Below are 71,621 nucleotides of genomic sequence, written 5' to 3' on the forward strand. Positions count from 1 at the left end.
TCAGGAGACTGGTAGAGGGATGATGTGGAGATTTTCACTTCTAGGCCCGGGTCCTAGATGAAGCTTATGGTAATGGTGATTGATAGGCTTTGCCATCCCTTGGGTATTTGGTAGCCATGTGAAAGGAGCTGATGAGGCTGTTGGGGAAAGCATAGAGAAAATACCTATGCTCTATTTTATATAGAGGAGTTAATTCTCCAGGATTGTCAATTTGAATTGAATGATTTCATGAGCACTAAAAGAAAAGGAGTACTTGTGGCACCTTAGAGACTAACCAATTTATTTGAGCATAAGCTTTCGTGAGCTACAGCTCACTTCATTGGATTCATCTGTGTGGCATGGATTTACAGGATCTGTGCTACCCCTGGCCTTGAAACAGCCTCAATACCTGTCTCCTAGCACCCCTGTTTCTCACATTGAGCTCTGCCCCGAGAGTCCCACTAAATGGGGGGAGGAATAGCTTAGTGGTTTGAGCATTGGCCTGCTAAATCCAGGATTGTGAGTTCAATCCCTGAGGGGGCCATTTAGGGATCTGGGGCAAAAATTGGGGATTGGTCCTGCTTTGAGCAGGGGGTTGGACTAGATGACCTCCTGAGGTCCCTTCCAACCCTGATATCCTATGATTAAAGGAGACTCCTGCTTAGAGACTTTTATTCCCTTCAGGGATCAATTATCAGAGTAGCAGCCGTGTTAGTCTGTATTCGCAAAAAGAAAAGGAGTACTTGAGGCACCTTAGAGACTAACCAATTTATCTGAGCATAAGCTTTCGTGAGCTACAGCTCACTTCATCGGATGCATCCTTTTCTTTTCAGGGATCAATGCACTTCAGCAAGTATCTGCAGCAACTCCATGCAGCCTTTTCAAAACAGAGCAGGGTTTATTAGTCAGCTGGATCACAGAGTTGGGAAAACCTCAGGTTAACATAGAGAAGCAATACACACAGGTCTTTCCCTTCCTCTGTTGTTTCCAACTGATGAGACTCAGCTTATAGCAAAAATTAGTCCCTATGTGCATAACACTGCATTTTATAGCATTACATTTCATCTCATTTCTATACTTCAGTTCTTACTGCATAATATTGATCCTCCACTGTATTGACAATGCCCCCCAACTGAGTCATCAGCAGATTTCATTAGCACTCTCCTAATTTGTGCCAAGATAATTAACGAAAATATTAAATAAGATTGGTCCAAGCCATATCCTTGAGGAACTCCACTAGTAACCTCCATCCAGTCCAGTAGTTCTCCTTTCAGAACAACCCACTGTCATCTCCCCTTTAGCCAGTTCCTTATGAGTCTTACAATTCTTGTACAAATCCCCATCTTCCCCAGTTTAACTAATAATTTCCCATGTGGTACAATGTCAAATGTCTTACTGAAGTCTAGATATATTAGATTTACTGCATTTCCTTTGCCACAGTGCAGATGCAGGGACTTCCAAACCATCACCACATTGTGAAGAAGGGCCTCATTTCATTCCCAGGAGGTATAGCAAAGCTACACTCTGCACGTCTTGAAGCCCTCAAATGGATTTCAAACCTTTTGATTAACTTGTAAATGTTGATATTTCCACACAACAGAAAGCAGGCACAATCTACCTGTGGTAAATTCAGGTTGCCTTTTCTCCCATTTGCTGTTTACCTCCACGTCATTTATAATGCTTTCCTTGAGACCTTGTTCTAAACCCTTGGATGTTATTGAGGTCTTTGTAGTCTGGTGGCCCTGTCTACCAGCCTGGGGACAAAACAGTCAGCCACATCCAAGCTCTGTTTTAGCCTTCAGGCCAGACTCTTTTAGTCTTCAGCCACACAAAGGCAAGAAATAAAAGGGATAGTCCTGACAGGGGCTGGTACTGCAGTGGCCTCTTCCCCCCAAGGGCTCAAGGGTCCCTTAGCCTCATGGGGACCATAGGGCCTACAGGCCCTGTTGCAGCCTTCTACCATTGCTCAGAAAAGTATTTGTCTCTCCCAACCTCCCCACCATTATAGCAGTGGGTCCTTACTTGTATCTTCCAGCTTGGAATCAGAGCCAATCATTAGCTGCTGCTTAGCTGGACCAGCTGGTTCCCTACACACGCCTGCTGGGCTTCTCCTTAGGCCAGGGCTTGCTGCTCCCTGGCTCTGTGGGACTTTAAAGGGTCTGACTGCCCTAATCCAAGGTCAAACTAACAGGTCTATAGTTGCCAAGATCACTTGTTTCCCCTGTCTCACAGATAGGTACTATGCTTGCTATTCTCCAGTCACACAGGACTCCCCAGTTTGATAGATTTAGTAAAAATCCTTGCTAGTAGACTTGCAATGCCATACAGCACTTCTTTCAGAATTCCGGAATAGAGATTATCCCGCTCTCTCTGATCTGAGCACATTAAACTCTAAGTTTTGCTTCCATCATGGATGTGGTCACTTAGATTTCTAGATACTCATTTCTATCAGCCATCCTGCCTTCATTCCCCTCATTGAAAACTGAGGCAAAGTATTCATTTAGGTTTTGGGTCATACATCGATTATCCTTAATCTCTACCCCATTCTCACTGCATAGGAGCCCTACTTCTTTTCTTCTTCATGTGGCTATTTGTTCTAATTTCCTTTGCAAGGTCTAACTCAATTCTCACCTCCAAGAGGTAGCATTCTTTGTTGATCAGTCCCTTTTTCCATTCCTTGTAGGCTCTCTGCTTGCTCCAGACATCCTTTCTGAGGTGATTATTAACCAAATTTGGTCTGGAGCACCTTTTCTACAAGTATTTTTCCCCCTTGCTTGGATGTGAATTCCAGATCATTTTTTTCCTCCTCTGACTTAAAGAACTTCCAAGTCTTCTCCACATTTAAGACCTTGAACTCTTCAGCCCAGTTGACTTCACTAACTAGTTCCCTTAATTTCTCAAAGTCTGCTCTTTCGAAATCAAAAACCTTAGTTGATGACCGGGTTTTGTTTATCATTCAATTTAATTTAAACTCAATTCATGATCACTTGATCCAAGGTTAGTTCCTATGACTAGCTCTTTTATAATGTCCTCATAATTTACCAAAAACAAGTGTAAAACAGCATCACCTCTTGTTGGTTCAGTGACTCTCTGATGCAGAACTCTGTCAATTATTACATTCAAGAATAATTTATCCCTACCCTTATTAGTGTCATCTGTTCTCCAATCTATACCTGGAAAGTTAAAGTTTCCCATAATGACACAATTCTGATAGAATTTCTCTTTCTAATGTAATCCACAGACCTCTTGGGGATTTTAAAGACAGTGTAACTCTGGAATGGGAGTGAGGGGTGGGAACTCTAGACGATCAGGCTGGAAGGCAGGTCCCTAACACATAACCATGTCTGTGGGATGGGTTTGCCATAAGGGGGCCCTTTGGTACACCCCAGTACTGCCTCCCCATGGTCTTCATTGTCTTGTCAGTCCTCCAGCCCACTCCTCTAGCAACAGAAGAATTCCACCAAGATCACCTGATCTATTCTTTGAGCATCTTCCCCACCCAGTGCAGTTGTCCACAGTCTGTTCCAGTGGGAATCTGACAGCATCATCTGTCCCAACATGAAGGATAATCAGCGGATTTTTCACTCTCTCCATGAGGATTCTTTTCAGTCTCAGGTCAACATCTCGTATCCTCATTCCTGGCAGACAGTGCACCCCCCGTCCTCTCAATTCTTAGCGTGGAGTCCCCAGGCACACAGACCTCTTTCTGATGTTGATGTGATCCTCAGGTTCCCCCTCTCTGTTCTTCCTTCTGTCTGCAGACCATTCTCCCAGTCCCCTGTATATTATCCTCCTTCCTAGGGCTCCAGGTCCATCGTCTCTTCCTCTTTTCTGCAAGGACTGGCTTTCCTTTTCTTTTTTCTTGCCACCCCATCTTCTACCTACTTTTCCTCCCTGTTCTCCAGTGCAGCACACCCATTCCTCAACTCTGTTCCTTCTCCATTAGCTGATCTCTTCGTCTGCCTTGCCCTGATGCTCATGTTCTTCCATGGTTCCCCTCCTTGTCTAACTGTCTGCTGTCCAGGTCCTCTTTGTTGGCAGGTGTCTGCAAATTGTGAGTTGTCTGTGCAGCCTCCTCTCTCTTCTCCTGCATCAGACTGTCAAATTCCTGACTGAACTCCGCCATTGACACCAGCTAGTCCTTGGATCTTCTCTGCCAGAAACTCTACCAGGAAATATTTCATTCATAAGTGTGCTGCCCCTCACTACGTGCAGCTGGCACAGTCCAGCCCATAGTCTTGGGTTGACAGGAACAAACATCACAGCTTAAGCTGGGTGGCCTCGTTTACTAAGTAGCTCATGTTTTTAAAGGGAGTTAAAGTTCTGCTGGGGTTTTTTGGTTTGGGGGCAGGCCAAAAAGCAAGATCAATAAGGGGTTAAGTGAAAAGGAAAAGTGGAAAAAGGCTAATGTAGTGCCAATCTTTAAAAAAAGGAAGAAGGAGGATCCTGGGAACTACAGGCCAGTCAGCCTCACCTCAGTCCCTGGAAAAATCATGGAGCAGGTCCTCAAAGAATCAATCCTGAAGCACTTACATGAGAGGAAAGTGATCAGGAACAGTCAGCATGGATTCACCAAGGGAAGGTCATGCCTGACTAATCTAATCGCCTTTTATGATGAGATTACTGGTTCTGTGGATGAAGGGAAAGCAGTGGATGTATTGTTTCTTGACTTTAGCAAAGCTTTTGACACGGTCTCCCACAGTATTCTTGTCAGCAAGTTAAGGAAGTATGGGCTGGATGAATGCACTATAAGGTGGGTAGAAAGCTGGCTATATTGTCGGGCTCAACGGGTAGTGATCAATGGCTCCATGTCTAGTTGGCAGCCGGTGTCAAGTGGAGTGCCCCAGGGGTCGGTCCTGGGGCCGGTTTTGTTCAATATCTTCATAAATGATCTGGAGGATGGTGTGGATTGCACTCTCAGCAAATTTGCGGATGATACTAAACTGGGAGGAGTGGTAGATACGCTGGAGGGGAGGGATAGGATACAGAAGGACCTAGACAAATTGGAGGATTGGGCCAAAAGAAATCTGATGAGGTTCAATAAGGATAAGTGCAGGGTCCTGCACTTAGGATGGAAGAATCCAATGCACCGCTACAGACTAGGGACCGAATGGCTAGGCAGCAGTTCTGCGGAAAAGGACCTAGGGGTGACAGTGGACGAGAAGCTGGATATGAGTCAGCAGTGTGCCCTTGTTGCCAAGAAGGCCAATGGCATTTTGGGATGTATAAGTAGGGGCATAGCGAGCAGATCGAGGGACGTGATCGTTCCCCTCTATTCGACACTGGTGAGGCCTCATCTGGAGTACTGTGTCCAGTTTTGGGCCCCACACTACAAGAAGGATGTGGATAAATTGGAGAGAGTCCAGCAAAGGGCAACAAAAATGATTAGGGGTCTAGAGCACATGACTTATGAGGAGAGGCTGAGGGAGCTGGGATTGTTTAGTCTGCAGAAGAGAAGAATGAGGGGGGATTTGATAGCTGCTTTCAACTACCTGAAAGGGGGTTCCAAAGAGGATGGCTCTAGACTTTTCTCAATGGTAGCAGATGACAGAACGAGGAGTAATGGTCTCAAGTTGCAATGGGGGAGGTTTAGATTGGATATTAGGAAAAACTTTTTCACTAAGAGGGTGGTGAAACACTGGAATGCGTTACCTAGGGAGGTGGTGGAATCTCCTTCCTTAGAGGTTTTTAAGGTCAGGCTTGACAAAGCCCTGGCTGGGATGATTTAACTGGGAATTGGTCCTGCTTCGAGCAGGGGGTTGGACTAGATGACCTTCTGGGGTCCCTTCCAACCCTGATATTCTATGATTCTATGAAGCTGGCACATTCAGTCTACAGAAAAGGGAGATGTAAGCAGTTGCACTCGCTGCCATAGCACCCTCTGGTGTGGGAGTATGGCACTGCGGGGACCTTCGCCTCTAGGACCCTCCATTGACTGCCACTTTGGCCCAGCAATTACCTGGTTCTCTCCACCACTTAGTCAAAGGCTAAGTCACATATTGCTCAGGACCCCTTCCAGGGTAGCAATGGTCCAATCAGAAGCCCAAACACGCAAAGCTTCTGCCCCTCAGGGGCTACTCCCCAACCCCATCCTCTAAGCTCAGTCCTGAGTCCAACCATAGACTCAATAGTCCTTGTGTTGGGGCTTTAGGCTCCTTCCTTGGGGCTAGTAAGGGAACCCTGACCCACCCTCTGATCAGGGGTCCTCTGATCCTTTAGCTGTGCTGTTATTTCCCAAGGCCATTTCCTACCTCCAAGCCCCTTGTGCTGTTTCCCATAAGCCTGTGGTTAGTACAGCCTCTCCTCTGGATCCCAGACTCCTCCCTTGGCCCTCCCAGCTCCTTGCTCCAGCCCTGGGTCACTGAGCCACAGGACTGCCTTTTCCAGTTCAATGTGAAGTGGCCCTTGAAATACGTGTTAACTTCTTATGCTAAAGAATTTGTTCCACACTGTATTTCGCTGTGACACTCTGAGTAACATTTCCAAGATCTGAAGAAGAGCGCCACATAGCCCAAGAGCTCGTCTCTCTCAGTAGAAGTTGGTCCAATAAAAGATATTACCTCACCCACCTTGTGTCTCTAATATTACGGAACCAACACGGCTACAACAACACTATTTATTAAAATAAAATTTTCGCCAGAAATGGAGTTTGTGGGGAAGTTCGTGGCTGCCTTGTGCTACAGAAGCCTTCTCTCCAATTTCAGGCATTGCAGATTTTGGAGGCCACATCCGTTCTTGTGGTGCCGGATTGGCAAAGAGAGATGTCATTCCAAGCTGCCGATGGGAAACCAGGCATGTATGTCACAGAAGTTTCTGAATGTATGGTGACTAAACAGTACATCTTACAAGTGGAGTGGTTTGGCGAGCTAACAAGGTGGCCCTGAAATAGATGCCCTTCCCCGAAATGTGACGAATAAATCTCGAGTTCCTGCTACAGAAAAAGTTTGCAGTAATTGGCATCTGGGATTGGGTCAGAATAAATGAGGGAATCAACAGGATGCTGCGTTAGCGTCCACATGGGTTAGTGCTTCCGCATGGCTTCCAACAGAGCCTGCATGCAAACATGAATAACCCCACTGCCAGGCCCCTTCTCCCTCTGGCAAATTTCTGGGATGAATTCAAATTCCCAGTCATAGTTGTGACTGATTTTGTCACCCATGGAATGCATGGATGACATTTAACAGAAATGAACTACATTTGAACCTCTTCCCCCTCCCCACCCCACATTGTTCAGTCTTGTCAGGCAGCTCCTTACCCAGGGGATTTGTACCATATGTAACAGGACTGTTGCCCCCTTACTAACATTCAGTGGGGGTGTTTTGGTTAGCTAGCTCCTGGTACTAAAAGGGGAAGGGTCTATGGGAAACCAGGACCCTGAGACTGATAGTCCGCAGGAACAATGGGGACAGGCCAATGCTTCAGATCAGCCTGAATGACAGGGTGGGCAGGCTAATCAGAGAGTCAGGAGGTCAGGGAGGTCCCGTCCTCCGTGTGAGCTGGATTTGCCTGGGTCAGACAGAGTGGGGTCGAGCTAAGGAGAAAGCAGGGGACCAACCTAAGCTGGGGAGCAGAGCTGGGCCAGATCCAGAGGGACCAGAAAAGCAGCCCAGAGAGAGCAGACCCTGTCCTGGGAGCAGAGCTGCAGCCCCAAAGCTAGAGGCACAGCCCAGAGAGAGCAGACTTGCCCTGGGAGCAGAGCTGCAGCAACCAGAGCCAGAGGGGCCAGAAAAGCGGCTGGGTGCGATGAGCAGCTGGGGAGACCGAGGGGGACCCTGGGCAGCAGGCCTAGCACAGGGAGACGCCTCAATGAAGAGGCTCTGCAGGCCAGGCTTGGATCATAACTCCTACCACTTAGAGCCTGAGAGCGAGTGGCCACCACCAGAGCGAGTGTCCAACCCGCAGCATCCCTGCAGCACAGCCAGGGCCTGAGCAGGAGGCCTGGGACTTTACAAGGAGCGGACTGTGAACTGCCCGGACGTTCCAGAGACACTGTTTGTGATGTTCCCTGCCACAGAGCGGGGTGATGTGTTTCCTTTAACCTTTCCCATTTTTCCTTATTCTTTTTAAAATTAATTGTTGATTAAATAACTTGCCTTTGCTTTAACTTGTATGTAATGGTCAGTGGGTCAGAGACGTGCCCAGTGCAGAGAGAGTACCCCGGAATGGGGACACCCTAGCCCCTGTCCTAGGTGACCACAGCAGGGTTGGGGGTTGAGCCCCCCAGGAATCCTGGGCCCAGCCTTGTTGGGGTTATGAGGACTCTGCCAGACAGGAGAGTGGAAGGGGAGTCCTCAAGGGCAGGGAGGTTACTGGGTAAAGGAAGTGGGAGCGAGGACTCAGATCCTTTCGCTAGCCCACTTCACCGGGGTAGTGCAGAAGCCAGGAAAGTTCCCCACAATAGCGGGACTATTCGCCTGCTTACACATACATACAGGGAAGATAATATAAGGTTCTGATTTTAACAAACTGGTCTGTACTAGCAAAATGTAAGCCTTCCCAGGCTTGTAGATGCCTGTTTACCTATTGCATTTCCTTGTCTCCATTTTGAAATCCACATTGCTGTGGGAGGTGACATGAAGGCACTGGGATTCACTCCACCATTACTGGATACACGCTGCTAGCCGGGACTTGTAATAACTTTTGCATTGGTTCATAGAGCAGAAATCCCTCCCATTCTTATATGAATAAACATAAAAATTGAGCCAGAAACTTACCAGGCTCTGGGACGGCTTCTTCCTCTTTTGTCTCCGCTGCCAGTTCCGTGGTGGGCTGTTCCCCGGAGGGATGGGGCATCCAAAAGCTCCTCCTGAGTATGGCCCCAGGATGTGCTGCAGCTGCTCCTGTGGCAAAGTCTCCTCTAGTACCAGTTTCATCGGCAGAGTCACTTCATTTGCCTCATTCGGCACCTGCTGCTGGCTCCCATCGATTTCCATGCTGTCTTCTGGGGCCAGCAGGGCATCAGCCTAGCTGACCAGGTCATCATGTACCACTGGTGGCTTCATGCTTGGTGCATTCCCCAGCACTCAGTCGAACTCATCATAAAATAAGCATGATGTTGGCGAGTTGCCAGAGGTGTGGTGGTGGTCACTGGTTGTCCAGTACTCGGTCTTGAGTCTTTTAATCTGTTCCCTGCACTGGTCACCGGGCTGCTACATTTCAAACACCACTAGCTTCTTCGCTATTTGCTGATATGCATGGTCATGCCTGGTACTCTTACTAAAATCAGTTGTTTTGCTGGCCTTGCACCTGAGATTAACCAAAAGCTGGCTGTGCCCCCATGACCAGGGTGCAGTGCGCTTTGTAAAGGACTTCTGGTCGATATCTAGTGCAAATGCCAAAGGTTCTCCTCAGATGTGTTTGCAGCTCTGCAGTCAGAATAAAATGGAAGGGTTAAACACCAAGCTGCTGTAGTAGAACAAGGTGAAGGGGGGTGCGTCAGTTTCCTGAAAATTGTTTGGAGAGTCTTGGGAGAGAGAGGACAAAGGAAGTGGGCCTGTAGCATTGCGGAATACTTTTAGTGGACTCCAAGTACCCAAGTCTGGGGGCGGGAGGGATTGCTTCTACACTGTAAAACGATAGGGCTTGAACCCTGGGTCCTGGCTTGACCCTTGCTCTGATCCTCCACTGTCTGAGCCCAAGTCCAAAAATATTTTGTATAGATGGAAACCAGGTTAGGGCTTAAGCCTGAGTCTCAGCCTGGGCTTACAATGCAATGCAGATATAACCTGAGGCTCATCTGATTGGTATAAGAACTGCTAGTCCGGCACTAAATACAGCACATTTCCTTGTCATGGGTGAATGATACTGTTCATCTGGAGCAACAGAGCCAAAAGTGAAAGGAAAAAAATAAAGATCAATTTTATTGGTCAACGCAATGCAAGTTGGTTGGTTGGTTTTTGTTTTTTGGTTATAGTTGCTTAGACCCTAGGTCTGCTCAGCTGCTAAAACTGACCTACGTGAGTAGACCCACTGCAGCATTAGAGAAGACCAATTTAAAAAATCTTGTTATTTCTTGTAGTGGGCAAAACTGAGAATTCCCAGCAGATAAAAGGTCAATGAGCCTAGTCATAAACCTAAAGTTAAACACACGCATAAGTCTACAGAACAGAGCCTTGATTTGGAATGTTTACACCCAATTTCAGAGTGCATATTCCTATAAAAATAAAATACATGGATTATTTTCATTTATGAAGAAATCCTATTTTTGTATTATGAGGAGATTAAGTTGGCTAGATCTGACCACTTTTGTTATGTGTTGGGTTGGAGTGTTTATAACTTTGCAAACTATGTTAATAAGCTATTACAGAAGGTTTTTCCTAAATGTGAATGTTGCAGCCATGCACACTGGGGTTTCCAATCACAGTAATTTTAATAATACTGGTTCTGATCTTTGGACAAGACCCTACCAAATCTCAGAGAGCTAATTGGAAACGCTTTAAAAAGTTGAAATTCCACTAAATTGTATGTATTTTTTTAAATAAAAGATTAAATGATAGTAGGAACTTTGGAGTAGGAACCAAGTATTTTGTGGGGGGAATCATTATGTATTGAGCATGATCAGCAGATATGCGCAAACAACCTGATCAACAAAAAAGCAAGCACATATCATCCACCTGGCTTGCACTTGGAGCCAGGCAGGCAAGCCAGCAACACCTACCAGTACAATTCTCAGCAACAAGCTAAGTGTTATTGTTACTTAAAAAGTCTCTGATATCATATCTTATGTTGTAATAGCAAGTTGGCAACAGCTATTACAAATTCTTTATCTCTAAAACACTTCTCACTCTTTAATGTTTCAAGGAATAAGAGCTCACTTTGTCTCAAGGCACTCTTAGGAATATGGTCCCTACTATTTCTAGTGTTTGATTTGACTGAGACTAGTTGAAAACATCAAAAGCAATTGCTTAAAGTTATTGTTTGAGGCTCTCTTACATCAATTCACTTGGACTTACTTGGTCGTACAAAAGAGAAGTATGCTGTGATGGGTGTACCAGGGCTTCCTGGCCTCCTGCTAAAGGTCCTGCAGTCCTACTAAACCCTCCCCAGGAAAGGAAGTTGGGTCCTCCAGGACTGCCTAGAGAGGCCTTGTGGAAGCAGCCCATCAGAGACCAGCAGTCTTAGCTAAAAGTTGCTGCTGGGACTGGGTTCCTCTCCCTGCCTCACAGGAGCTCAAGGACTAACCAGAGTTTGGCTCTGGCTGCAATTACTTAAGCTGGCGGAGAGAGGATCTGAGAACTGTAACCCTGAGCTAAGGGGTGAAGATAAAGGGGTCAGGTGGGAAGAGACCCAGGGAAGTAGCAGTAGGGAATTGATGTGAGCAGTAAGTGACTGCTGTTTTCGGGTCCCTGGGTTGGAACCTGGAGCAGTGGGCAGGTCCAGGTTCCCTCCCATGCAAAGTGGTGTAAACCCTGAGAAGGTGACAAGGCCCATTTGGAAGCCTAAGAGAAGGACTGAATTTAAAGGACCCAGAGCTGGGGCTGTCGACTGATGAGGGCAGATAAACAGTTTGGTGGGATTCTTGTTACTTTGGAAGGGGGTTGTTTTGAGTGTGTGACCTGGCTGAAGGGGCAAGCTACTGAAAACCCACCAAGTGAAGCTGACACCCTATGGGATGCCAGGAGGGGGAAAAGGCCTGCAGTACTGCAAGTAGCAGCAGGGGGTGCTCAAGAGATGAGTTCCTCCATCACATGCTTATACCATTATTTAATTGACAATATGGTTCCTTGAAGTCTCACTAGGTAACTTTCCGTTACGGACTGTAGAGACCGAAGAGAAAAACAATCCTTGAGATGAAATCTCACCACTTCTTTTCAGCCCTGATAACCTTGGGGTAAGGGTGAGCTGTCCAAGAGTGTGATAGCTCTTCTAGATTCCACAGCTTCCCTCGCATGCTCAGCAAACTCTGAGGTCTCATGTGATGACTTCAGGCCTCATACACTGTTTTCAGGGATCACTGGAAGGCGACACTTAGGGCTTGTCTACACTGGCACTTTACAGCGCTCCAACTTTCTCGCTCAGGGGTGTGAAAAAACACTCCCCTGAGCGCTGCAAGCTTCAGCGCTGTAAGGTGTCCGCGTAGACAGTGCAGCAGCGCTGGGCGCCGCACTCCCCGCCCTGGTAGCTACACCCCTCGTGGAGGTGGGTTTTTCAGAGTGCCGGGACAAGAGCTCTCTCCCGGCGCTGTGCCGCGGCTACACAAGAGGCAGCACTTTAATGTTGCCAATGAAGATGCGCCCTTAGATGCTTGCCAAGGGGATCTCAGATTCTTTGCTGCTTCTGTCACTATCCAGTAGGTGGAAGTAGTATACAGCAAATGTTGTTGATCCTTAGAAGCAGAAGCTTTTTGTATTTTATTAATTTAATAGTTGTTTCTTATTTACCTGGACTATTAATTGGAATTCTCCCTCTTTTAAGCAATTTCTCTTAATATTTCAAAGTCATACACTGGTTAGGTGTATCTTTCACTATTCGTTTTCCTTCCTGTGCCATACAATTATGTCTCTTTTAGAATGCAATAATCACTTAAAAAGAAAGAAATCCTTTTGGTAGTTTCCCTGCATTTAGTGGACATGGGCCCAGAGTCACAAATGATTTAGGTGTTGCAGTGCTGAGCATTGCAGGACCTAACTTTTAGGCACCTAGAAAATTACAAGAACAATACTTGTATGCAGCGTCTGCTGTAGTTGTGTTGGTCCTGTGATATTAGAAATAGGGTGGGTGAGGTAATATCTGTGGTTGGACCAACTTCACTTTGTGAAACAGAGAAGCTTTTGAGCTTACACAGGAACAACACTGTGATCCACAAAGCTGAGCTCTGGGAGGACCCAGGTTCCCTAAACAATGAATGGGGAAAGATAGGTGTCTAAGAAGGGGTGCCACAAAAGGCAGGCCCTAGATAGGGAGCAGCCTAAAGTAGCCAATGGGAGATGGGAACAACAGAGGTGTGTGCTAACCCTTGCCCCTTTTTGCACGATGGATGGGTGTATAAGTCCTGACTGGAGTGAGGCATTTATTTCTACAAATGGGAACCTGCAGTCAGGCAGCTTAGGCCATGTCCACACTACAAGAACAGAGCAACTTACACTGGCATACAGCCGCTGGAGCTTGTATGCTGCCTGGGGGCGTGCGTGGCCGGCGGCTTGTGCTGGCACTGCATGGAGCCACTAGGCATGCTGGGGTCGATGCAGAGTGTGGTGCAGCTGGGTGGGTAGCCCAGCGTGCCAGCTGCCGGGGTATGGGGCCCAACTTCAGGGGGAGAGCCCAGGCATGAAGCCCCCCTGTGAGGAGGGGTCAGTTCTGTGGGGTGGGGCCGGGTGGGTCGGTGCCAGGCCCGGGGAGGGAGACTGGGCCTTGGGGGGGGTGGTGGTCTGGGCGGGAGCTAAATCACGGGGGGTGGGAGTGGGGGGCTGGGCGGGAGCTAAATCACGGGGGGGACGGGAGTGGGGGGCTGGGCCCTTGGGGGGGGGCTGGGCGGGAGCTAAATCACGGGGGGGCGGGAGTGGGGGGCTGGGCCCTTGGGGGGTGGGTCTGGGTGGGAGCTAAATCACGGGGGCTGGGCTCTGAGGGGCGTGCCAGACCCGGGGGCGGGGTGGGGGGCTGGGCTCTGGGGGGGGTGCCAGACCCGGGGGCGGGGTGGGGGGCTGGGCTCTGGGGGGGGTGCCAGACTCGGGGGCGGGGTGGGGGGCTGGGCTCTGGGGGGGGGGGTGCCAGACCCGGGGGCGGGGTGGCGGGCTGGGCTCTGGGGGGGGGGGTGCCAGACCCGGGGGCGGGGCTGGGCTCTGGGGGGGGGTGCCAGACCCGGGGGCGGCCTGGGCCCTGAGGGGGGCAGGCCCAGGGGTGGAGCTAGGCAGGGGGGAGGGGCTGGCAGCGAGGGGGCGGGGCCCGCGCGCTCCCGCAGAGCCCGGCGCGCTCGGAGTTCCGCCTGCCAGGTGTGAGGTTGCCATGGGAGCACTAACCCCGCCCCCTCTCCTCGACCATACGCTCAGGCTTTCCAGGGCGCTCCCTGGGATTGGCTGCCCGGCTGCAGGAGCCCCGCCCATCGGAAGGCGCCTTGGGCGGCACTGCGCCTGCGCGGGGGATTTGAATCGGCCGGCCCGGGCCGTTGAAGCCTGAGCTGGGAGGCGGCTCCCGCTGACTGTCCGGGCGGCCATGGAACTGGCGGCTCGCGCGCGGTGAGGGGCTGGCGGGGGCGCGCCCGGGCCCGGCGCTTCCGGAGGGGCCGCAGCGGAGCTGCTGCCCGCCGGACTCGGCCCCGCTGATGGGCGGCGGCTGGGGGGGGGAAGGGGAATGGGAAGGGGCGGCTGGGGAGAGGCGGGAGGAAGGGGGAGGGGTGGGGGGGGCGGCTGGGGAGAGGCGGGAGGAAGGGGGAGGGGTGGGGGGGGCGGCTGGGGAGAGGCGGGGGGGTGGCTGGGGGGGGGAAGGGGGCTGTCACATCCCTTTGTGGTGTTGGTGCCTGACCCCTGGGTCTTGCCCTGCCCCTCTCCTTAGTTGCTGCCCTGTGCCTAACTCTTGTGTGTGTCGCAGGGTGTTTGAAGCCCAGATACAGCGCTATCAAGGAGACGACCCCCTCGATCCCTGGGACAGGTTGGCATTTGCACCGCTTCGCTAATAGCGCGTGTCCTAAAACGCGGCAGGCGCCACATCGGTGACCTGTTCCTCTTGTTCCAGATACCTGCAATGGGTGGAAGGCGCTTTCCCGCTGCAGGGCGGGCAGCAACGCTATTCCGCTTCTTTAGAGCAGCTTGTGAAAGTCTTCATCAGCGAAGAGAGGTACCACCAGGATCCGAGATTCGTTAAGTACTGCATTAAACTAGTAGGTACACTTAGATATGTACTAAGAAGTGAAAATATGTGGGGAGTTTACCAGCGTCAGAAATAATTTGAAAATTAAGGCTGTCAATTAATTGCAAAAAGAACCAGGAGGACTTGTGGCACCTTAGAGACTAACAGCTTTATTAGAGCATAAGCTTTCATGGGCTACAGCCCACTTCATCGGATGGATAGAATGGAACATATATGAAGTGAGCGGTAGCTCAGGAAAGCTTATGCTCTAATAAATTGGTTAGTCTCTAAGGTGCCACAAGAACTCCTGTTCTTTTTGCAAATACAGACTAACATGGCTGCTACTCTGAAACCTGTCAAAAAAAATAATTGGAATTAAAAAAATTAATCATGATTAATCTCTGTTTTAATCGCACTGTTAAACAATAGACTACCAATTAAAATTTATTAAATATTTTGGATGTTTCTCTTTGCGTGTGTGTGTGTGTATATATGTATATATATAATATAAAATTATTTTTACAGTGCAAATATTTGTAATAAAATACACGGATATTTTATTGTATTCTGGGTTGTAATTGAAATAAGTATATATATTTTTATTACAAATATTTGCACTGTAAAAATGATAAACAAAAGAAATGGTATTTTTCAATTCACCTCCTACAAGGACTGTAGTGCAATCTCTGTTGTAAAAGTGCAATTTACTAATGTAGATTTTTGTTGTTGATGATACAGGGTTTTGTTTTTGAGTGCAGTTATGTAAGACTTCAGAGCCTACAAGTCCACTCAGTCCTACTTCTTGTTCAGCCACTCGCTAAGACAAATAAGTTTGTTTACATTTACAGGAGAAAATGCTGCTTCTTATTTAATAAAAACAAAACCAAAGAGCATGAGTTAAGTGAGTTCAAGGACATAAAGATAGAAAAGATTACAAGTAAAACAAAATATGCTTTCTAATAACTAAGACTTAACAAGCTACTATCTTGGTTCAAAGTAAAATCCTTATCACATGCTTCCTGCAAGATGACTCAAAATGGCTAACCATACTTTTTGGCCAGGACCTCTTCCGAGAAGAACAAAGGGTTGGCTTCCCATGTCTCCCCAAGCAAAAGATCTTAGGTGCTCTCTTTCCCTTACTCTATAGTCCAGTTCCCAGAGACTCCAACTGTCCCCATGGTTGGATTCAAGGACCCATCTTTCTCAGCTTGCACTTCTCTTCTGCATTTGTCCAGTGATGGATGCCTAAAATGGCTCTCTGTCCTTGCTTATCTCCCAAAGTTCGATGCTCTTGCTTTAGGAGGCAGGAACCCCTCCTGTGTATTCAGCTTCCTCATGGACACAGAAAGCTGAACTCATGCTGTTCTTCCCTTCCTGTGGGCTTCCCATCCCCCTGTATGTAAATGGAGCTTCCATTATTTTGATTCTACCATGATTAATTTACATAGGAGACCAGTAAATAGCTACCCACAATCCTGTCTGCATGGGAATTGTTCCTTCCTGTGTCTGGGACACACAAATTTTAAAACAGAATATCAATGAGTATTAATGTCATTGTACAATGTATGCGTTAATAACCAGTGTTACGGGCATTCGTAAAAGACCTTATATGATACAGATTATAACAATAGTGAGTTGTGATACACTGGGCTAGTAAGGCCAGCTGAAACTCACTGCTAGATATCAGGGTGCCCCTTGCCCTCTGCCCTTGAGCTGTTCTTAATGTCACACTAACATCACATTTTTAAATTCTAGTGTAGACAAGGCCAATTGGGGGGGGGGGGGGGTGGTAGGAAGGAGTCCATACTACCACACTGACTTCAAATGTTAGTCTGTCTTAATGAAGCTTGAAAGGGCTTTTCAGTCTTGTTCCGTTAATATGAGTGGAGAAATAACCTTTCTACCCACCAAGAGCTTGAGAGGTGGGCTTCTGGGCAGCAAGGCTTACTTCCTCCTTCCTCCCAAGTTTCCCTCTGCATCAGAAAAGTGGTTCAACTGTGCTACTAGAAAAAAGGATAGTCTTTCATGTGTAATGTACAGAATTTCTAGGTATGCCATAGACATAAGAATCAAACAGTTTTATAATGCAGAATGTTGGATAGCCTTAAAAAAAAATCTCTACTTCTGTCTGTAAATCCTTTTTGTCTTTTAATGTGCCGATGGGTATGTATGTTATGTTCTGTAGGCAGAATTCATCAGTGCTCCTAGTCAATTTTTTGACTATATCTACAGCCAAGGAGTTGGTACTAGGACATCTGCTTTGTACATTGCTTGGGCTCAACAGCTTGAAACTGAAGGGAATATACAGCATGCTGGTGCTGTTCTTCAAAAGGGTATTCATAACCAGGCAGAACCAATGGAAAATCTGCAAGAACAATACAGGTAGAGTTTTTTATTTGCTTTTTCTTGGCACATACATCTTGCAGATAGGAACTGTTCAAAATGTGGTATTCAGTGAAGTACTGAACCTGCCTAAATATACATCTTCCAGCAGGGATAAAGACAACTGAATTTCCTGTAAAAGGTTCACACAAGTTAAACATCAACACTTCCTCACTGTTCAATATGTCTAGACTTGTGGGTTACCTTTCTCTACTGACACTAAAGAGTTGGACTGCAGTGTCTTATTTGTGAAGATACAGTGGGTCCAGAACTTAACATAAGAATGGTCTGACCCAGTACGGCCAAAGGTCCATCTAGCCCAGTATCCTGTCTTCCAACAGTGCCCAATGCCAGGTGCCCCAGAGGGAATGACCAGGTAATCATCAAGTGATCCATTCCCTTTAGCTCATTCCCAGCTTCTGGCAAACATAGGCTAGGGACACCATTGATGGACCTATTCTCCATGAATTTATCTAGTTATTGTCTTGGCCTTCACAACATCCTCTGGTAAAGAGTTCCATAGTTAACGGTGGATTGTGTGAAGAGATACTTCTGTTTGTCTTACAGCTGCTGCCTATTAATTTCATTTGGTGACCCCTGGTTCTTGTGTTATGAGAAGGAGTAAATAACGCTTCCTTATTTACTTTCTCCACCCCAGTCATGATTTTATAGACATCAATCATATCCCCCCTTAGTCATCTCTTTTCCAAGCTGAACAGTCCCAGTCTTATTAATCTCTCCTCAAGCTGTTCCATACCCCTAATAATTTTTGTTGCCCCTTTTTTTTTAATCTTTTCCAATTCCAATATATCCAATGTAAGTTGTCAAGGTTTTTGTTTCTTTTATTGTCGGTGTTTGGCTAATCCACTTGTCTGCCCTGTACGGTGTCATTTTTACTGCATAGGTCCATTTTAAAGAATAAAATAGCCTGGTCCACGTCAATTAACATGCTTTGGAAGTACTCTGTAGGACATTTCAGTTATAATGGAGATTCAAGCAATTGGTTATCCTAGTGACACTTGAATTATCCTGCTGTTACAGTCCAGCTTCTCCTTTACCATGAACTTGCCATGAAGGACCTAATTCATCACTACTATAAGCAGAGATATCTCTTGTGTAATCAAAGGTGTGGCGTCCACTTATGCCAGTGATGAATTTGGCCATTCATCTTTGATTTGTGGTCTATTGGAACCACAGTATTAAGTCAACTAACTTCCATCTCTCTTCAATCTAGACTGTTTCAGAGTCGTAACCCTCAAAGTCATCTGCTGACGCAAGGTGAGGCTAATGCTGAACTATCCATGAACTACACTCCCTCAAATAGAATATCTTGCCATAGTGTTTTTAATGTAGGTTTGGGTAAACTCCAAGATAGATTTAGCTTTTTGGAACTATAAGGCTTCTTTCCCTTATAAGATACCTGCATAAGATGTGTAGCCATGTTTGTGGCTTCTGCTTCTTCCTCCCCTAACTGTTTCATAATCCTAGGGAGTTTTGCTCACTTCCCCACTCCCCAAAAAAGTGTGTGTGGGGGGGGAATTACTAGTGGCTTCCTTAGTACTAGCTCAGCTGCACCAGACATGCTACAAGCCAATGAGAGAGAGCTCTCCCGTCGGCTTAATAACCACCTCCGCAAGAGGTGGTAGGTATGTTGGTGAGAGAAGCTCTCCCCCCTTGACCTAGTGTTGTCTACATGAGTGGATTGAGGTTGGTGTAACTGTCACTCATGGAAAAATCCACTTCCCTGAGCAACTTAGTAATGCCAAACTAAGTATGTAGTGTAGACCAGGGGTCGGCAACCTTTTAGAAGTGGTGTGCCGAGTCTTCATTTATTCACTTTAAGGTTTCGCATGCCAATAGTACACTTTAGTTATATAATATATAGAGACACCTTCTAAAAAAAATGTTAAACTATTGTTGTATGTAAACAAGGTTTTCAGAATGTTTGAGAAGCTTCATTTAAAATTAAATTGCTGATCTTACACTGCCGGCCCGCTCAGCCCACTGCCGGCCTGGGGTTCCGTTCACCTAGGCCGGCAGCGCGCTGAGTGGGACCTTGGCTGGCAAGGGGCCAACAGCCAGAACCCCAGACCGGCAGTGGGCTGAGTGGCTCAGCCCACTGCCAGTCTGGGGTTCCGTCCGCTGGTTCCTGCCAGCCAGGTCCCGGCTGCTGGCCCTGCTCAGCCCACTGCCGGTCTGGGGTCCCGGCCCTGTCCACATGGAGAAGGTAGGTACCTACTCTCTGGTTCTAGCCATTCTCTTCCTCTCTCTGCACTGAGAAGAAGGTGGGAGTGCGCTGAGAACAGGGCTGGGGGTGAAGGAGCAGGTTGGAGTGCAGGGTCTGGCCAGGAGCTAGAATGAGGGAGGGGGCTCAGGGTTGGGGCAGGAGGTTTGGGTGTGGAACGCTCTACCTGGGCAGTTCCCATTTGGTGCGAGGGGTACAGGTGGGAAGGGGGGGGGGGAGATGCAGAAGCTCCCGTTTGGTGCTCAGGGTGGGGCTGGGATTGTGGGGGCGGGGTGTAGGGCTCGGGGTGTGAGGAAGGGGCAGGGGTCATGGGTGTGGTCCCAGCCCCCTGCCCTGAGCGGCTCACGACAGGGGGCTGGAGGGGATATGCCCTGATTCCATCCCCCTTCTCCAAGATCCCTGGAGCAGAGAGTGCGCTGTGGCTCCGCTTTTCCCTCTCCCACTCTGTAGCAAGGGCCGTCAGCTGATCGGCAGGGCGGGAGAGAAGGAGGGGAAGGAACCCAGCACGCTGGGGGAAGAGGCGGGGGGAGGGGAAAGCTTGCCTGCCCTGCAAGGAGAAAGTGGTGGGCGGGAGGTGGAGAAGAGCAGGCCGGGCAGGATTTTTAATGACAGGCTGCTGTCTGCCAGGGTCAGCAGACTGGGGGCTTGATTTTTGCTATTGTTAATGGACAGCAAAGGCGCTTTTTTTTTTGGTAGCTTAGTAATGTCCTTAAATGTAAAATCGTATCTACGTTGTCTGTTCTAGTTGCTGCCCCAAAACAACTTCACAGCTCCCAGACTCCAAATCAAATGGCTCCTAGAAAAGATGTCTCAGAATCTGGTGACCCAGCCTGTCTCTCCAAAAGTCAGGTATCTCAAAATTTCTAAAATCAAAGACTTGAGAAAAGAGCATCTTAGTAACTATTTTAGAGGCCTACAGGATAAATTCAAGATGGTGAAATCTGAGTAAACAGACCACCCGCTTCCACCTCCAACAAACATGGTATTTAGGGTACATGGGCATTTAGAGTACATTATGCCTTAACATAAATGTACAGACAAGCTAGTATCAGGACACAATTCCTAGCCACCTTCACCCCACAAATTTCCATATATTAGAAGCAAAGCATGATCTAGCTAGTATACTTCAGTAGTAGGGTAGGTTATATAAATTGCAACAAACAGCTACACAAATTTTGATTCTTAGTATAAAGATTAAATAAAAGTAATTCCATCTATTTCAAATATAAAACTTCTGACAGGGTTAAGAAAATAGCTACAAGAATGATTTAAAATCTTGAAAACCTGCCTTTCAGTGAGATTAAAGTAGTACATAAGAATGGCCATACTGGGTCAGACCAAAGGTCCATCTAGCCCAGTATTTCTGGCAAACAGAAGCTAGGGACACCATCCCTGCCCATCCTGGCTAATAGCCGTTGGTGGACCTATCCTCATGAATTTATTTAGTTCTTTTTTGAACCCTGTTATAGTCTTGACCTTCACAGCGTCCTCTGGCAAGGAGTTCCACAGGTTGACTGTGCGTTGTGTGAAGAAATACTTCCTTTTGTTTGTTTTAAACCTGCTGCTAATTAATTTCATTTGGTGACCCCTAGTTCTTGTAAAGTAAAATCTAATTTATCCAATAAATGGTTGAGTCACCTCAACCATGTTCTACAAGTAGCTGTGTGGGAAGAAGACTTGTGATAGCAGAAGACTCTTTAATCTATCAGAGAAAGGCATAAGACGACCTGATGGTTAGAAACTGAAACTAGACAACTCTTGTCTAGAAACAAGGTGTTATGAGGGCTTGTCTACGCTTACCGGGGATTGACGCGCGGCAATCAATGCATCGACCGCAGATCACTCCCATCAACTCCTGTACTCACCCTTCTCGATCCGGTGAAGGGAAGTAGATGGGAGAGCATCTCCTGTCAACATCGCATAGTGTGGACCCCGTGGTAAGTAGATCTAAGCTACGTCGACTTGAGTTATGCTATTCACGTAACTCAAATTGCGTAGCTTAGATCGACTTTTCCCTGTAGTGTAGACAAGGCCTTAGAAGTGGTAGATCATCACCACCACTTGGAGTCTTTAAATCAAGGTTGGATGTCTTTCTACAAGATGCTGTAGCTTAATCACTAGGTATGGGCTTGATGCAGGGGTCACTAAATGAGATTCTATGGGCTGGCTTTGAAGGTCAGACTAGAAACATGATCATAATGCCCTTAGAGCTACAACCTACCTACCTAACCCAGTAGTCAAAATTACTACATCAATTTGTTATCTTGTATTGTCAACAGTAAATCTAATATGCCATCGTGCTGCCCATATTATCTAGTTTGGTTAGGTTCCTTTGGTCTTGACCAACTTAATTTTGTCCTTGGCAAGCTTTGCTCCCTCACTGGCTGCCTCTGCTTCCAGATCACTGCTGGTCCTAAAACAAAACTTTGTGCACCCTGCTGTTAGCCTGTTTGTATGATGAAAACTTGACCTTTTTTCCTACTTTGTTTCTTAGATTGGTATTGGATTCATGACAGTACGTTACTTGTTAGGTGCTGACTAGTTCTCTTCACAACCTCTTGTGAAGGACCCCGTTAATTGGTTTTCCTTAATCCACTATTAACGAGTCCTTTCTGCATGCACTACAAAACAGTTTGTTCTATTTTCAGCCTTTCTCTGTGGTAGGGGAAAGAGACTCTGGCAGCAGGACAGTATACGGAGTAGACCGGGGAGGCACTGCATAGGTGTGTGGGGAGCCATGTAGGGTACATACTCTAAGGGTTGAGGTGTATCTTTACTTGCCTAAGCAGTGCCTCGCTATCTGCACTGCTACTTATAATCTTGCGTGGAGGGCCATGTACTGCATATATCAACACCCTGCTGTAAGGAGTTTTCAATGTAGATATACCCTTATGTTAAATCTTTATTTGCTATTACAAACTTACGTGAACTGTAAAATGATCATACGCTTAACTGAAATAATCGCATGCTATTCTCCTGCCCCTGCTTGGGTCACAAGAAGGACTGAGTGTAGTAACCCTGGCCCTGGCATTAGCACCTGCTGCATCTGTGGTGTAGCAGCATAGAATGCTGTCTTGGGGGTGGGGAGCCAGTGAGAGGACAGCTCAAGCTGGAGAGTAGGGGGCAGCTTGGAAAGTACCCAAAGGGGTCAGTTGGAAGGTGGTTGGAGAAGGGGGTGAAGAGAGGTTGTGCTGGGGTGAAAAGAGGATTGACTAGAGGAAGCTGGACCATCAAGGGCACTGTGGAAGGAGCTCGGCCATGAGGGGCAAAAAGCCTATGGCCAGTATGCAAATTCCCCTCCTTGTGCACCGAAGCTCTATGGTTCTGGAGCTGGTGCATAGCCAACTATATCCAGATTATCAGCAGCCTGCTTTTCTAGGCATCCCGAACACCATTGCCAATGCCCTCGGCAGACACGTCTCCCACAACTGCAAATGAGATCTGGACACTCAGGGCCTCCATCCCCATCCCTAGAATATGTCTTGGCCAGAGATCGATCTCTTCACCACCTCTGAGAACACTGTGTCCTCTCTTCTGTTAGGGGGAGCTGGGTACCACTCCTTGGGGATGCCTTCCTTTTACTGTGGGAGAGGAGTATGTCTATGCCTTTCCTCCAGTGCCCCTAATTCTAAGGGTGATGAACAGGATCAGGCAGGACAAAGCGAGTTATTCTCATAGTACCTACCTGGCCAAGCTTGGCACCATCCGTTACGTGCTTCAGTTCTGTATCCAGTCATTTGACCAAGCTCCTGACCATGCCTGATCTCCTATCTCAGGAGGCAGGGCGTGTTCTTCACCCCAGCCTGGTGGTTCTGTCTCTCAGAGCCTGGGTCCTGGATGGATCTCCGCTATAGAAAGTCCCTGATCTATGGAGATGCCGCAGGTTTTACTAAACAGTAGAAAAACATCAATCCACACTACTTAACTGCAAAAATGGAAGCTATTCACCCACTCAAGCGGTCATTACAATCTCTGGCCTGAATTGGTTCCTCTTTCTGGATTACTTGTCAGATCTGAAGACATCTGGTTTATCCCTCAGGTTGGTCAGTGTACATCTGGCTGCTATATTAGCCTTTCATCCCCCGTCAAGGGATTCTCTACTTTTGCTCATTTGGTATTGTCCAGGTTTATTAAGGGTCTGAGTAATCTTTCCTCACATTAGACAGCCCACTCCATCCTGGGACTTCAACCTGGTTCTCGGCCACCTGACGAGACCTCTGAATCAATGGCTACCTGCTCCCTTAATTTATCTATGAAGATGGACTTCCTAGTTGTCATGTCAGCTCATAGGACTGGGGAGATTGGTTAAGATGAACCTCTGACGTAACCTTAGGTAGGAACCTGGGATGTGGACATAAAGACTTAAGAACAATGCGGGGGACAAGGCAGGGGTGAGGAGAAATCTGCCACCAAAGCTCCAATCTGTCCATCTACTTCGGGGTGGGGGGGGAGTTCTCCCAAAAACCTCACTGTTCTCAGCAGGACTTGTACTTCTATACTCTGGATTTTAGAATGGCCTTAGCCTTTGACTTGGCTAGGACTAAGCAGTGGAGTAGATCAGCTAGACTTCGGTCTAAGGGGACTCCCATTTCTGCTCAGACTTGTGACATGGGTATCGACAGCTGTTACAAGTGCAGGTGCTCAGCCCCCTAGGGACTCAAGGGGACACAACCATATCGCAAGTGACCTCTACTGCAATTTGTGAAGAATATTCCAGTTTGAGAGATGTAGGACCCGACCACACCTATTCTTTAGTCCATACTTTCTGGAAGCATTATACCCTGCTCCATATCTGATCTGATGTGGCACTTGGATCTGCACTACTGTCTTCAGTTTTTGATCCTGTTCTGATGTCCCCAAGGGATACTGCTCGGAAGCCAACTGAAGTGGAGCACCCACAGGGACACTACGTGAAGGAAAGGTTACTCCTCCTGTGCAGTAGCTGTAGTTCAAGATGTGTTCCTGTGGGTGCTCCACCCCTCTCTGCTTCTTCCTGTATGTGCTTCTTCCTCTCTGCTTTGGTTGTGTGTCTCAGCACACTATTACTGAAAAATTGCTTGCTTTCTCATTTTTACCATATAATAAAATAAATCAATTGGAATATTTAATATTGTACTTACATTTCAGTGTATAGTATACAGAGCAGTATAAACAAGTCAGTCTGTATGAAATTTTAGTTTGTACTGACTTTGGTAGTGGTTTTTTAATATAGCCTGTTGTAAAACTAGGCAAATATCTAGATGAGTTGATGTATCCCCGGGAAGAACTCTGCATACCCCCAGGGCTATGGGTACCCCTGCTTGAGAACCATTAGTTTAAAACCAACAGCCATTTGTAGTTGTAGGTTACTCATTTTGCTACACAGTTGTCCTGGAGGTGTTGAAAACCTGACTTTCACTTAAGTACAGGAGGCTTTGTGATCAAATGGCAGCCTTGTGGTTCCACTTGCTTACAGTCCTTCTTGCTGGTGCTGAAGTCACTATACCCACCAATACACCATTTAAAGAAGTAGTTTGGTAGCAGCTAGGAATCCCTGAAATTCTGTAGTGCAGGACACAATGCTTGCCATCGCAGGTGGAGGGGGAGGGAAGCAGCTCCCACCAGTCATCTTATGATGATGACATCCATGCTTTCTTCTGCTTTGATAGTGCTGCATCTTTTGAATTTTCTTTTAAGGATATGTGCTGTGATTCACTTCTGTGGATAGGACTGCTTAAAAACTGCCTGTATCCCACCGTTCATCTTTAGTAAGTGCTTTAAGAGCCTTTCTGCTAACCATTTGTTCCTCTTCAATCCAATTCAAAGGTCTGCATTAGCCATTGCCACCACTTTCCCATCCATTAGAGCCTCTGTGAAGCAGTTTATGAAGTCCAGCTGAGTCGCATTGCTTGCAGTAATAAAATCATTTGTTTCTGTTGCTTTTACCGTCATTGTACGTACATATGTTCTTGGTGTAGTACTCACTGTGATAGTGTCATGGGCGCGAGCGTCTTTTGGGCTAATGCACCTACTTCACTTTCCATGCAACATTCTCACTAAGTGACTGCTTCGTACAGTTTCTCTCCAGTCTCTTATGTGGAAACTGCTTAAGGGATGCCCTTGGGCTTCTGGCTTACCACAGGAGAAGCAGCTGTTTTCGGAAAAACATGCTATGGGACCTAGTATAAGGCGATTCTCTCCCATAGCTGGCACTTTTCCCAGCATCTTCCTCTCCAATCTTGTCTGATTCAGTTTATGGGTGCAGGTCTTATAGCATGTAAGGCACCACCAAGTATTTTCTCCAAAGATTCAGCTACTAATTGGTACTCTTTGTCTCCCCAGTTGATGCCTAAGAACGATGACCAAAGTAAAAGGATTTTGATATAATTACAATCCCAGTGTAATTTAATTGTTAAGTAAGGATGTGCATAGCGTTTGTGCATGGATTCCAGGAACTGCTGGTGGCATGCTGATGTCTTAACTTGTGCCTCATTACAACTTTTTGGCATAATAAACAAAGCTGATAATTAGGGCTGTCAAGCAATTAAAAAAAAAAAAAATCGTGCCGTTAAACAGTAATAGAATACCATTTATTTAAATATTTTTGGATGTTTTCCACATTTTCAAATACATTCATTTCAATTACAACACAATACAAAGTGTATTCTCACTTTATATTTTTGATTACAAATATTTGCAGTGTAAAAAAAAAAAAAGAAACAAAAAATAGTATTTCAATTCACCTAATACAAGTACTGTAATGCAATCTCTTTATCATGAAAGTTGAACTTACAAAATGTAGAATTATGTACCAAAAAAAAAATGCACTTAAACAAAACCATGTAAAACTTTAGAGCCTACAAGTCCACTCAGTCCTACTTCTTGTTCAGCTAATTGCTTCGGCCGCCATTCCACTGGATGAGCATCCATGCCGATCACAGGTTCTGCTCGACAACAATCCAAAGCACTGCAGACCGACACATGTTCATTTTCATTATCTGAATCAGATGCCACTAGTAGAAGGTTGATTTTCTTGTTTGGTGGTTCAGATTCTGTAGTTTCTGCATTTGAGTGTTGCTCTTTTAAGACTTCTGAAAGCATGCGCCACATCTTGTCCCTCTCGGATTTTGGAAGGCACTTTAGATTCTTAAACCTTGGGTTGAGTGCTGTAGCTATCTTTAGAAATCTCAATTCGGTGAATTGAAATACTATCTCACCTTCTTTGTGTTTTGTCAAATCTGCAGTGAAAGTGTTCTTTAAACCAACATGTGCTGGGTTATCATCCAAGCCTGCTATAACATGACATATATGGCAGAATGTGGGTAAAACAGAGCAGAGCAGGAGACATACAATTCTCCTTGAAGGAGTTCAGTCACAAATTTAATGAATGCATTATTTTTTAACGAGCGTCATCAGCATGGAAGAATGTCCTCTAGAATAGCGGCCAAAGCATGAAGGGGCATATGAATTTTTAGCGTATCTGGCACAATGAATACTTTGCCACGCCGGCTACAAAAGTGCTATGCGAACACCTGTTTTAAATTTCAGGTGACATTGTAAATAAGAAGCGGGTAGCATTATCTCCCGTAAATGTAAACAAACTTTTTGGCTGAACAAGAAGTAGGACTGAGTGGACTTGTAGGTGCTAAAGTTTTACATGGTTTTGTTTTTGAGTGCAGTTGTATAATAAAAAACCTCTTACATTTGTAAGTTGCACTTTTGCAATAAAGAGATTGCATTACAGTACTTGTATGAGGTGAATTGAAAAATACAAATGCACTCTAAAAATGATAAAATAAAAAAATATAAAGTGAGCACTGTACACTTTGTATTCTGTGTAACTGAAATCAGTATATTTGAAAACTTAGAAAAGAGCTTTCATGTGATACCCAGCTTGACCCATTTGTCACATATCAAAATTTCCACCCATTGATGGAGGATCTGGCAACTGGGGCCTGGAGGCAGCAAGTACTCCCTGAGTTACCCCTTCTCCCCGCGATTGCACAGAGGGGCACTCCATTGATCAAATTATGATTCTGTAGATTTTTACGAATCAAGCAATACCTTCCTTACCTTTCTATCATTAACCAGCCCATGGAATTACATATGTTCCCAGACTAAGAAGGTTCCTGACAGAATCTCAAGTGGAGTTAGGTCCTCAGCTCTCTTTGAGAGGTGGGGCTTAGGCCCCACCCCTCTCTTCAACATTTACTATTAACTAGCTTAACCAGCTCCCCGTGCTCAGTATGCTGGCTCTTATGAATCCCATTCTTAGGCACCTGACTTTTCCTATGCATTGTGTAGGGAGCCTGGGTGCCTAACTTTGGGGTTGTGAATTACACTAAGGTCTGGTCTGCACTTAACATTTAGATTGACATAGCTACAGTGCTCAGAGGTGGGAAAAATCCAACCCCCCTGAGCAAGGTAGCTGTCACAACCTGATTCCCTGTGTAGAAATAGCTAGCTTCACAGAAGAATGCTTCCTGTTGACCTGACATTGTACAGGGAGGTGGTGTTCCTACAGTCACTGAAAAATTCCTTTTGTCTGTGTAGCATTACATCTGCATTATAGGGTTCTGCAACTATACATATGGCACCATTGTTTTGCTGGGATAGTGTAGACGTAAGTGGTGCGGTGCCAAAGTCTCCCTTGTGAATCCCACCCTCTCCATGATACTTAACTGTAGCTGTTCTTAACTAATGACTTGAACAGGGCAGGTTGTGATTCCAATTCAGCGCAGGGAATTGAAACTTCAGCCCAACCACAAAGTACTCTTGCTTTGTATAGTATTGTAGTGGAGCACAAGCTCTGCTGTAGTTAAGGTCAAGACCAGCTTTCTGTTTAATGCTCAGATCTTCCAAGTGCCCTAAAATCCACATGGTTATACAGATTGTCTTTGAGTTCAGTGTGCCTTATGGGGGTGTGGAATTAGGTCAGTGATCCAAATTTGGGGCCATTTGACCAAGGAGTACCTGAGATACAGCTTCACCCCCCCCCCCCACAAAAAACCCCCAGTTTTTCTAAAGGTTGACATTTTTTGCAACCTTCTTTTGCACACGGAGATCAAACCAGAGCAACCATCATCACACCTTGGTCTCAAGTGCTTGAGTTACCCCAACAGTGTAAATGCCACTCACCAACCCTGTGGGGAAAATCAGATTACAACATTAAATGGAGGATTAGTTTAGTTCTCTGGGTGAGTGGGGGCCTAAGCAGTTCTAAACCTTGTGAACCTACTGGATTATATTGAGTGCATGCAGAGGGAGGCTAAAGGGTTTGAAAGCTAATTACACCTCATGGGACCTGAGTGACTCAAGGGAGAACATTGCAGCAATTGGACCTGTGCACCACTTGGGCGCTGAAAGTTCAAATCCAATTGTTGGCACAAATCTTAAATTAAAAAAAAAAAAAGACTTGTTCCTCCAATCTGCTTCTATCAAAAGGCTTTGTTTACATGGGGAAAGGTAATCTGAGTACAGCAGACTATTCAGAAGGCCCTGAAACTATTTTTGAGGAGAGAATAAATTACACATGCCCATGCTGGGAGGGGAGGGTGCCTGGGGTGGAAGAGTAGGTGGGAATATGAGGAGAGGGTTTGGGATTCAGGGAGGGGAGGTGGTTAATTGGGGATGGATGAATAGGAGAGTGAGTGGGTGTGTCTAGTGAGGAGCAGGGGGTGGGGGTAAGGTAGACTGGGAGGTGGGGGTCACTGGGAGCTAGGTGAGTCCTATGGGACTGCGGAAGAACAGGGACGGGGCATTTGTTCAAGCCTATATACTTGTCTTGTGTGCAAGAATCTGTGGATCCCAGCTTCTCTAGGAGGGTCTGACCCCTCCTCCCCATCCTCTTCTATGAGCTGGGATCTGAGGGGATGTGTTCCTTTGGGGGTGTCTGAGCCACTCAGTTTGCCCCCACAGTGTGTGTTGGAATCTGGGGGGTCAGTCCATCTGTGGAGGTCTGAGCCCTTCTCCGTGCCCCCCATGTATGCCAGGATCTGGGGAAGTCCTGCTCCTCCGAGCGTGAAGCTAAGTAACATACCGTGTGAAATCGAGGGTGGTATGTAGCAAGCACATAGCAGCTGTGTGGTCTAGTGGAGAGAACATCGGTCTGGGACTCAGCAAACCTGGGCTATATTTCTGGCTCGGCCACTGACCTGTGGGATGACTGGCCAAGGCATTTTAACCTCTGTGTGCCTCAGTTTCCCCCATTGGTACACTGTGCATAAGGTTTCTCTCCTTGAGATCTACTGATGCAAAGTGCTACGTAAGAGTCAGGTAATATCATTACCTGGCCACAGGAGCATCTGAAGTGCACATTTACATGATGATTACACCTGCCTAAATGACCACCGACTCCTACTGATGTTACTTTCAGTTTCAAAAAAAAAAAGCATGGACGAAACTAAATGACAAAAATTCTTTGTTAACACAGAGTTAAGGTTGCCTGGTGGTATTTTGTGTCCTTCCAGGATGTCAAGTTCAGCAAATTCAAACTTGTGAAAACCAGGAAATAGAGAATTAAGGTGCACACTCATGCCCTCTTTGAGCAGTGCCCCATTATACTCGTAAAACATACTCATACTCTGCCTTTGCAATGGTCTGAACAGAAGTTACCTAAACCTGCCCTTCATTGAGTTTGGGGAAGGGTAAATGAAAGTATAGTGTTAAATGGTGCATAAGGGGAAGGATTTGTAACAGGGGTTTAAAACTTAGTAGATGTGGTGTTCTGTCTGTGGCGTTGGCTAAGTGCAGGTCACACTCATCTCCCGCCTAATTGCTGACAGTCCCCATGGCAAGAAGTCACCTGTACCTTGCTAGTGACACATCCTACACAACACTGCACTAAAATGAAGTGTACTGGATCTCTCAAGGTATGCATGCACCTCTTTTTCCTTTGATCTCTCCCACACACAGGGCTCAGAGGGAGGTGCTCATATATTACTCCTGAGGGCATTCTTCACCAAAAAAAAAAAATCAGAAAAATCTGCGCACGATATTGTGAAATTCTGCAAATTTTATTTGTCAAAATAACACTACGTAATCACACCAGTTTCAATTATTTTGGTAATTTATTTCAAAATACCTGTCAGCAAGTATGTCTGTAACAATACAGACACACACAAAAATTCCCCCAAGAGTAGAGTTTTAAAGAAACCACTATGACTACCCAGTTCCTGTTTCTTTGCCCCCTCCTCCCCAAGACCAGCCGGGGGGCCAGACACCCACACCCCCTCCCCCCTAGAGCCCAACCATAGTGGCCCCCCCCACCAATACACCCAAAATCCCTGCCCCCGAGAACCCAGTTGTGGGGGGAGCCCAGCCCAGATACCTGCACCCCCTCCCCGCCACCCAAGCCCAGCTGCGGAGCCCCCCTTGCCCAGATACCTGCCTCTTCTTTCCCACCCCCTGAGCTCAGCCGTTGTCCCCCAGACCAGACACCCTCTCGCAGAGCCCAGGGATCCAGAGGGAGAAACGGCTTGATGCTTGGTCCCACGGTTGCATGGAGTTTGCTGTGCGCTGCCGTCTCCTTCCCTCAGGGTGTGCTGTGAACTGCAGCTGCCAGGAACCCCCTCGCTCTCTCCCCATCCTCCCTACAATGTCTTCTATGTATGAAATGAGCTCTGCCGGGCCCAGCAGCCCCTAGTGGCGGCCAACAGCACTGCAGCCCATTTCTGTGGGGGACAGGATATTCTGTGTGCACAATGTTAATTTCTGCAAAATGCTGCATTGTGCAGTGGCGCAGAATTCCCCCAGGAGTAACAAATGCTCCCGGAGAGCTACAGCCCCCCACTTTGTCTCATATCACAATCACAGCTCTTCCAAGCTGCTCTGATTAATCCATCCACCATTCAATACAGCTACACCTAACATGGAAAGCTGCTAGAGTGCATGGAGATAAGTCCCAATGGCTATTGCCAATTCCATGGGGGCTGTGGGTGTATACCTTAAGTCTGTATTTCCTGGGTTTCACCAATTTGAGGTTTGCTAACTTGACGTTCTGGAAGGGTATGAAATACCACTTGGCAATCTTAACTGTAACTCAGTTTGGTTTTGTTTTGTTTGTTTGTTCCATTTAATGAGGTTCTGCATAGTTGTAGCTAATCAGTATTGGAATTGTCTTGGCCTATCCACACTTGTCAGCTAGACTGTTATAACTGAGGTTCCATCCCTATTGTGGGGGGGCTATGGTTATACTACACGCAGTCTCCAAGAAAGAAACCTCTAGATTTGCATATAAATTGGATACACTGTTCAGCTCAATCATGCTACAGTCTTGCACTTCAATGGTTCAGGATGGGAACATGGTTAAAAGGTGGCTTGCTTCCACCTGAAGTGAAAAACTATGGACTACTTTGTGTTGAACTCCATTGTCGTAAATGGCAGCATGGTGTAGTGGTTGTGAATGGCACTGGAGACTAAATTTTGCAACATGGTAAATCTCTGAGGCCAGTGTAGGTGGGGGGGTCCTCTCTCAACAGGAAGGAATAATGGTAGTGTGGTCAATCATCACTGTCTCACATCACTTGATAATGACCTTCGTGTCTCATAGGACCAGAGTTGACTGGTTCTAAAAAGGAACCCTGTCTGGCTGGAAGACTGTGGTGTGATGTAGAACCCTGAATGTATTAATATAGAGGAGAAGCTGTGCAGTGGCAATCCTCTGCTCTGTCAGACCCATGTGCCTTTCCACTGTAGGGAGGGGATGAGGAAGCCATCACACTACCACATTGGGGCAGTGAGAGGTAAACAAGATACAAGAGTGAGATTTGAGATTAAAGGATTGAGGAGAAGAGACTGAGGAGGCTTCTGCTGCCCCCACAAGTCCCTCACTTTAAACTAAGGTTACTAATCAAACTTGAGGGTCTGGTGAGGGGAACAAACCATGAGTCTGTTTTCTAGGTTTCATGCTGTCCATTCATTGATGGAATGAAACCCTTAATAGCTGGTATTGGTTTAATAACATGGCTAATTTTATAGCTCTACCTATGTCTGTTATGGGTCTTCAACTAGCTCAGAGTCATCAAAATTTGTAGCTTGGGAAGGTGGGGAGATCAATATGTCTTACATCTTTCAGATTTTATATTCTGGGCATCACAAAGTGTTCAACAGTGAAAAAGTGGATTTCCTGAATTCTTGGCTGAACAAAATAGGTGGACATTTTAAGACTAGGCTCTCAAAGCTTCTTTCTACCTTTTTAGGATCCAAATCTTTCTGCAGCTCAGTCTTCTCAGGATGGAGCAGGAAAAGTGTAAGTAGCACTAAGACACACTCAAGTGTGCTAGACAAATGTGCTTTAAAAAATAATCAAAGTCCTTCATAGTGAACTTGAATGCATCTTTCACACTTTTTTCTCCACAGAGAGTATCTTACCTACATTTCAAAGTCAGCAGTTCTTCCAAAGCTATCTTCGACCTCCAATGAATTTGAGCAAGTGGCGATGTACAATAAAAGTATGCTCATCTGTGAAGGCTCAGAGCTTTCATTTGAGGAAGTGAGAGCGAAGATTGTTTACCGAAAACAAGAAAGATTGAGACGACAAAAAGAATGGGGTACTTTATCTACTTCCCTTCAGAAATGTCCTTGTCCTTATCTCCAGGGAAAACTAGTTGGTTAAAGTAACTCTTCATCGCTGACCCTATTTAGAGGCCTGCATACACTCCCTAGGCCAAATCTGGCATCCCCTCTCCTGTCCAAAGAGTAGAAAAGGCATACATGGGACCCTGTAAACATCAGTGAATGTGTCAGATGAATTCCTTCTGTGACTTGAGGAACTTTCTGGGAGGCAGTGCCATTCAGCCCACCTGATAAGAGAGCAAGAGAATGGGACTAGGGTAAAACCCAGGATTCCCTAAACTGACTTCAGTGGCAGTGTCCAGTCAATCTTCTCAAACCCGTCTTTCCAATACAGTACAGCACGCTCTCTCCCTTCTCCCCTGAGGGGTGGAAGGAGTGGCACCTGAGGGGCAAGTGCAGCCTATGTGGTCTAGCAGCTGATTACCTTCTTCTTACAAACCACAGGAGGCTTGACTTTCCCAGATTTACTGGAGATAGTGAAGGGAGCCAGGAGGTATTTGTAGACAGCTTTAAACTTGACTCTCTCTCTCTACATTTCTCACAGTCCATTTTAAAATATTTTAATTTCCCTTTTTAAATTGAAAATTAAGAACAAATTCCACTCAGCACCAGAAAAGTCATACAACTGCATAGATCATCTCACACCTTCGCCATCCTTATCGCAAACAAATCCGTGCTCAATGACAGTAATGGAAGCGACACCCAGACAACCTTAATTCTTCCTTCTGCCATGCAAAACACACAAACGAATTGTACCTTTGCCTAGCAAACAATAACTACTCTACAAACCATGCAACGAACATAGTTCATAAATCAATTTTAGAGAAATACAGAACCCCAAAAGGGAAAACGCCTAAATAAAATCACAAGCAAGGAAACAGTCACCCAACACAAACATTTACCCCGAGAAGATAGAGTTCTGTGACACTGGTTGTCTACTGTTGACTAGCTCATAGTAGGGCTGGTGGGAGTGTGAGAAGCTGATGTATGTAGCTGTATGGTTTTATTTCTACTTCCTGATTAATTTAGTTTTGAACACATTATTTGCCTGTAGCAACCTAAATTGTAACAGCTTTTTATATATCTGTATTTTATTTAAACTAAAGCACCTCATATCTGAGGTGGGGAGAGAAAAGCCTAAATGGACATTCATTGCCTGTTTTTCTTATTATGGTCTTACCACCTTCAGAAAAAGAAGAGAGGGACTATGCAAAGAGAAAAGAATCTGCCATCCTTGAAATGCAGTTCTTGCAGCAGAAGCTGGAACAGCTCAGTCAGCTGACCAAAGACTATCCAGAGGCTAAGCTGGAAGAGGCATCCATGCTACCGTCTGTTCCAGATAGAATGGTGGTAAGTATGTACTGTGATCAGCACCAGCACTTTTGTATCAAGTAGTAAAGTTTAGCTTTCTTGCTACGTCTAACTTGGGTGTCTAACTTTAACCCACATGTTTTGCTAATTTAACTTGGAAATCAAGATTCACTGACGTACCTATTTTCCTGTTTTGTATTTGTCTGACATGGCTTTCAATATGCAATTTTAAAAATGTTTTTTGTAACTATTAAACCAAAAGCCTACTTAGACCACCAAGGGTTTATTTTTAGCTACACGTGAAAGTTACCTTTGTATGGTAAGACTGATTACTTTTTTGTTTCTGGATGGCTACAAGAGCAGTTTAGCAATGATACAAGAGTTTGCCTGTATGTTTGTTTTTTTTTTCTTGCAAAGGTTGATCCATGTGTGAAACCAGTTCCTGCTCTACAGCAAGATTGGACAGCACCTTCTCAGGTGACAAATCTGCAAACCTTATGGAGCCTGGGGCCAGACCAGCTGCAGTCAAGGGCTGCAGCAAGTACTTCAACAGCAGATACTTCTGTATCACAGCCTGTTGAAGCTGCTAGCCATCAGTCTGTGTCAGAGTCACTATCAATGGTAACATATGAAAAGGTCACAGGCGAAGCTAAACTAGATCTTGGAGAACTCCAGAATACTCTATTACAACTTGAGCTCAAGAGTCGTGATGCTGTTTCTCAGCCTATTCAGGAACATTCCGCCTTCAGTCATGGCCACTCTGTTGGACAGCAGTAAGTACAAATGGCCTTTCTAATTCTTGCTTCAGATGTTGCTCAGACTCTTTATAATTAGACTACATTACTTTAGCTGTGTATTTTGCTCCTATCCTTGATAGGTTGAAACTCTCTGCAGCTAGTCCTACTGTGAAACTATTGATGGCACTAAAGGAAATCAGCTGGTCTGAATTAAGTGTTAAATATCCAATTGGCCTCTTTTATAACCCAAACTTCTTGTCACACATCTCACCCAAACTCCCTAGTGAGGATTCTGTTTGTGGAACTAATACCCCCAATACTGAATATTACTACAAAGTATCTCTCAAGGGTAGAAAACTGTGACACCAATGCTTTATAGGGATCATTTTAGAAAATGCAATTCTGCTAATATGTATAATATAGTCATTGAAATATCTAACTCTTCCAAGTCTCAACTTTAACTTGAAGTACTACTTCTACTTCCTCTCTGCCACGGTCTGTATCTAAGTTGTGGTAATCAAAGTGCTAAAGTAATCTTCAAGTACAACTTTAACTAATTATTCAGTCCCAATATCCCTAGCTTGTCTACACCATTTTGGGGGCAAACAGGGACAAGCTGGGTGAATAAGCAATGCTCTCCTTCTGCTGTGCCGCTCTGAGGGGGGAAAAACCTCCACTGTTCTCACAATTCTGCCTTCACTTATAATATGCCAAAGAATTAATTATTGGCTCATGGAGCTGTGAGTAGAAGCTTAAGTGTGCAACTGAGTTAGAAGAAGAAGGAAAAAATGAGCTGGAGAAGTAAGGTGGCCCACTACAATGCAAAGAGGAAAATTAGAAAGACTTGCATGGGATAGTGACAGACTGAACCTAACCATATTGCAGAATTGTCGTTGGATTCAAGCTACATCTAGCAAAGCTTAATAACTGGCCACACTCCCATAAGGCATCAAAATGCCTCAGAATCATAGAAGATTAGGGTTGGAAGAGACCTCAGGAGGTCATCTAGTCCAACCCCCTGCTCAGAGCAGGACCAACCCCAATTAAATCATCCCAGCCAGGGCTTTGTCAAGCCTGACCTTAAAAACCATTAAGGATGAAGATTCCACCACAAGGCATCCAGATCAGACTGAAATGAGGCATAAATTTAACAGTAAGAGTAATTAACCAGTGGAACAATTTACCCAAGGTCATGGTGGATTCTCCAGCACTGACAATTTTTACATGAAGATTGGATGTTGCTCTAGGAATTGTTTTGAGGAAGTTCCATGGCCTGTGTTACACAGGAAGTCAGATTAGATGATAACACTGGTCCCTTCTGGCCTTGGAATTTTAGTTGTACCCACTGAAAGAATGAACTAAATGAATTCCCCAACTTTTTTGTAGACTTTGAGCCCATTAGTAGACGTGCTAGAAATCTGTAGGGAACATTCCCTCTATTTATGATTTATGGGACTTTGAGTTTATTACCTATATTTTGTGACTTATGATTCCAATACTAGGCATCCATTGTAAGACATTTCAAATATAGTAATAGCTATTAAAATGAACTGCTGGACCAAATTCTAGAGAACATTTGCAAAACCCAAATCAAAACTTCAAGCGGGCCAGTGTTTTGAAACTGACAACTTTGTAAACATCAGTCTTAAGCAGAATATTGCATAGTTCCAGGTTTTTTTAGTAAGACTGTAATGACTAGCTCCACTGCTTCCAATGCATCACACTGCTGTTTTGTAAGCACACCCTGCTTTTCCTTCTTACGGTACCCAGACTGCCCCGGGGCTTTGAGCATTGCAAATGCTGAGCCTTGCTGAAGGAGGCTGCTGGTATTACCCAGATGTGCTCTATGGGTTGCAATGAAGAAGACTTTTTTTGTTTTCTAAGATTGAGAAGACACTTCTTGCTTTCTTAAATCCTCCGTGTTAATTGCTTTGTTAATATTACAACTTCTATGTTTTCAGCTTTTAAGTTACTTGTTTATACCAGCTGCTTACATTTACCCTTCTGAATCCATCCCATAACAGTGTTGCAGTTTAGGGCAGTAGTTCTCAACCCTGGGGGTACGCAGAGGTCTTCCAGAGGGTACATCAACTCATCTAGATATTTGCCTAGTAGTTTTATAATGGGCTACATAAAAAGCACTAGTGAAGTCAGTACAAACTAGTTTCATAGATAATGATTTGTTTATACTGCTCTGTATACTATACACTGAAATGTAAGTACAATATTTATATTCTAATTGATTTATAATTATATGGTAAATTGAGAAAGTAAGCAATTTTTCAGTAATGGTGTGCTGTGACACCTTTGTATTTTTATGTCTGATTTTGTAAGTTTTTAAGTGAGGTGAAAGTTGGGGGTACACAAGAAAAATCAGACTCTTGAAAAGGGGTACTGTACAGTAATCTGGAAAGGTCGAGAGCCACTGGCTATGGGGATCTACTTGTTTGACTGCAGCTTTCCAAAAGAGAGTGCAGTTATAGTGCGAGCATGGCGATATCACTGTCTGGGAACAGCCCATCATGAAACTACTACAATTCTTATTGATCAGAAACTCTCCCCAGGGAAAGACAAACATCTTTTATTTGACACAAGCTGGGAGAGATGATGCTCAAAAAGCTGAAGTATGTTACTGGAATTGCTGAAATGAAACTAGAATACATTTAAAGAGGGGTGGCTTTTTAACCCCTCTCAGACTAACACTCTTACCCTTTCCTTTGAAGGCACTCAAATGTGAGCACTCCTGGTCTCAAATTAGATCACTGCACAGAGATGAAAGAAGGTAATTACTGAGCAGTTTCAAAAACAGTGATCCCTTTGCATGTGTCTTATTTATTCTGCCTGGGGATGCATACAATGCAGCTCTTCCTGTGTCAATGAGTCAAGTCTTCTTACTTGGAAGTTACAAATATTTAATATAGATATTTAGAGGTCAGTTTATGTTGCTGCTATACATAATGCCACTTTATGCACTTGAGACAAGTTTAATTGATCGACATGCATAGAACAGCATTGTACTCCAATCTTTGTGTCTGCAGATCATAATGCTAGTTGCACTAAATAGTATAGGAACACTGGTGCTTACCACCAAACCATGGAAAATGATAGGTTCCAGAATCTGCTTTGACATATTCAAAAGTTGTTTAAACTCTTCTGTTTTTAGCACCTAGAATTGGAAATGCTTCTGTCAGCTTTGGAAATGCTTCTCAAGCCACCCCGAACTCCTCACTGGGAGGAGTGATGCAGGCAACTCCGTTCAAAGTGCAGCCCTCACCCACTGTTCATACTAAAGAAGCACTGGGTAAGTATGTGGGGGAAAATCCTAGCTCCACTGGGCTCTTTTGTCCTAGATTCCAGTGGAGCCAAGATTGCACGATAGCCTCTAAAAACAAAGCTGCTTACTAGAACCTGGCTTTAGGATACCCATGCCTTCGTTGGCAAAGGGGAACCATAAGACTACTAGCATAATATGAATTCTTTCCCATTTGGAATGGGTTGGATGATCTGGAACAACACGATGTGTCCTGTTTTAATGTTTTGTGTTGGGGGATGGTACAAAGCTCTCCACTTACTGAGCAGCCTAAGTACTGAAAGAAATGCCCATGATCTTAACAGAACCTTTCTCTGGATCTAAATTACTGTTGTTATCCTGCTGTGGTTCTGTCTGAAGCAAAGCCTGAGATCCTTTGTGTCTAATGCTGTTGCCAAGCAGTTTCTGTTTCCAAGTCAAGAGGAACTATAACAGACTGGTATAGTGGAGAGCTAAGGAATGGACAATTTAGTTGTGTAAATGGTCAGTTTTGGTCTTCAGCAGCTCCTTGTGACAAAACTGGACAACAGCAAGCGTGCCTCCATTTTTATCAATCTCTGGTGGAGCATTGGCTGTCTAGCTCGCTTCTTGGTCCTTTGTCACAACCTTAGCCCTCTGGCTGGGTTGTTGGTAGTCCTGTCCCCTTTCACGGTGCTAAAAGGTCCAGTGCCTCAGGAGGCCAGCCTTCGTAGCTAGGCCATGCAGCTCTTGGTCACTGAGTATGGTTCACTTACTCAAGGTCTTAATAAACCCTCTTGTTGGGTTTAATAGGGGAACCAAGTCCTATCCACTCACTAGGTTTCAGGCCAGGCCCCTATATAAAGCAGTTGGTACCAATCTCTCCCAACTCTTTGCTGTTTCTCTGGCCTGCTTCCTTCTGTGTTCATACTGTAGACTATTCTTCTGGTTCACCCCTGTGGTCCTCTCCTCCCAGACATTAAATATAAATATTTATAATCAGTAAACAAGGAAATACAGAAATACTGATCAGCCTATTGTCATACGTAGAGCAATACAATCCTGATCCCACTGTATCCCTTTGAAAACTTACTTGTCACCAGTTTTTGTCTTTCAATATTAAAGCATCTTAACCACTGACCAAAAAACTGACTGCAATTTAATTCAAATTGTATATATCTCAGAGAAATGAAAATTGTTCGTTGGCTCGAAATGTCTTAATCTCTTCAGGTATTGGAGGGATCCACTAGGAAATAAAACTATTAACTATACTTTAAGCCTCATTGAAACACTAAGTAACTTCATGGTACTCAATAAGGTATAAAAGTCCACTCTTGTTTCCATTATTTGTTGTTTTGTTCAACACCTGCTGAAGGTGTTTAAATACAGAGTCCAGAAAGACAGTCCAATGATTAGTGCGCTCTTTCTTACCTTTGACTTTTGTCCATATGAAAAATCCTATAACTTTTGAAAGGTGTTTCTGCAGCTGTTTTGACATGTTTATTTTCTCTTGTTAGGATTTTTAATGGACATGTTTCAGACACCTATCCTGCCTGAAATGTCTTCTCTTCAAGAAAATGAGGAGAAATTTGAGGCCTATTGTAGAAAAAGTGGTATGTATTTTATCCACAATCACACTGCAACCCAAAATAAACGTTTGTGCCCTATTTAGTTTTGGTGCGGCAGGAGAGCAGTCCTTTAGCTATGCATGGGAAATGGAAAAAGCTTAATCCTGAAGAATTTCATATCATGAATCTGATTTACTGGAAGGCTCTAAATTCTTTGTGCAAAGGATTAGGAAAAGTATAAGCACACTTATGTTGCCTACAAAATGCTGTAGAAGAGTGTGCATTAAATTGGGTTTAAATAATTTGTTGCTTCTTTGTAACTATTTCTCTGGCACTTGAAACACAATTCCAGAAAAGATCTAGTTAATACTCTGTACTGATCTGCAAAATTTCAGCCTGAAGAAAGGTCTGCCTCACCCTAACTTTTCTTTCTCTCGTTACTCTGAAGTTCGTGTGCAAGTCAGTTTAGCATTTTTGTGTGGGTCGGGGAAGGACCGCATCTAGACTATGATGTGTATAGTGTTCTTCGCCAAATGTTAGTATCCTAACTGCACGCCTTCATTAATTATACAGTTAACCTGGCAATTTAGCTGTAGCACAATGCATTGGCATGCTGAGATTGGAATGGAGACTGATTTCCTCCAGTCCTGTACTTCTGAGCCAGCGTGCTCTCAATTCCTAGTAGGGTTTCAGTTCTCTGCACAATAAGCCCAGTTATGGCTTTGGAGTGGAAGAAGCTCCATTAATAAACTCCTGTAGTCTTTAGTATAGCAAAAACTAAACTGATTTGTTCCACTGGGTGCAAACTCTGAGGATGCTTCAGGTAAATGGCTGAGATGTGAAGAGGCAGGACCATGTGGCCTTTCATTTTTCTTCCTTCCCACCTCAACCCCTTGCTGATCCTGTTAGCTTGCCCTTTCTTAGAGCAGACAGGGCTTTTCTTTAGAACCTATCAGGTCTGTCCCTTACAGCTGTCTAAGGCTGAGAGAGACGCTCTTTAGCTCCATCCCCACCCTGGGACTGAGAATAGTCTTCTGCCTAAAGGATGCGTATGTAATATGCTACTGGAACATGCTTTATGCTGGAGTAGCTAGCATTTCCATTCCCATCAGTTCTCTGATTGTGTAGGGATGAGGATGTAGCCATTTATTATGATGCTTTTTAGGTAAAGCTGAAACAATATTGACTTAATTCTTTCTTTGTCTTCTAGAGCCTGGTAAAAGCATGAAAGCTAATGCAACTGCCCCTGTTGTGTCTGCTTTTTCCGTTTTTGAAGATGAGAATGAAAAAGAAAACAATAGGTAAAGAGAAGCTAGTCACAAATTGAATCTCTTGTCTCCGGCATACCATGCGGGGTCAGTAGTGCCATTCCATTTAGTCCTGCTGTGACTGCATTAGCACTATCAGTCAGTTTAGATCTTCAATTTAGGACGTATACAGAGGAAATAAGGTTCCCAAAGATTTGGAAAATGCCACATGAGAAGGCCTTGGCTGCTTCTCCATGAAATGGCTGAAGTCTTCTTGAACATAGTTACTGTGATCATGGTTCTCGTGTGGCTTGCCTGGTAAGCGTGAGCAGCTTACTTTCTGAGACCATGAGAGGTATCTCGGACTTTTGCAGACCAATTTTCTAGAAAGCTAATACCAGCTCTGACCTCTTAACTTTTGTGTAGGTTATTCTGCTAAAACGACTTCTAAACAGCAGTTTCTGTTAGGTTCCCACAGCAAAAAAACAAGCTTGCCCGGGTCAGAGCCTTCGGAGAACATCCCTTACTCAGATGTGCTGAGCAATCAAAAGTAAGTCTATGCTTATTTCTAGCAAAGCTTAGCCTAGTAGAGTAATGTGGAATTGGCGGGCCTTGAAGTGGTTGTCTTTAGTGCTAACCTGTAGTGATCTGCAATTCTATTCCAGCATTGCAAAATCGCTAATCTGTATCTGCACAAAGAATCCCTGGCATATTAAATTTTGTCTCCTAGAAATTTCATAGGCAAGTCACTGGACATCTGCAAAACCTTGAAGCCCTGGGGTATGTTTCCGGGAGTGTGACTTCCCCATCCCATAAACACAACGTCCTTCTACTGAAATGTTTTTAGAAATGGGAAAACTATGGTAACACATGGCCCAGATGTTACATTTAGTGGAATTAAATGTTGCCAGTTCAAATGTCACATGGCTGGAAATGTGAATTGGAGGCCAAAGGATCCCAAAATCAGGTCCTTGTCCACTGTTGCTGGTGTCTGACATAAGCCCTCCTGATTTATGTTAGTCATTGAAGCCCTGCTTTGACTTTTAAAGTATTTTTCTGGCCTTAGGAACTGCCTACAAAAATGACCAGAGGCATAGAAACCTCACTGAGAGAATGAGAAGATTAAGACTTCTCGGTTTAAAAAGGAGATCTTTAAGGTGCTTAGTGGAATTCAAAAGAGGGGGTAACAATTATGCAGATAATGTGAATATCCACAGCTGCATTTGCTAGGATAACGAAAGGAAATAAACCTCATGCTTCTGGGTGTAAGCTATCCACTGACAGATTTCTTCCTAACCCACCTGGGCAGCTTGTTCCTTAAATGTCTACAACAATCTTTCTTGTACCTTCCTGTGAAGGTTGTGGACTGGCCACTGTCAGAATACTGGATTAGATAAACCAGTGATCTGATAGGTAGAGATAGCTCTTGTGTTCTCAGAGCTAATCCACTAGCTTTGGAGGGGACACTGCTGGGCTGAATCTGCCTATGTGGGACCTATGACAGAGGAGCTTATTGATCAGAATTCTTGGTGCATGGACATTTTCCCTATATAGGTCTCATAATTGTCATAGCTCCAGTCTGCTGCCTTTGCACCCTCAGTAGCAGCTCATTGCACAGCTCTGCCTTGAGCTTCTAGGGCGGGCTGCTGACCTTCAGGGATTCTTGGCAGCTCTTCTCTGCTCCTCTCTCCTTTCTTCTCTCTTTCCCCTTCCTTCTTCCCCAGCAGTCCCCAAGACCAACAAAATTAATCCGAGGAGAGAAGTTATCCCTGGAAGAACTGAGCTTCACTCCTCTGAGTGGTCGGGAGCTGAGCATGGGTCTGCATGTGAATATAATGTGCATCTGTGTGGGTGGGGAGGTGGAAGAGGGTGCTTCAGTACTACAATGACTAGAGTAGTCGGGGGGCTGTAGTACCTTACTAGTCCTGCTCCTTGGCCTCTGGGCTGGGTTAAGCTTTGGAATTTGGCAAAGTCCAAGTGTTCAGAGGTGGCCACAGTGGCTTATTTTTGCTAGCAATGGGGAGACTGTATTTCTGCCTGGAGAAGGTCGGACCAGAATACATTGGTTCTCTCATTTGTGTCAACATATTGAGGGTCTCGATGACTGTTGGCTGGAAAAGCATTGTGAGGTCCTACGTGAACTGCAGGTATCACAGACTTATCACTAGCTCCCTGGTGAACACTGCTTGATTCTTCTGTGTAGGAAGGAACTCGGACAACAGAGTTCTTGATGGATGACTCCACTGTGTGGGCTCTGCACTGTAATAACAAAACACTGGCGCCCAGTCCCAACAGCACAAGAGACTTTGCACGAGCTACACAGCTTGCTTCAACCCCCTTTGGCTACCTGTCAGCGCACTCATGGCAAGCCATGGAGGACAAAGGTAAAGGGTTACATTATAAAACGACGTGTATTTGAGAACATGGCATCTGATTCACCTCTGCTTTACACCGGCCCTGTGCCAGCATCACTTCCCAGATCTCAGCAGCTACTTGGAGTTCATGACCCCCAACATTACAATATGTGGGTGCTAATTAATTTCAGGAAAAAGAGTACCAGGGAGCATGAGCCTACATAACAGCAAAGCTCCTCTGGGAGTTGTAATTTGGTGGGGGAGAGAAGGTAGCAGTTTCCTATTCTGCAAGGATTCCCTGATGAGCAGTTCCTAAAAACCTCCTAAACTACTGTTTCCTGAAAACTCCCTTCAATAGGAGTCAAATCTTAAGTTCCTTGCTTGTCTGTTTCTCTTTCATGGTTGCTTCCATACTTTTTCTCTTGTGTGGAATGCACTCCCTCAAACCCTAACGCTGCCACACCTTCCAAATCCCTCCTTAAGAATGGCTCCTACCATAGTGCTGACAGAGCACTGGCAACTGACTGGGCAGGCAGGGACCTGAGCCTGTTGCCACTGATCGTAGGTCTCATTAACGAAACATAGCTGTATCTACTAATTGTACACACAGCCATTCTAAAGGAAATACAAGCTTGTATTACTGCTGCCCCTTCCCCACGTGTCTTTCCACTCTGTTCTGTCTTTGTCTTTAAACTGAATTGAAGGTTCTTTGGGTCAAGAACTCTGTCCAAACAATAAGTGAGAGCATGTCTGTAACATAAGGGTAAAAAATTTAGAGCTTGTAGTTACCAAAATCATTAGCAAGCCAGGAAATTCAGAGCTGCATTTAAACTTGAATAAAAGACATTTCGAAATGCAGCTGAGATTGCCCAAAGAATCCTGTTTGTACCCCTGTCCAGATGCCAGCTTCCATGTTCCCTCGATATTGGCTTTTAGATGTAGTTTTGGGGTCAAGAAACCTGTAGAGGGGATCTAAAAGCATCTCTCAGCAGGATATTAACATCTGTTGTGTCGAGTGCTGAAAAACGTTTGCAAGTAACGTTCTGTGCTAAATAATATAGAAGAAGCGTTCCTCTCACTTTTTAACGTTTGGAATGAAGAAAACTTAAACCCATGGACTTGTACTTGTTACTGCAGGAGCAGAAGCAGAACACTTTTCAAAATGGGTTCTGTGCCTATTTAAAAAGCTTCTCTGATTCAGTGTGCAGTCAACATTCTGGGACTCTGATGCTGTCCACAGCAACGTTTTTCAATTAAATGTTTAACAGTGACTTCTAGTGCACGTAGGCCATAATCGTCAATCCTGGACAGCTAAAGTTAGTCATGTAAATGAATGACTTGAATTTTAGAGGTGCTTTTTGCTCAGAACTCATGGAAGTCGAGAGGAAAACCATTGGGTTGGGAGTTCTCACTACTTTGTTGAATGGGTTAATATGTTCCAGTACTTCTGTCCCAAAATTTACTAAAATCTCCAGTGAACTTCTTGCTAGCTAGTCACACAATCCATAGCAAATGTTTGTGCTGAGTTATACTGGATTTTATTGTAATCACTTATAGTTCACAAACTGCTCTTTAGCAGTGGGACAAACTTGTCATGCACTTTTATTCAGAAAATGCAGTCCACAACAATGATGGTAAGATGGTTCTGGATTCTTCTGAGGAGCAGTACATGGAGGCATCCAATACCAGGAAGCTAAGGTACAGTGTGACTTGTTCAGATGTTTCAGATTTCAAATGCCTAAATGAAGACTTCTTGAATGATAGCAGATTCGGCACCTCTTCCACAGTTAATGGATACCTGCTGTTTCACAGATGCGTTTTTCTACATGCTCTAGAATCCACATGCGTACTCAGATTGTCTCAAAATTTTGCTGTGCCTCATGAAGGGTCTGGGTAGGATTAGCTAAGCTTAGGGCTAGAGAGATAAAGCTCCCCGAAAATCATGTTATCAAAATCCTGTGCTCACAATATTTTTTTTTGCGCCCACCAGTGGCTCAAACTGTCACTCTAATCCTTCCCAAATTAATATTGCCCGCTTTGAATTGATCTAAGTTAGTGCACAGTACCCACTGCCCTTTGGGAAAGCAATATTTCAGAAATTATGGGGGTAAAGTTGGGGACCGTAACATGGGTTGACCCAAACTGACCTGCCAAAGAGTGAAATGCATTTGTTCAGCAAGACATCCGAGTAACTGAAGGTACGTCTACACTGCAAAAAAAAACAACCTCACGGCGCCAAGTCTCTGAGCCTGGGTCATTTGAGGTAAGGGAAAGGATTAATTAAGGACCTGCTGAAAGGGTCCTGAAGGAAGCAGCAGAAGAAGATTCTAGAACTGCTGTGAGCAATAGTCACACAGGTCTATTGTAAGACCTTTGAGCATGGGAAAAAGTTTGGGTTGGAAAGCCAGAGCCAGAAGGCTGAGGGCCTGGGAGAGCAGACTCCATGGGAGTAGAAACGACTCCAGCCAGGAAGGGCTGAGAGTAGCCTGCCAAGGCCAGGAAGAGATCCAGAGGCCAGACTCAAGGCGGAGAAGAGACAAGCCCCAGGGCTGAGCATTATTTTGTGTTTTATGCCAATAAATTAGGCCCTGGGAAGAAGGGGTATTAATGGACAAAAATAAAGCCTTTGTGGAGTTGGGAAACAGAGGCAGGGCCGCTGCAGAGCTATACCTGGCCAGAGGGTACTGTAGGACAGGCACGCCCATTGAAAGATCAAGTATGTCTTTGCTCGGAGTCCTGTAGCTCTCAGAGGTGCACAAGGGTGTCTTCTTGCAATGGGGATTGTCGGTAACCTGTAGGCATATTCAATAATGTTCTCCAGGTGTTGGTGAGAGGTGAGTGAAGGCAGTGTCTCAGAGGAATTCTCAAGGTAAGGGTGAAAGGGTGGTATCATTTAGCAAGTTGGGAGTGAATTGTGTCGTGGGGTGACTTGGGCTAGGCTCAGTGTTTGAGTGTAGGCCAGGTGCAGGTCATTCCTCTCTGCTGTACCTGAAATAAACCAAAGTTTTGCCTTGACAAAGAAGGTGCTGGACACTGGGAGGGGAGCACTGAAGGTCAGTGTTCTGTATCATTTGTAAATGTTGAGTGCTTGCTAGTATGTGTTGTGATGGGGCATTGCTCAAAGAAGGTAGTGAAGGTTGCATTACAGAGGTAGCATGTATATACTTTAACTTTATTTCTTGGGTTTTCAGATATTTGACTTTAGCTATTCTCCACATTCTGGAAGGACATGAAGCAGCACTACGCAAATTTCAATTCTATATTAAAGCCCTTTTGGGTAGTTAATTAGGGCTTCCACACAACGCTAGTATCCCAAATAGCTACATGGGGAACCCTGTGGATGGCAGAGGAGCCTCTTGCAAAAGCTCTTGCTTTTTTTCTGTTTCAGTATGAATATGCTGTCCTTCACTGTCTGGGAGTTTGTCTGGGGTTGTCCATGCATCTGGATAAGTGATGCTTGCTTGTTTTAAATGGAAATAGATAATCTGGACCACAACTCTGCAGCAAGGGATGGAATCTGTGGCTGGGGAATCAGTACACGGGGGCCCTACCCATTGGGAAAGTTCTCCTGAACCCTAGGCATTAAAGTAGTTGACTCAAGCCCTGAAGCGTGAGGATGTGTTTCACATAAATTTTTTTAAAGAACATACAAAAATGCAGTGAGATTAACTTAAAGGAATACAGATACATGCCATTATTGACATTGGGGCAAAAGAATGCAAACATAAGTTTATTGCTTTAAATGTTTTTATCTTTTTTGGGACATAGGGAGGGCCAGTTCATTATTGGCAAGTAACTTAATGTTTTTTGTATTTAAATATGTAGCCCAGTGTTGGAGCAGAGCCCAGAACAAGGATATCTGTCAGGAAATGCACCCTCTGCAGCTGCTTCTCTAGTGTTAAACCAGCAACTAGCTACTGAGAAGCCTGTGTTGGAGACTTTGCAAGCAGCCAGGGGATATTCAGATGAGGAGATGGTGCTAACTGCATGTAAAGAGTCAGTCAGTACTCCACAGGTTCCCGTGTGTGCAGAGGACAGGACATACCAGAATGTTAAAGCTCCAGGTACTAAGGGTCAACAGTATCATTCCTCTGTTAAAGCTGGGATTTAGGTAGCTGTATATACTTAGTATTTCCTTCCAATGCGCAGTTGGTCTGAAGCAAGCAACTATGAATCTATGAAATGTCTTGCAATTTCTCTAAAAAGTGTTCCGTATGAGTAATGATCCAACAGCATGTGGAGGGATAAGGCTGCATATTTCCTGCATCTTGTGAGGTGCTGAGTGCCCTCAACTCCACTGAATTTGTTGGAACCTGAGGATTCTCTCTGCTCCTCTGTCAGATCAGGTCCAAAGGTTTGGCTTTATTAATGCCTGTGTTTTCAGGTAACAATAGCTTTTATATTCCTTTTATTAAACTGTTTCACCCACTCAGCTAAATCTTGGATCATCAAAACCAAGACATACATAAGGGTTCATGGTAGGGTAATCTGTCATTCATGCTTATCCCTAGATTGTAGACTTGTGTTCCTCTATTTACTCACATTTTACATACAGCCTACAAATTCTCTCTCCCTTCCATGAAGTCATTGTTGAAAACCCTTGGGACGAGGGCTTAATTCGCAAACTTCTATCAAGGCTACCTAAACCACTGAGTACCTACTCCAATACTTTTGAATGGAAATCCAGTCTTCCCACTGTCAAACTGAAGACTGAACTTACACTGGGTAAGAACCGCCATTTTGACACATTGATTGTACTCTGTCTGAAAATTGCTTTAGATACACTGGGCAGTAAAAAAATAAATTCTTAAATTCTTTTACATTTATTCAGAAAACCTTCCAAAAATGGCTCCCAGATTTTTAAAGAACTTAGGGTTCAACAGTGGACCCATTTAAAAATTGCTGTATTTGGATATTATCAGCCTCTCTGTCTCTGAGAGGGAACCAATAAAGTATTGACATGGAATTCTGAGGCTTGTATGGAACAACAATAATCCTATTTCAACAGAGATGTTGTATGTTATAGTAATTACAGCATACCTGCATGACTTAAATGTTAGTGTTCGCACTAATGGGATACACTTTAGAGTCTGACTACTCACATGCAGTTGTAGGCAAGCAGCAGACACCACCAGTTTGGTTAACATAATATACCCTCTCTACACACCTGCTCATCATTTGAAAGCTTATTATGTCTAGTTTAAGATGAGATCTGATGTGGAGCTGTCAAATGGTGCTGTTACCATAGAAGTAGGGATAAACAATGACACCAATATGTTTAAATGACCACTTTGAAATATTTGCATTTGTTAGTTTACTGACTATATATTATTTCAAGACTTAAAATTGGATTTCTTTGTGGCCTCAAAACATCACAATAACAATCTAAATGGTAAAAACAAATCTGATAATAAATTTGTATAGGTATCGTTGAAATGTAATAGCACTGGTGACGTTTCTAGTCAACTTCATTATCATCTTGTTCATTGTTATGATCTCTGTCAAGAATGCTTGGGTTACCACAGTGTTCACTGCCTTAGCATGTACACATTTCTGTGCAGGGAGGATGATTCTGATTACAGACACAGTTGATTGTGCAGTGGCCCCTACTGGTACAGGAACAAATAAGGTCTTATAGAAGCTGTGATACAGCATGGCCAGAGGGCAGCAGGAGAGTGTTAGAAGGGAGCCTTATTCCCTGTAGAGGGAAGAAAGTTTGCAGATTAATTAAAGCACCTGAAGCCAGTCACTTGATAAAACCCCCCTGCTTCAATTAGACAAGGGAAGGAGTTGAAGCAGAGTGGATTGGTGTTGGAGCAGTTTGGAGGAGTTGAAGCAGAGTGGATTGGTGTTGGAGCAAAGAGCAGTTTGGAGGGAAGCAGAGGAGAGTTTGGAGAAGTGCTGCGGTGGGCTAAGAAGACCAAGGCCCTAGGTAAAGGGACACCTGATTTGTGCACAGGGAGGGCAGGAAGCCCCACAAGCTGAAGGGCAGGAGAGGGAAGTAGCCCAGGGGAAGGAACCGCTAGTTCAAGCAGTTTACCGCTATCCCTAGGGCTCCTGGGCTGGGACCCGGAGTAGAGCAAACTTAAGCTGAAAATATGGATAACTATTATAATCACTAGTGAGATACTTCAACAATTAAGACTATGCCATGTGAAAATATTTCATGTTGGTATATTGCAAAATGCTGCTATTTGCCATTTTTTGCCACGTGCTCAATAGCTGCATCATTTCGGAGGTGGGGGGAATACTTGCCCATGCAAAACCAGTAAAAAAAATCTCTTAATACATTGTCATTTGGTAGCTTTGACCAATAAAACACCATCTTAAGGTGTTGAAATTAAGCAGTAAAAACTGTGGTCATAGTCACATTGCAGTATTTCTGGAACTGCAAACAATGAAACTAATTTTGGATACCATTGTTTCACCTCGTTTACAGCACTTCTTGACAGCTTCACATCATACCACCTGTAAACATACATAAAATAAGCTTGCAAATGATATATGATGTGGATGTGTGTAGACTGGATACACTAAACTCCAAATTACTGTCTTTTTTGGAGAAAATTGCCACACACCTCCTAGAAAGCATTATTGTAATTGCAGTATGAGGGTGCCATGGAGCTTCTGAGGTTTTAAACTTATTTAATACCTGTTTGTTACACAGCACCGAGACCAACAGTAAAGGTGTTTATAATGCACCAAAGCAATAACGTGCAGTGCTGCTGTAATGTGCTTGGCCAGTTCATTCTGTCTAGAAAGCTTTGCTGACGAGGAAGTTTTGTAAATAGAACTCATTAATCTATTGTATCTTTCATCTCCTTCCTAAACTGCCAAAGGTTCTAAATCATTCCATGTGGATTGCTTACTTGGAGAAGGGGCTTTTGCTCATGTCTATCAGGCTTCTGTCCTGGATACAAATAACCCTAAAAATAACCAGAAAGTAATATTAAAGGTAAGTGGCTTTGGTTCTGAATAGCTTGTCATATAACTTTTAGAGCTGGTTTCGCTGAGGTCCCTTAGTAATTCAGCCAATAGTCTGAGATGTGTAACTAAGTGGATTCCTTAAAGTGCCGCACCTCTAAGGCAGTGGTTTTCAACCAGGGGTACACGTACCGCTCAGGGTACGCTGAGGTCTTCCGGGGGGTACATCAACTCATCTAGATATTTGCCTAGTTTTACAACAGTCACTAGTGAAGTCAGTACAAACTAAAATTTCATATAAACGACTTGTTTATACTGCTCTGTATACTATACACTGACATGTAAATACAAAATTTATATTCCAATTGGTTTATTTTATAAATATATGATAAAATGGAAAGTAAGCAAATGTTCAGTAATAGTGTGCTGTGACACTTTTGTATTTTTAAGCAAGTAGTTTTTAAGTGAGGTGAAACTTGGGGGGTACACAAGACAAATCAGACTCCTGAAAGGGTACAGTAGCCTACAAAGTTTGAGAACAACTGCTCTAAATGAACTTTGTCTGGCTTCAGTTTCCAGTCATTGGTTCCTGTTATGCCTTTCACAGCGAAGTTAAAGAGCCCTCCAATACCTGGTATTTTTTCCCTGTGAATATACTTAGGTGCTAATCAAGTCAGCTCTCAATCTTTTTGATAAGCGAAAACGATTGAGTTCCCATAATTCACTGTAAGGCAGCCTTTTTCCAGCCCTTGAATATTGTTTTTTTGTTTGTTTGTTTGGCTCTTCTCTGCACCCTCTACTTCAAAGAATGAGAAAACCAAGTTTTTAAATGTGATTTTTTTTTTTTTAACCTGATAGTGGTTTCAGTACATAGATTCCTTGGTTCTAGTACTTAATGCGAAGTGGAAATTGGCTTTCCAGTGTTGTACTAGCCTCCTCTATGGCTATTTGTCATAAATTGTCACTGTAAGCAAGATGTGTACTGCCTGCAGTAGGCTTAAATGACAATTTTAGTCTTATTTTAAATAAAAGACAATCTATATAGAAATAAGAGCTTCTAACCACATGAGCAATCATATTGCTGTGAACTGAATGGTTCGAGCACTTTTCAAGATCAGTCATAGAGTTCAAGGCCAGAAAGTTCCAGATCAACTAGTCTGACATGCTGTATATCACAGGCCACCAACACCACCAGGCAGAGAATGGAAGGACTAAGGTGCAGCAAGACCCTGCCATGGCAGGGAATTAAATGAGAGAGACCCGTAATATTAAATCTCGGCAAGGTGGAAGTTGTGAATTAGCCTAAACAAACATTCTTCTTTGAGTAGCATCCCTATGGGTGCTCCACTGTAGGTGTGTCTGCATCCCTGCGCTGCTAATCAGAGACCTTCAGTAGCAGTGTCCCTTCACCCCACACATGTGCTGCCACCCCTCATGCTCTGCCATGAGGCTATCCAGTGCTGTGCGCACGAACCCTCCTCAGTTCCTTCCCAGTCACCCTGGCTAGAGATGGAGCTTTAGCTGTCCATTCGTGGATTGTTAACTTCTTTAGAATTGTTAGTTTTTAGCTACCTTTTGGAGCTTCCCTTTAACAAAAAGAAAGAAAGGGATAAAGAAATTACTTATTAAAAAAAAACCCCATCCCTTTATTTTAGAGTTTGTTCTTTTCTTCAGGCACCTGTCTGGGGATTCCCCATGACAGGGTATATCCTAAGTACACTTAATAGCAAGGGTATTCAGTTTTTTTCCCACCCAACTGTGAAGAGATTTCTCAAAGGCATCACAAACCTCTTTCTCCAATCCAGACTTCCTACCCCACAGTGGGATCTCAATCTAGTGTGAAAAGGACCGACTAGACTGCCATTTGATCCCATGGCCACTTGTTCTTTAACTCACCTTTTCATGAAGACAGCGTGCCTGATCTCCATGACCTTGGCAAGAAGGATAAGGGAGATAGCGCCTCAGATGGCGCATCCCCCCGCTTCAGAGCATTCTTCCCTGACACAGTCACACTCAGACCACATCTGAAATTTACCCCCAAAGTGATTTCCGCATTTCATGTGACCCAACTTATTTACCTTCCCACCTTTTATCCCAAACCCCATCAGGATAATAGGGAAGCCATCTGCCATACTCTCAGCGTAAGAAGGGCCTTGGCCTTCTATTTGGACAGGACAAAAGTTTTTAGAAAATCTCTGAGACTCTTCCTCTCCATTGTGGATCGGTCTAAAGACATAGCAATTTCAGCTCAAAGACTCATCAAATGGATCTCAAACTGTATCAAACTCTGTTGCCACATTCACAATTTAGCACCCCCATCCACAATCTGCACACACTCTACGAGATCGGTCTCCTTGTCCATCACCTTCTCCAAGGGTATCTCTATATCCAAAATCGGCAGAGTAGCTACCTGGGCACCTGCTGAACTTTTGCTGAACACTATGCCATACTAGGGGACTCTGCTGCAGACACCAAATTCAGCACCATGGTTCTATCATCCATAATAAATTTGACTCAAAAGCCGCAGCCTCCGGTGGGGGGTACTGCTCAGGAGTCACCTACAGTAGAGCATCCATAGGGACACTTACTCGAAGAATCAAAGGGGTAGCCGTGTTAGTCTGGATCTGTAAAAATGGCAAAGAGTCCTGTGGCACCTTCTAGGCTAACAGACGTATTGGAGCATAAGCTTTCGTGCATCTGACGAAGTGGGTATTCACCCACAAAAGCTTATGCTCCAATACGTCTGTTAGTCTATAAGGTGCCACAGGACTCTTTGCCGCTTTTACTCGAAGAAGTTACTCACCTTGTGCAGTAACGATGGTTCTTTGAGATGTGTCCCTATGGGTGCTCCATGACCAACTCTCTTCCCCTCTACTTTGGAGTTCTTGTCAACTGTGCAGTAGAGAAGGAACTGGCTGGTTAGCCTTGTGACAGAGAACGGAGCGGTGTGGGGGAAGCAGCTCATTCTCAGGCCAAACAGATGCAGCTGCCAAAGTTCTCCAATCAGCAGTGCAGGGATGCAGACTCACTTACGGTTGAGCACCGATAGGGACACACGTCTGGAAGAAGCATCATTACTGCACAAGGTGAGTAACAACTTCTTCTAATGGTTCTAGAACTTATTATCTAGATAAGAAGAAAAATGCCCAGGCACTTAGGTCCCTGTAATTATATGGGAAGATTTTCCCATCTTTCTTCAATTTACTAGAGAAACCCATTGGATTATATCACTATTTAATATGGAGTGTTTGGTTACAGGTGCAGAAGCCTGCAAACCCTTGGGAGTTCTATATAGCATGTCAGCTGATGGAGAGGCTTAAACCAAGTGTGCGACATCTCTACATCCAGTTTTATTCTGCTCACTTCTTCCAAAACGGAAGTATATTAGTTGGTGAGCTATACAACTATGGAACTTTACTGGTAGGTGCACTAAGACTTGTGGGCTGAAGAGGCATATTTGTAACCTTTTAGGAATTAAAATAGATTACAATGCATAGTAATCCATTGTTCCTCTTCGCTTTACAAAAACACGTGTTGTAGGTTTATTTTCCAACACTCTGTTTTGGAAATACGGAGCTACAATGTATATTATGTAAAGCTATCTTTTGGTGTGGTTGACATTCTGTCTCTCTTCCCATCCCCATATCTTTGTTTATAGAATACCATAAATATTTACAAAAAGCTTCCTGAAAAAGTGATGCCTCAAGCACTAGTAATCTATTTTGCTGTAAAAATTCTATACATGGTGGAAGAGCTCCATAACTGTGGAATCATTCATGGTGACATTAAACCTGATAACTTCATACTTGGAGAAAGGCAAGTATTTCCCTTTAGTATCAAAACTACTATCCTTTTCTACTGTGGTTTTAATAATTATGTGGCAATCATTTACTCATTTGCTGCAGGCTTTTGGATAATGACACCTGTGACATAGACAGTCTCTCTCATGGTCTGACAGTCATTGACTTGGGTCAAAGTATAGACCTGACACTCTTTCCTGAAGGAACTGCGTTTACAGGAAAGTGTGAGACATCTGGATTTCAGTGTATCGAAATGCTGACACAGAAACCATGGAACTACCAGGTATGAGATTACATAGATGTAATAACCTGAGCACTTGGCCCCAATCCACAAATCTATGATTTAGGAGCTTAAGTCCAAGTTTTAGGCTCCCTGCAATCCACAAAACCCCTGCCAAACCCTGTTGGTGCCTAAACTCACGCAGCTCTAAGTTTCTGCCTCTGAGCATGCGCACTTCCACCCCATTGAAGGCGTCGGGATGCCTTGTATGGGGAGCCTAGACGCTGAACACAGGCTTCGTGGATTGTAATGTTTATGTGGGATTTTGGGTTTTTCTGAGGTTTTTTCCCCCTCTCTCTCTCTAAGTGCCTAAACGTTAGGTGCCATGATGCTCAATGTTGCAATGCCTAAGTCCCTTTGTGGATCCGGGCCTAGGTCATTAAATTCTGGCCATCTGACATGAGTCCAGTGTTTAAACTTGATAGGCAGGATTCTGCTTGGACATAGCAAAACAGGTTTGCATTTCTATCTGCTGTAACTTCCACTGATAACTAAGATCACAACTGTTGTTATATAAAGGCCTGATCCTGCAACTTCTGCTCAGATGACTTGTCCAGCTGAAATCATAAGGTAGCAAGAAAGTATGTTCCCCGAAATACTTGAGCAGCATGAGTTTTCAGATCACCTTTTAAGTAATAGTGCTAAATTATTAATCTGGACTTCTTCACAATAGACCCATCTCTCTCTGTTTAGACTGATTACTTTGGAATTGCTGGAACAATATACTGCATGCTCTTTGGCACCTACATGAGGGTGAGAAATGAGGAAGGGATCTGGAAAACTGAGGGAGTCTTCAGAAGGTTGGTCTCACTGCATCTTAAGGGGAGCTCCTCAGGAGAACTTTTTTATAAAATGCAGCTAAAACTACTCGTTTTAGATGGCTAGAGAGATTTATCTTCTGCACCCAGTTCTGGGGAAGCTGCTAACATAGAATTAGCTCTTAAACTGTCTTAGTTACCCCCTGATGATTTAAAACCCATGATTCCAGGCTGAAGTGTGGCAAGTTCATACATACACGTGCTGCTTGAGGAGGCATTGTACTTGATGCAGGAAGTCTTTCAGGCACAAACTGCTTTTTCAGCAGTGGATGTGCCAGATTCCAAGAAGTTAAGGAAAATTGACAGCAAATAGACTTAACACATGACAGTACACTAGTCAGCAAGTTTGAGTGGCTTCTTTGTAACATGTTGCTTAGTTAAATTGCATTATCTTGTCTAAGGAGTAAGGTCCACAAATGCCCCGGGTTGGAGGTTCCTGGGTGGATGAAAACATTGGCCTGTTTAAGAAGGCAATGCACTCTAAGGGAGAGAGGGAGGCTAGAAGGAAATTCAACTATATAGTCAAGTACCATAACAGGACAGTTGTACTTGTTGCCGCTGTATGACTAGAAAATACGCTTGTTTCTTCCTCTTACAATGGGTTTCTCTAAGTGTAGGTAACTTACTTGTTTGCTGTAACTGGAATAAGTGTACCGAACAGGTCAACTGAAACTAAATATATTGAGAACAGTCTTGATATGCTGACGCTGTAATGAAGTGCTTGTTTTTCTCTTCTAGGATTCCTAATGCAGAATTGTGGAATGAGTTATTCTGCAGCCTCCTGAACATACCAGACTGCCATCACCTTCCATCTTTGGGAGCTTTACGCCAAAAGCTAAGAGACTTGTTCCAAAAGTCATATGCTAAGGAAATAAAGTTCCTCCGCAACAGGCTTGTGGTATTGCTCATAGAAAACAAACGTTCACGAAAATAAGCCTTGAATTTAAAGACTTCTGTTTCTCTTAATATGGAGAGAAGCTTTCTACATATACTTTTAAAATGTCATGTCTTTTCAAAATACACTTGGTTTGCTACTGATCTTTGAGTGAACTTTGTCCTTGACAACTTGAATATTTGCCTCTGCTGTCACGGAGAAACTAATCTACACAAGCTATATGACTTTTTAGGAAATTCTAACTGAACTTTTAAAGTTACTTTGGCGGACTTCAATGTGGGAGACCAGCTAGAGGTCTCATGCAGCAGTAGCAAAATCTCCTTTGCTTTCAGAAATGATGATTTTTTCTCTACCACAAGGTATTGTCCATAATAGTTACATCATGTTGGGTACATGATGCATAAAGATGAACTGATAAACAGGTGGAAGGTAGTGGCTGCTTTGAGACCAGTCATCGTGACCAGTTAGGTTCATTATGGGCAAATGGAGGAAAGGCCCAACCAGTTCATGGATTCCATGGCCAGAAGGGACCATTGTGGTCATCGAATGACCTCCATAACATAGGCCAGAGAACTACTTTGACCTGAAACAAAATGTTTCCTACTTGGAATCCCTTTTAGAGCATCTGACAAGGCTGTAATGTCCATTCAAATTGCTTAAAATGGGCTTTTTTTGTAAAGAAAGCAAATCTGATCTGAAAAAATGTGGAATGCAACATAAAAACTGGATTTAATATCATCTCTGACAATTGCAGGAATTTATCCAGAATAGATTAATGTCTATCCTCGTGTGAAGTTAGGGCTTCTGTTCAGACCACCAGAACTGATTAGAATTCTGGACCAGCTCTCTGCACAGGAATTGTAATTGTGTCTGTGACGCTTAGTGAAGGTGCCAGGATTCTTTATCTGATAGCGGCTGCTCAGAGGTAGAGACATTAGGTTGCCACTTTAGGAACAAAAAAAGAATTGTACTTCCATCATGCTTGGAGATGTAATTAAATGCTATGTCCTTTTGTAGACGGGAATGTGTTTCCAAACCTAAGCTCACCAGAAACACAGCATCTCCAGCCGTCAGAATACGTGGTTACTGAAAGAAACGGTATGTGGAGTAGTGACACTGCTGTTCCCTAATAGGCTGGATGCCAGTGAATAGAGGCTACACCATAACGCAGAAGACTGGCAAGATTAGGCAGAACCTGCTTTACAATTAACTCGGAAAGAGTTACTATTTAATGTAGCTTTCCTCAGGAGCTTGAGACAATAGTGCATGCAACATGCTGATGGAGACCTTTTGTTTCCTTTTGTTTGCTCAGCCTAAGAGACCTGTAGGAACTGAAGCAGGTGTTGAGCTTGCTGATCTATGTCATACAGGGCTTGAAATAAGAAGAAAGTGTTCCCTGCTACTGTAGCATAAAGGTTTAAACAATGAGAACACCCTGCTTTCTAGCTGGAATCTGTGCTGATCTTTATGTACTGCTGGAAGACTGAAACAGTGTCCGGGACACCATGTGCTGCATATTATCAATTCTGTGCTTCAGAATAGAACAGTGACCTCAAGGGAGGGCATTGCCCTGTCAGTGACTGGCTGGGTTAAGAGCACTTGATTCTTCAGCTAGCCATTCACCTACAGACAGTGACTGGCGTAGAGACAATCACTACTTTACCCCAGGACACTTTCTTGTCCAGAAGTTTTATGGAGAGTTCCCGTTACAGGTACTGTGACAGGGAAATGGATTTGTGACAGTTTGGGATGCCCATCCTGTTCATCAGACCACCCTTTCCCTGATATTAGTCTTATAGCCATCTGATACCCAGCTCCATCTCCCACATCACACAGAACCAAGAGAGGCAGAGTTCAGAAAGCCAGTGGCAGCTGTGGGTAGAAGTCTCCTGTTCCAGGGCTGACAGTACTACTGGGCTGAAGACAAATTGTAGCAAGCAGAAGGCTTGCTACACTTTTAGAGGGAAGTAGGATGGAGCTGATATGGCCTGGGGAGAGGAGAACGTAACTGACACAGGCTACTAATTGATAGCTTAGAATGTTATGGGAATTTTAGTCACATTTGTAACTATTATGCAGCAACATGACTCAAATTACATGCTTATTCTAGCAATCTTGCCTCGCCAAACTCACAGAAAGCCTTGAGGGGGAAAAAAAGTAAAGTCAGTCACTAGAATCTTAATTAGATATGTGAAGGGTAACCTATTTCACATCTAGCCCAACCTCTGCCAGCAAAGGGAGAAAAAGCTTTTATGGGCACCACCTTCCCTTTCAACACCGCAGACCTCCATTGCTTGCTTTGTTCAAAACACTCGATTCTGTTGACAGAGAACCACTGACCTACGGTATTTTGCTAGCACTGCAGCAGGTCTAGTCTCAAATGCCTCCAGAAAGGAGGCTTTCGCTATTTTTGTGGGAGACTTTTCAAAGGATGTGCATTCCCTCCTCACCGCTATTTATCTTTTGCTCCTTCTGTTTGTCTTGTCTACTTGATTTCTGTTTTGTACCTTAAAGGCTGTAGCCCCTCCTCTGTTTAGGAGCTTCTCTACCCACCTAATTTTCCATGGTATTGTGGAGTTTGCAAATTGAAACTTAATTAGTTGTAGTAAGAATTCCCTTGGAGTCTGTAATTAGAACATAGAATTTAGAAGAGAAATCATTGCTTCACTAAAGAGCAAATTACAAAGATTACCAATTTGCTAGCACACAAATGTAGCCTGTAGGCAGACGGCTTGTACTGAGGTACCAAGGCATCACCCTCTGGTATGTAAAAACACACAGAATGCTTTGTGGACTCTTGTATTGGATTTTTAAATCATTATGCTCCAGCATAAGATATTGATGCTTTCTTAGTACATTTTACAGAGCTTGTTGCCTGGAATACATTTCCAGTTTAAGAAGTGACACCTTTTGTCCTAGGTCTATAGAAAGGAGTTGGGGTAGTCATTTCTACCTTCATGGGGAGCAAGAATTTTTGGAAAGATTGTTCTACATTTTTGTTTCTGCAATAAGTGAAAAAGTGACTGCAGTATGTAACTGGAATAAGTATCTAAAGCACCCACATGCACTTTGTGTTATATGTAAGAGTATCTTAATTATAAATGCAAAAATTGGCCTGGTCTTTTAAATAAACAGGAAGCTCAAAAAATCCAACTATAACAAAACATGCATGCCCAGAGACCTCAAATTTGAGACTTGAAAGAGAAGCGATAAGATCAAAAGCAATTAAAAATAGTCTGTGCTTATTTTGCAATATTGTCTATGTTCTGACATACTGCGGTCAGAATTTGTGTCATAGGAAAAGTCTGAAGAAGAGTTTAAGGAATACCTGCTTCTATAGTTACACTCTCTTGCAGAGACAGGTTCGCTGTCCCATCAGGAGTAGCAGTAATTTCTTCCGCAACCTCTGGATTTATTGTTTTCACATCAGTCTCAATCTACAAAGGCAAAGACAAGATTTAGACAGAATGGATATAGTCTTCTAACTCTAACGAAAGACAATTTACAGCTGAACACTAGTATTACCAAATCTGAGCCATCCACTTGGTTTGATGTGGAAAGTTAGAGATGCGTTCACTAGCCATGTAGTATTCTAAATTGCACTTGAACAATCTAATCTGACTATGAAAGAAATCTGCTAGTTAGGCCATCTACCAGTGTCTGCCAAATGCTGTACAGTTCAGCGGGAGCCATGTGGCATGTCTGAAGCCACAAGCAAAGCACATTTGGCACTATTTTAATCACTAGTGGCTAATCTTTGTAAATCTGTTACTCCATGATTTCTGTGCCAGGAGAGTTGAGCATACAGGGCAGCTGTGTTTTCTGAAATAAGAACTTCAATAAAGCGGTGTTTACCCTGAGGTAAATGAAGCATTATTCAGCATTTAATCCAAGACAATTTAATTCATCTGCATTTTTCTGTATTTACCCCTTGTTATTTGCAAGTGTGGGGGAACTTAAGTGAGAGGCAGAATCGCTTATGATTCTGTCTCCATCTACCGCCAACCTCCTGCTTGACCCTACACTGAATTCATAAGCCTGTATTTATAACATTCTGCAGTTCTGGGAAAGTGGGATGGCACAGCTGCCCTCATGGCATGCTGGAGCAAGGAGGGGATGAGCTGGGAGGGAAAAAACTTGGGCACAACAAACAGAATCCCCTCCCTCTTATTCTGACTGGAAAGGATAATCTTGTGAACACTGAGTTTGAGAGGGTTTGTATGCAAAATAGTTGTCTAATGTATCATTCATTGTCCACTGAAATGCAGCTAAACAGCATCTATTCTGCACCAGAAAGCTAAGTTTATATATTAAATATTAACCTTTATAGACTTTAGTAGATAAAGAATGGCAATACACAGGAAAAAAGTCTCTAAAATGAGTGAAAATACTATACAAGAACTGTACTTAAACAAAATTAAAGCATTCACCAATTTTCTGTTCAGATTAGATTCCCCCCCAGGAGACCTACTAAAAATCAATGGTATTTACATGAGTAAGGGTTTGGAAGTTTCTGAAAAGCCAATATGCTAAAGTGCCACAGACACTTTAAAACTGGGTGATAGGACCGTTCTTAAGATATTTTCTTGAGTCCAGCCTAATTCTTAAAAAGTGCCATAGAACTTGCTGAGAAACTCAGCGTTTTCTCACTTCCTAAATAAGATTTTAAACGCCAGTCTCTCAGACTTCCACAGGCGGTGATATTACTGATTTCTTCCCATCTCATGCAGATCCAGAGATTATGATAACTGCTCTGCAATTTGGAGGTTCTTCTTCAAGTGATTGCTCATGTGTATTCCACAATAGGTGTGCATGCTTGCCAGGTGCACCGGTGCCGGAAGTTTTTCCCCTAGCCATACCCATGGGTGGGAGCACTCTCCGCGATCCCTGGAGTGGCGCCTGCTTGGCGCGGTATAAGGGAAGCTGCGTGCTCCCCCCACCCTCAGTTCCTTCTTGCCGCTAGTGAAGATGCGTTGGAACTGCTCTGATCCAGCTTTGTTGTAGCTCGTCCCCAGAATTGTTTGTTCGTTCAGTGTTAGTACCTGTAGTTAGTTAGCTGTTTAATTAGTGAGCCCGGGCCGGGGCATGCCCCGCACCCCAGGGTTTAAGTCATGCGACTCTTCTAGGCGTTCTATGCCAAGAAGTGACCCGCATGCAGACTGTTTGCGCTGTTTGGGAGAAACCCATATCAGTGAAAGGTGCAAGATTTGCAAGTTGTTTAAGCCTCGGACCAAAAGAGAAAGGGACATTAGGCTCCGGGCCATCCTGAGGGAGTTGGTGCTGACCCCGACTCCAGCACACCGCTCCGAACCGGTACCGTGGCATCAGTATGCAGCAACCCTCCGGTGCCATCGACCAGTCGGCACCACTCCCCGTCTGCGGGGCATGCCAAGAGGGCCAGGAAGACTCCCTCTTCACAGCGGCACCGAGGGAAGTCTGGGACAGAAGCTAGGCCCATGTCGGGCAGTCCTCAATCCCCCACCAGGCCCCAGGCCTCCAACTCACATTGAGCGGAGTAGCCCAGCCCCTTCAGAACAGGCCTCACCGGATGTCTGGATGCCATCCACGTCTGAAGCCCTCCAGGCAGCCCGGGATGTTATGTCTATGCCGGTGCCCGGAGCACAGCCAATGTCAGTCCCATGCTCCAGAGGCAAGCTGCCGCTGGGATCTCCGCAGTCGCCTCTGGCCCGGTCTCAGTCGAGGGAATTTTCCCAACACCATTCACCACCCAGCAATCGCTCAGGACAGAGTCCATGTGGATCGCCCTTGACACCGACCAGACTGTCTGCCTGGGTTCCATCCGGCCAGGACTCTTGGTGCCGCTCATCCTCAAGGAGTGAATATCGACAGGACCGCGGCGGGTGTCACCAACAGTCCTCGTCTCAGAGAGGGTACCGCAGTCGGTCACAGCATGGTTGTCAATGCCGTTCCCACTCAGACTCCTGCTCCAAGTCTCCGCCAAGACACTGCAGCCCTGGGCGTCAATTGCCAGCGTCTCGCCGTTGCGGGTCTGCCCGTCGAGGCCGTTCGCGGAGCAGCTGTTACCGTCGGTACCAGTCCTCCACGTCGAGATCACAATCCCAGCACCGCTGTTCCTTCCGGTCCAATGACAGCAGCAGATGTTACGCCAGCCCGGTCTCCAGTCGTAGTCGTCCCTCAATGGGCCAGGCCATGCTGCCCGAACACCCGGCCCCACCGGTGCCACAGCAGGTGCAGTGGCACCAGTGGGCACCGTGGCCTCCGGTGGTAACCTGCTCGGTGGCCGGAGCTTCAGAAGCACCGTTGGCCTCCCGCTCCAGATCCCCAAGAAAGGAGTCGGTGGGATGTACGTCCTCGGCACCGTGCCCGGAGTCTGACCAGGTGGTGGACCCTCTGGTGCCAGATGACACCCAGAGCACCGCACCGGCCTCGCCCCACCCGGAGGAGGCGATTGCGGCTCCGCCCCCCTCTGCCCCACAGAAGGACTTCAGGGCCTACCAAAAACTCTTAAAGGGGGTGGTAGCAAGCCTCCACCTCCAAGCAGAGGAGATGGAGGAGCCCTCAGACTCCCTGTTTAATGTGTTGTCCCCGTCGGCACCGGGTATGGTGGCCTTGCCTCTCCATGAAGGGGTGGCTAAAATTTCAAATGCTTCGTTGTCCCCCATCTCTAAAAAGGTGGAATGCAAGTACTTTGTACCCACTAAAGGGCATAAGCACTTGTATACCCACCTGGCGCCCAACTCCCTAGTGGTAGAGTCGGTCAACCACAAGGAACAGCAGGGTCAGCCTGCCCCGACCCTAAAGAACAAAGACTCTCGGAGAATGGACTCTTTCGGAAGGAAAATTTATTCGTCTTTGAGCTCCCAGTTACGAGAGGCAAACCATCAGGCTCTCCTGGGCTGGTATGAATTCAATCTGTGCGGCTCCCTGCCCAAGTTTGAGCACTCCCTCCAGGAGTGCGATAGGAAGGAGTTCAAAGCGCTAGTGGAGGAAGGGACAGCGGCCGCTGGGGCGTCCCTGCAGGCAGTCTCGGATGCTGTGGACACAGCCACACGATCAATGGCCTCCACAGTGTCCATGAGATGGGCGTCATGGCTCCTGCTCTCTGGGCCGTCCAGCGAGGCACAGTCTTCCATGCAGGATCTCCCATTTGATGGGAAAGCTCTGTTTGCGGAGGAAACAGATACAAGACTGCATGGCATGAAAGACTCCCGCACGACCCTCCAGACTCTGGGCCTCTTTGTACCGTCTCCAGCAAAACCTAAATTCAAGCTGCAGCAAACTCCCACCCAGGCCGCCCTCCCGAAGTATGAGGCTGCCTATAAGAAGCAGCGGGACTATAAGAGACACCCTCAGAGGCAGTCTCAGCCTGCCCCCCAGCCTGGGTCCTCCAAGGCAAGCAGGCGGGGAAAAGGCGTTTTTGATGGGACGCTTGGGGGCATCCCGCCAGTCCTCACCAGGGATCCAATAAAGTTACCCTTCTCCAACCAGTTGTGTGCTTTCCTCCTGGAATGGTCGTGGCTAACCTCGGACTGATGGGTCCTCAACACCATCTCCCGGCGTTACACTCTCCAGTTTACTTCCTCCCCGCCCAACCACCCTCCAACCCCGTCCCTATTGGGGGACCCCTTGCACGAGGCTCTGCTCGAGCAGGAGGTGGGACAGCTCCTAGGACTAGGAGCTGTAGAAGCGGTGCCTGAGGAGTTCATGGGCAAGGGGTATTACTCTTGTTGTTTCCTTATCCCAAAGGTGGGCTCAGGCCCATCCTGGACCTGCGAGGTCTGAACCAGTACATTGCGGAACTTGAGTTTCACCTGGCCTCCATTATCCCGTCCCTGGATCCCGGGGACTGGTACTCTGCCCTCGATCTACAGGACAGGTACTTCCACATCCGCATATTCGAGGGGCGCAGGCACTTCCTCCGTTTCGTGGTGGGACAGAATCATTACCAATTCACGGTCCTCCCGTTTGGTCTGTCCACAGCCCCCAGGGTGTTAACACAATGCATGTCGGTGGTAGCAGCCTAATGCAGATGGCAGGGGGTCCAGATATTTCCCTATCTGGACGATTGGCTTGTCAAGGGCACCTCCTGGTCACAGGTGAGGGATCACGTGGCACTCCTCCTGTCCACGTGCACCGCCTTGGGCCTGTTGGTAAACAACACCAAGTCCACGTTAGTCCCGGTTCAATGCATAGAGTTTATTGGGGCGCTCCTGGATGCAGTGTCGGCCAGCGCCTCTCCCGCCAGACAGATTCAAGACCCTGAAAGGTCTCATTGACTCGGTCACAAGGTTCCTGGTGTCAACAGCCAGGGTTTGCCTACAACTCTTGGGTCAGATGTCGATGTGCACGTATGTGGTCCATCAAGCCAGACTCAGGATGAGGCCCCTCCAGCTCTGGTTGGCCTTGAAGTTCTCCCAGGCCATGGACAGGATGGACATAGTCCTCACTGGGCCAGACTCTGTGATCACCTCCCTACAGTGGTGGTCCGACCCAAACAACATGCTCCAAGGGGTCCTGTTCAGGGACAGGACCCCATCATTGGAGCTGCTGTCTGATGCGTTGGACTTGGCTTGGGGGGCCCATGTGGGGAACTTTCAGACCCAAGGCCTGTTGTCGGCTCAAGACCTGACCCTACATATAAACATCAAGGAGCTCAGGGTGGTGCGGCTGGCATGCATGGCCTTCCGCATGCACCTGGAGGGCAAGGTAGTCAGGGTCCTCACAGACAACACGGCCTCAATGTTCTATATCAACAGGCAAGGTGGGGCCCGATCCTCTGCCATGAAGCCCTCAGGCTGTGGGACTTCTGTATAGCCCACAACATCCACCTGAAGGCCTTCCACCTACCGGGTGCCCGTAACGAGAGGGTGGATCGCTTGAGCAGAGACTTCCTTGTAACATGAGTGGTCCCTCCACCCGGAAGTGTCCCACCAGCTCTTCTGAAGGTGGGAAACTCCCCAGGTGGATCTATTTGCGACTTGGCAGAACCGGCAATGCCCTCGGTTCTGCTCCGGGGGGGCCTGGGGAGGGGCACTATCTCCGATGCCTTTCTCCTGTCCTGGTCAGGCTGACTTCTCTATGCCTTTCCTCCATTCCCTCTAATCAGCAGGGTTCTGGAGAAGATAAAGATGGACAAGGCCCAGGTCCTCCTGATTTGCCCCAGCGTTGCCCAGGCAGCATTGGTATGGGACCCTCACGGGTCTGGCGGTAGCTCCGCGGTGGCCATTGCCACTCCACCCGGACCTGTTCTCTCAGGACCAGGGCCGCCTCCTCCATCCCAGCCTCACCACTTCACCTCATGGCATGGCTGCTCAGTGGTTAGGCAGAGAGGAAAGGACGTGCTCAGAACAGGTTCAGCGTGTCCTCAAAAGTAGATGGCCCTCCACTTGCCAAGCTTATTTGGCTAAGTGGTCCCGTTTCTTTAGGTGGGCGGCGGACAAGGGTGTCTCCCCTGTGGCCATCCCAATCCAACTTATCCTTGATTACCTCCTCCATCTGAGGGCCCAGGGCCTGGCGCCCTCATCAGTCAAGGTGCACCTGGCAGCCATATCAGCCTTCCATTCACCAGTGCAAGGGCACATGGTATTTTCCCATGCTATGACTGGCCGGTTCCTTAAGGGTTTGGACCGTCTTTTTCTGTACTTTAGACCCCTGGTCCCGCATTGGGACCTAAACCTGGTGTTGGCTCATCTCACGGGGCCCCTGTTTGAACCACTGGCCACATGCTCCTGGTGGCCACATGCTCCTTCTCACTGCTCGTGGAAGGTGGCCTTCCTGTTTGCAATCACATTGGCCAGGCAAGTCTCGGAACTCAGGGTCCTGACCTCCGATCAGCCGTACACGGTCTTTCATAAGGACATGATTCAGCTCCGCCCACACCCCACATTCCTCCCGAAGGTGGTCTCCATGTACCACATGGGTCAGAACATTTTTCTACTCGTCCTCTGCCCCAAGCCTCAGGTGTCCAGTGAGGAGCGCCGTCTCCACACGCTCAATGTGCGGCGAGCTCTGGCTTTCTACCTCGAGCGGACCAAGCCGTTCAGAAAGTCCTTGCAACTGTTTGTCGCCTTGGCTGAGCGTGCGAGGGTCCAGCCAATTTCCACTCAGCGGCTTTCCAGTTGGATCACTTTGTGCATCCGCTCCTGTTATGAGCTGGCGGGTGTCCCCCTGCCACTCATTGTGAGAACACACTCGACTTGGGCACAGGCCTTGTTGGCTGTCTTCGTGGCCCATGTCCCCATCCAGGACATTTGCAGGGCCTCCACATGGTCTTCGGTTCACACGTTCATCTCGCAGTATGCGATTGTTTCCCAAACCAGGGATGACGCCGGGTTCGGCAGGGCTGTCCTCTGTCCTGGGAACTTGTGAACTCCTACCCACCTCCAACAGATATAGCTTGGAATCACCTATTGTGGAATACACATGATCAGTCAGTGAAGAAGAAAAGATAGTTACCTTTTCTGTAACTGGTGTTCTTCAAGATGTGTTCCTCATGTCTATTCCACATCCTGCCCTCCTTCCCCTCTGTCGGAGTTGTCTGGCAAGAAGGAATTAAGGGTGGGGGGAGCGTGCAGCTCCCCTCATACCGTGTCAGGCAGGCGCCACTCCAGAGGTCATGGGGGGTGCTCCCCACCACAGGTTCTGCTAGGGGAAAAACTTCCAGCACCGGTGCACGTGGCAAGCACGCACATCTATTGTGGAATAGACATGAGCAACACATCTCAAAGAACACCAGTTACAGAAAAGGTAACTGTCTTTTCTGAAAACCAAATTAGGCCCTTATGATATCAGTGCAATTTGATCGTGGGTTAGCACAAGTACAGCTCAGGGTCTAATGGGGCCTACAAAAATCTGTTAATGGTGATTATGCGTGACCTGCAAAGAACCCAGCTTCACAGTCAACACCTCACTTCCTCTTTCAAAGCTACTTCTAGCTGGTATGTTTAGCCTTCTGAATGGTAAGAGCCTGATAAATGTTTCTAGTCTCAGAATGCAACTAGCAGTCAGGCTCTGGCCCCAAACACCCTCTGTTGTGAGGAAACCTGGGATCTCATGAGCAAACTTCCCAGTATGAACACACACTGATAGTTTTGGGGAAAGCATAAGTGTAAATAAAATTAAGAAGAATCAAAGAAAGGAATGTGTTAAGTTATGCAAACTGGGAAATTCTAAAACAGCCAACAGAGTGGGAAGATGTCTGGTAGAATATTAGAAATATTTTATATATTTTATTATTATTTATTAGAAATATTTTATTATTTTATTTTATATAATTTATTGGATCACTAATTTGAAGGATAGTTTCAGTGCATGGCAGGGTAGGGGCATGTCAGAATTATCAATATTAATCTCACATTTTGGCATATATGTTAGAGAATTCTTGGAGCAAACTTGTAAAATATTGTTAAACGTGATAAATGCCAAGGTGGCATAAGCCTGGATATTGTCTAATTCCAAAGCAGCAGCTCACGCAATCTGGCATCCTACTAGTTTACAGTGTTGTAGCCGTGTTGGTCCCAGGATGACTTGAAGAAGAGCTCCGTGTAGCTCAAAAGCTTGTCTCTCTCACCAACAGAAGTTGGTCCAATAGAAGATATTCCCTTCGCCACCTTGCTGCTAATAGCCTACCGGTTTACACAGATGAGTTAAGAGCACCACACTACAGCACTAATGGAGAAGTCATAGCATAAGTGATTAGAGTCATGACAGATTCATTTAAGTTAATAAATAAGCATTTAGTTTTATTCTTTCTGAATCACCTACATTCTTATTAGGAAAATAATTGCCCTCTGTTTGTCAGCAAAAGCCCTGTAATCATTATCATGTGTATGCACATTATAATCATCCACTTTACAGAGATGAGCGATAAAGGTTTCTCCCCCCACTCACTGCCATCTTGCCCTCTGAAACTCTAGAGACACTGCAAGGTCAAATATGGTCCAGAATTAAGGGTTTGTACAAATAAGATTACAAAAATTATGGCCAATAAAATCTTTTTGATTTTATTCCTATGGAGATGGTTTATGTATTAAAACCTTCACCTACAGCCTTTGCAAGCCAAAGGTTGCAACATTTTTCATGTGCATTTTAATCGGAAAGTTAGAACATACTGCAATCAGAAACTGAACTGGCCAAGGTGTTTCCCTGGTCCTAGCTGAGAGAAATACTAAAGTTATGTTTTTAACCCAGCAGTGTTTTTTATAACGTTAAGAAGGTCCTCTCCATGGTTTAGAACTGAGCAGCAACTTGGAACTGCATTACTTCCGCTAGAGTGAATGGGGGACACTTTTCTCACCCACACGTCTTTTTCCTTTGGTTAATCCCCCTTCTGACCATTCTACTGAGAGACAGCCAGCCTTGCGGTGTTCATAATCTTTATAGTTGCACTGTGAGTTATGCCTAAGGAGTGAAAGGAAATTCATGTTTCATCAGGTCATTTCATACAAAACACTTGTTCTCAGCAAGAGTCAAGTCCCCCGGTTTAGCTCTGGAATACCAATTCAAGACAATTGGCAAATTCCTCTCAGATTAAGTAGTCCTCTATTGTACCTCAAAAGCTAGGAGCAATTGTTAAAATCTGTGGGCATGGCATCCGTACTATAAATATTGAGTAAACATTCAACAAAAACGATAATGAGCACAAAAACTGAGCAGGTCTTTCTGCTGAGTACTAGCCATTTCCTGTGAGTACCAATGCCCTGGAGTTTGTGGCTGGCCAAAGGAAGTTAATGCCATAGCAAAAGAACGTTGTTAGCTTCAGGATCACATTCCTGTCAGGAGAGTTTTATGGCTATTCTGAGAGATCTGACAGTGAAAGACTTCTGATTTACTTGGCTTGTTTTGGCAGCAATTTGTGTGTGGTTTCCTATTTGTATAGGTTTTCCTACAGAGCTCCTGGAGACAGGCCTGTAAAATGCCATAGAGATTGTCAGGGGAGTTGAAGGGCAGGTGTAGGACCAGAAACTCCTCTCAACCCTCTGAGCTGAGTTTGAATGTAATACTTGGCAATCTGTGTTTCTGTCATTAAGGTTACTAATGAGCCCAGCACACAGTGTGCATTAGGAGTTTTGGGAAGCCCTGAAGAATGGGGTTTGGCTGAAGCTTGACAGCAAATTGATCAGGAATGCTTCCATAACACAGGAATGGTCATTCGAGAATTCAGAGAAGCAGTGTCCGTTCTACTGCTCTCAGAAACTGGGGCAAAGCTTCACTTAGGAAAAGACATAAAAGTGAAATAAATCTGCCTTCATCCTAGTTCTGTGTGCCATTCACAGCCATGAACTTAATAGTAGAGGGCTCCATGTCAGCTGAAGGATCCACCCAGGGGCCAGTGGTGTCGTGCTCCTGACTGCATAGTGCACCTTCCAGGGAGATGGTCCAACATAGCAGCACTTCATGGAGGGTGCTGGGGACCTGAACGTCACTGAACAAGCTGCTAGCCACTGAAGACAAATCAGGGCCTTGCACAGCTAATAAAGGTCGCATTGGTGCACCACAGCAGAGGAACAATGGTACTGTAAAGATGAGTGGATGATACATGGAATCATGGGCTCTCTCAAATGAGAGAGATTTGCTAAAAAAACAACTACAGCTACCGCCCCAAAGCAACAGGCTTCCACACACCTTGAGCTTCAGCTTTATCTTTTTTTGTTTACCAAGGTACAAATTCTGTCTTGTACTTGGTACAGCATACAAACACTTCTAGGGATAAATCCACAAAGGTATTTAGGTAACTAACTGCCGTTTTAGGCATCTAAGTCCAAAAATTGGATCCTCAAAAGCCCCACTCAGCTGCTACCTAACCCTGTTGGAATCTGTAGTCCCTAGACACCTACATTTCCACTGGCACGGTGTCCTAGGTGCTTACATTTCTGACAGCAGGTATACGGAAAGCTACCAAAGTTCTGACAGTTGAGGTACTCAGTGCTGAAGTCCTAGCAGAGTCCTCAAATTAGCTCTTTCCCCACCTGCTGGGCCTAATGCAATAATCAACAGCCCTAATACCTTGATAGCACAGTGGCTTGAGCACTCCTTTGGAACGTAGGAGACCCAAGTTCAAATCCCCACACTCTCTGGAGTCCTGCTTCCTAAATGAGTGCCCTACTCACTGGTCAGTTGGGTACTCTGGTGCGTAGTTTTCTCAGTCTGTCTTATTGAAGCTGTTCCACTTCATATCAAATATGTAAACATTCATTGGCTCAGAGAGAGAACATGGCTGATTGTCTATCCCAGTGGTTTAGAGCCGCTCTCCTGACAGACCCAGGCTCTGGTCCCTGCTTCAATGAAAGTTTAAGTACTTCATACAGTGGAGCAGCTCCACTAGCCATGATTGTGGGGGGTGGGAGACCTGCGTTCACACCTTGCTCTGAATTAGGCGGAGGTAGGCTATGAACTGCTGTCTCCTGCCTGAGAGCTCTAACCGCTGGGCTATGACTTTGTAAGAGTGGTGGTGGCACAGCCTTCTCCATGGCTTTTCTGGGAAAATGGACTGTTTGTTTAGGCACCTGCTCCAGGAGAGGGTTCACAGCTGTGAATCCCAGGTGGAGCAAGGTGCCTCCCTCTGACCTGGACTTGGGCACCATTCTCTCTTTGATGGGCAGGGCTTAAGCCCTAGCCCCTCCTCCAAATTTCCTATTGGCTGGCTTAGGTGGCTTCTGGCTCAGTGTGCTGGCTTCTGTGAATCCCATTCATAGCCGCTTAGCTCTCCCACTGCATTGTCGGGGCGGGGGAGCCTAGCTCGGGGCTGTGAATTCCACGGGGTGGCAGTGTGCCTCAGGTTAGCTGTTGTAATACTGAGCCTAGGTCCCCTTTGTGGATCTAGCCCCTAGTGGCGGCACCCTACACTGCAAGTAAACATACCATTGCAAAGCCAAATGCTTGACATTTGCTGTTTTATTGTACCTAGGGATGGCCCACAACTATTTTGGAATCACTGGAATTGTTTCGAAAATCCTTTATCCCCTAGGGAAAACACAAAGGCCTCTTTGTTCCTATAGGATCGTTCATGTAATTGCTCCATTTAAAAGCAACCTCCAAAAACTTACATTTTATTAAGAAAACACTCTTCAGACAGCTCCCACCCAAGCATAAAGTTGTTCTGTATTTTATTCTTTGAAGACTAAATAAATGTTATTTTCTTTCCACCCTGGGAGACCTCTACCAATCTGTAGGCCTTGTTCACAATCAACTATCTGTACCAAATCCCCGGATGCATGTAAAGATTCTTTTAAGTTATCTAATTTTGTTCCAATTCTCTTCACACAGGAACAAGGACCGATGGCATATATATTTGTAATGCGGTTATCAGTCGGGTTTGATATTACTTCTGCCCTGATGTATTTTACTGTCTCTTCTTTACAGCACAAAGAAGAGACTATGCTGAACAAAGGGCTGTGCTAATATAGAATTGAAAGGAGTGATACAAGTTGGGCATCAGTTCTGAGATGCGGGTACCCCGACAGTGAGAACTAGATAGGTCTGTACACTCTGGTATGCC

General features: G+C 45.2%; 1 protein-coding gene and 1 long non-coding RNA gene across 2 annotated transcripts; one reads left to right on the top strand and one right to left on the bottom strand.

Annotated features, from left to right (window-relative positions):
• Positions 1-6,614: 6,614 nt before the first annotated feature.
• Positions 6,615-11,463, bottom strand: LOC122464869. Its single transcript, XR_006289265.1, has 3 exons — positions 10,932-11,463; positions 8,694-9,344; positions 6,615-6,753 (listed from the first exon to the last, which is right to left on the bottom strand). It is a non-coding gene; the product is annotated as an uncharacterized LOC122464869 (long non-coding RNA).
• A 2,549-nt stretch (positions 11,464-14,012) lies between these two features.
• Positions 14,013-56,286, top strand: BUB1 (BUB1 mitotic checkpoint serine/threonine kinase). Its single transcript, XM_037896355.2, has 25 exons — positions 14,013-14,150; positions 14,503-14,562; positions 14,647-14,791; positions 16,946-17,142; positions 18,377-18,420; positions 20,133-20,236; positions 32,566-32,615; positions 32,726-32,916; positions 34,131-34,291; positions 34,670-35,025; positions 37,713-37,771; positions 38,153-38,290; positions 39,775-39,870; positions 41,036-41,126; positions 41,541-41,622; positions 43,276-43,456; positions 45,037-45,124; positions 47,252-47,490; positions 48,011-48,151; positions 50,266-50,381; positions 53,609-53,770; positions 54,009-54,166; positions 54,256-54,433; positions 55,124-55,230; positions 55,987-56,286. Exons 1-25 carry the CDS (start codon positions 14,128-14,130, stop codon positions 56,180-56,182), a joined length of 3,363 nt encoding a protein of 1,120 aa, XP_037752283.1. The 5' UTR covers positions 14,013-14,127; the 3' UTR covers positions 56,183-56,286.
• Positions 56,287-71,621: the final 15,335 nt, after the last annotated feature.

This window comes from Chelonia mydas, chromosome 3 (assembly GCF_015237465.2).
Source record: "Chelonia mydas isolate rCheMyd1 chromosome 3, rCheMyd1.pri.v2, whole genome shotgun sequence".
In the NCBI taxonomy this organism is placed as follows: Eukaryota; Metazoa; Chordata; order Testudines; family Cheloniidae; genus Chelonia; species Chelonia mydas.

Bases quoted from the DNA above. Each gene is read 5' to 3' on its own strand.
- BUB1 (XM_037896355.2), top strand. From the start codon at position 14,128: ATGGAACTGGCGGCTCGCGCGCG. The intron at 14,151-14,502 runs GTGAGGGGCTGG...TGTGTGTCGCAG, and splicing joins GAACTGGCGGCTCGCGCGCG to GGTGTTTGAAGCCCAGATAC. The intron at 54,167-54,255 runs GCAAGTATTTCC...CATTTGCTGCAG, and splicing joins AACTTCATACTTGGAGAAAG to GCTTTTGGATAATGACACCT.